The following is a 72,089-nucleotide window of genomic DNA, read 5'->3' on the forward strand; positions in this document are numbered from 1 at the left end:
AGGGTATATTCTGTTTGTGTATTTTGCTTGCATTGAGTAGGCCAAAAACTGTACAGACGCCATCTCTTGTTTGCGTTATACCCGAACAGCGGTCACGTGTTATCTTCCAATGGTTGTCAGGCCTCAGCTTAGTTGATTTGCTGGAGACTGCTGCATACACCCTATTCTCTCCCTGTGCTCGAACTCAAGGTTGCATCTGGATGTGGGTGCCATAAGCGCATTCCTGAAGGCACCGTGCCTACACTCCTAGGCACCAAGACGAAAGGGAATCACCCCTCCTGACCTTCTCAATAATAACTAAAGCAGAGCTTTGTACTAATCATGTGTGCCATATATGGTCCTTCCCGGGGACCAAGAGCCAAGTAGTGTTTTTCCATGTACGGTGATTTCATGTACCAGCCTAAAGTATATAGTGTCGTTTTGAGTGTCAGCCAGCAGTCTTCTCCATGCACTGTGAGGGGTGAGGATGGGAGAGGCTCCTCTACAGAGTATTTTGTTTATAATAAAGGATTGAACTTTCTCCAATTCAAACTGACTGGGTATTTGGTAATTGGTATTGGGCTATTGGTAGGTATAGCCTTTATGTTATTTTATGGTACGTTAGGGCTATTGATAGAATTCAGTTTGAACCACAAGACCCTCTCCCTGTTCAGGAGCACAGGACAGCAGTGTGACATGTAAGTCGGTAAGCGTAAGGAATGTTTTTGTAAAGCCACGATCTGTGGGGCATATTAGCAAGAACCTAGTTAAAATTATCGCTGTTTTAGCGACAGGAAACTGCCGTTAAAAAGGCGATAATGGGCTTGCTAAAATGCGTTATGGAATTCCAATAGAAGCCCAGGTTAGAGATGCAGGACATCTAACCTGGGCTTCTATTGGAAATCTATAACGCATATTAGCAAGCACATTATTGCCATTTTTAGTGGCAGTTTCCTGCCACTAAAACTGCGATAATTTTAATGAGGTTCTTGCTAATACGCCCCTGTATGTTTACCACCTTCTCCACCCCAACCGAAGTATCACTCTATGCACCTTCTTAGTCTGTGATCTTTTCATAGGTGACAGTCAAATGACAACTCTTTTTCCTTCAATCTCTTTTGAGCACTCACTCTGTGTTCCTGGTCAAAGGGTTCAACTTGCTCTATCTGCTATGCAGTGTTACTTGAATGCTAAGCATCACTCCTTATTACATATACCCACCCCCAGTAAGTGTTCAGAGGGCATCATAGAGTTGTAATGAGCATTGACAGACAAAAATACCTCAACTGTGCTAGGGGCTACATATCTCTAGAAGTGTGCACAGATTTTATTATGCAAGCAAGATCTTGCGTAGATCCCTACTAGATCGAAAACCTGTAGTTTCTCGATCTTCTAAAATCTAGCACTCCTATTGTTTTTCTTCAGAAACTTTCAACATTTCCTTGTGTGCACTAATATTTACTTTCTAGATGGAGTTGAAAATGGATACCTTGTTTTCTTGCAAGTTATTTTAAAACTATTTTCCCTGCAACTTTGAAACTGAATGGATATTGTTCTTTCTACTATCAAAAAAACTAAAAGCGGGCAATAAACGTTAACATTTGTATGTAAAAAGCCAACACGCAGAAAACAATCACAGCAGTTTGTGTGATGAAACTTCGCATAATGGGGCATATTATCAAGGGGGTTTACCTCCGCTTTTTTGGCTTTTTTAGATTTTGGAGATATTCGCGCTTAGGGCGAATATCTCCAAAAGTTGGTAATAGGAGATAGCGATGTTAGCGACTGTTTTTAGTCGCTGACATCTTGGCACGCCCACTTTGCATGTCATTAGTGATAAATATCACTGACATGCAAAGTGGGGCCCAAGATGGTCGCTATCTCCTACTAGCTGTCGCTAACTGGTGTTAGCGACAGCTAGGTAATAGGGAGATAATTTTATCTCCGCTTTCTTGGCTTTTAAAGCCAAAAAAGCGGAGATAAACCCCGTTGATAATATGCCCCACAATTCTTTTAAAGAGTCAGCAACACAAGATAGCATAAAGTGTCAGTAAAGGAGGAATGCAAACATATGCATGGAGATCTTAGTCCTTCAAATGAGGTGCTGACCCTCGGACAAACCTCTGAGCACCAGCTGTAATGCCAAAATTGATCTCAAACAGAAAATGTCACTTGACCAAACACCCTCATTTTAACAAGAGCCAGTGGGTAGTCCTTACTGTTTTTGCTTGAAATGCAGCAACAGAGGATTAACAAACTTAAAGGCACGAAATTAATAGAACTCTGGTCGGCCCTGTCACATTTGTATACATGTTTAAGAAGGAGAGACTATTATATTTCTGCACCGAAAAGTCAACTATACAATAGCTAATAACGACTCTCTTTTCCTTGGATGCGGTTTAAAATAACATTAACGGGTTGTGACGTGCATCTTACATTTGCTAACCATGGATTGAACATTTTGATATGCATTTCTACTGTCAGATTGATAGCAAAGTACAGAAAATATGATGTGCCTCGAATGCTATCGCAAAACGATATTGCTTCCCGGGCAGGCTTTATTTATCACACATGCACAGCTCATACCACATGAAGCCTCCTAATCCCCTTTGCCCTTTCATACAAGCAGATGTCATAAAGGTTACAACTTTAGCTTGTGGCAGACATAAAGCATTTCTCTTTGTATTCCAGGGACATCTAAGAGAAGCCAGCATCCCTTGCAGGCAGCTGCAGTTCCTCCAGCTAGGAGGCACAAAGGGGCTTAAGAATTGATGATGGAAACTTTTTGTCACCAGCATAAAAAAAAACATTTGAGACAGGCTAGCTGCAGGCTTCTCTGAAAAATGCGCATCTCGGGCGATGCCAGGGGTACTTCGCACAGCTGCTCATGGCTGGGTGCCTAATTGAAAGTTGTTTGTCTGAAGTTTGTCCAGTGGACCTCTTCCAGTGGCATCACGCAGCCGACGAGCCGCATAGCCCACATTAACTCCTCACCTGCAAGAGGCATAATTACATTAAAGCATCTTGATGAGAGGGAAAAATTGTTAACTGATGTCAAGAGGCGAGTTTGCAGGCTGCGCTTTCACAACCACAAGTACATTATTTCGGGTTGGTTGAATAAAGAGGCTCGATTCGGAGAATAAAAAAATTAGACGAAATTGAATGCTAATCATCAGAAAGTTCCCTCTTTCTTCAAAACGGCAGCATTTTAGCACATCTTCTAATATTGGTGTCAGCCCTGGCTTACAAGAGACATTTCAAAACTCGTTGGTGCAATTGCAAGGGCTTTTACGACTGAGTACGTTTTTTAGTGTTCATTTTTTAATACATAAAAAGCTTGGACATAAATTCAACAAAATGCCAGTGGTAGTAGAAGTTACATCACACACCCTTTGACCCTAATGACATCAAAAGAAGTGACAGTATATGACTTTTGACCCTACACCGTCCCAGCAAGTGATGTCACTTAAACTTAACCCGGATTATATCAACATAATTGACATTGCTAAAGTTCCACAATAACCTGTCAATATCAAAACACAACACACATTTCTGCTCTTAATACACCAATATTAAGGTGCTGACTTAATCTTTGAAAGTGGTGCACTATAATACAATGCTTACCCTAAACTGTAGGGACAAACGTGAATGAACCAGTCCTCTTGTGGTAAGGTTCGTGGTTACCCTGTGAGAGAAGTTTGTAAAATGTGATCAAATAGTGAATTTTAAAGCAAACTTTTCAAATCAATTTGCTACAAAGTCAAGTGCTCTGACAGGGAACTTGTAAATTAAGTCCATTCATGGTGTGCCAAGCCAATGAAATATAACGCTTTCCAGGAGTTGACCCTCTTATTTTCAAAATGAGCTATGGGTGTCCCTCTATGCCACATATAACCTCCATTGTCCCAGGGGCGGGATTTTGTCGTGGGTGCCCCCAAAATTTGTCATACTTGTTCCTGCCTATCTGCTACAGCTGTCTTCCTTCATGCCAATTCTTCTCCCTCCTCCTGTTCTAATTTTCAAAATGCCATGCTCTTCATCTATGAGTGGATGAACCTTAGTCAACTTAAGCTCAACCCCAGTAAAACGGAGCTGGTGGTGACCGGTGGTTCTCCTACTCCCTGGTCTCCCAACTTCTGGCCTGTAGCTTTGGGTTCCCCTCCTTGTCCAGTGAACACAGTGAAGAGCTTGGGGGTCACTATTTCTAGTGACCTCTCAATGCGGCCTCACATCAACACCGTCACTTCGGCTTGTTTTTTCCACCTCCGCCGAATCGGGAAGATTCGCAGGTTTCTATCTCAAGAGGCCCTTATTCTTGTTATCTTGGCCCTCATCACCTCACGTCTAGATTATGCCAACTGTCTTTACGTGGGGGTCTCTGCCTGCCATCTTTCCCAACTTCAACTGGTCCAGAATCAGGCAGCCAGACTAATTTTTCGGCAACCCAGACATCAGCATGTCACCCCTTTGCTGAAAACTTTACACTGGCTCCCAGTTGCACAGCGGTGTGTTTTTAAAATGGCCTGCATTATTTTCAAATCCCTGTTTTCATGCACTCCTGCCTTTATTTCTTCCTGTTTACTTGCCTATGTCCCTTCCCGTCACCTCAGATCCTCGGCTCACAACCTTCTGATCACCCCTAGGTTTAACCGCAAGAAACATGGAGGAGCTTGCTTCTCCTTCCTTGCTCCGGCTACCTGGAATTCCCTCCCTCTTGCCATCCGTCTGTCTACCGACTATCGTTGCTTTCGAAACTCTTTAAAAACTTACCTGTTCCGTTTGGCGCATGGCTAGCTGCCCGGCCCCTGAGTGTTCTCCTCCCACCCGGTCTCGAGCGCCAAGAAACCAATTGGTGTATGTGCGCGGTACCAAATCTTTTTTAATAATAATAATAATAATAATAATAATAATAATGCCAACAATCACCTCCAATGTGCTTGTGCCAGTATTTTGCAAGAGGTGTGCCCTATTCTAAGAATTCCCTTTAGTATGCCTGTACCAGTATTTTATCATGGGTGCCAATTATGCTAAGAATTATCTACAGCATGACAGCCCTAGTATTTTTCCATGGGTACCCCATACCAAGAATTACCTTCAGTTTTCTAGGGTCAACCTTTTCCCATGGATAGCCCATATGTCAAGTATTACCTATAGACAGTATGCCAGTGCCGGTATTTCATCACAGATCTCTGTCATGATAAGAATTGGCTCTAGTATGCCAAAGTATTTTGCCAAGGGTGTTTCTCTATACCATGAAGGACCTTGTAAATGCTAAGTCTGAAGGCAGACTCACAAGCATAACACCGCATTCTCCCCCACTTACATTCAGTAACACACTCATCCTCATCTATTGCTCTCCCTCAGTCGTTCTCACTCATGTGCACTTAGTGTTGCCCTCAATCACTCCTTCTCACTCCTTCACACCTACTCTCTCTCCTTCTTACTCTGATCCCTTCATACTTAATGTTAGACCTGGCATCTTGAGGTACGGTTTCACCTGTCTTTTTTGATTCTCACCTCATGTTTTTGAATGTGTGCTGATTTTCATTTTTGCTGGCTTTAGGACTCTGGACACTTTACCACTGCTGGCCAGTGCTAAAGTGTGAATGCTCAGTGTCAAAAACCTGACGGTAATTGGTTGCTCCATGATTGGCCTATTCGATTTATTTGTAAGCCCCTAGTACAGTGCACTATGTGTGCCCAGGGCTTGTAAATCAAATGCTACTATTGGGCCTGCAGCACTGATTGTGCTTCAAGCCTGAGTTGTACTGCAAACATGTCTCAGGCCTGTCACTGCAGAGCCTGTGTATAATTTTCAAAAAGTAGCAACCATGATCCGAATTTGCTTCCCATTTGGTTATTCTCTTTCAATGCTGCTACCCACTGGAAACATTATTTACGTTCCCCGTGGTGGTGAATAATGCTGATGTGTTTTGAGCGCCAATTCATTTCTTGGGGTTCTCTTCAGGGCTGTGACTGATTAGGATTATGGTTGCTGCTTTTTGAAAATGATGACTGGTTCATGAATTTAATTAATTTCTCACCAATGTATTGTGCGTTTGTATTGTTCGTAATTCGTAATGTTTTCTTGTAAGATTATGATTTAAATGTATTTTTATTGTGGGAATTTTCCCCTGTTCTGACACAAAAGACAAAAAGCAAATGTCTTACATCAAAACTAGAGAATGATGCAAAAATAAATACCACAGACCGATGAAATCAGTGAATAGTCTTAGTCTGTTTAAGTAAAAAACAGCGGTTAAATTGACGGCTAGATAAAATGTTTTTCTAACTTATAGATAGTTGACATTTTCTTAAATAATCATCCTGCTCCTCTGCCTGTCTCTAGAATACACGTCTTGATTGGATCTTCATTGGGCTTTGTGAATTTACTCTATACAGGTACACACAAAGGGAGCTGAGGTGTGCCATGCATATCCTGATGAACCATCAACAGGCTGAATAATCTTCCTGAGCTAGAGTGGTGGGAGGAGCTGACACTCGCACCTGAATAGGGTTCTGCCTGGACCCAGGACATGGAAAGGTAGGGTCTTGTGCACTAAAAAGACCTAAAATGGGTATAAGTACTGGGTCTCGAACACCAGATACTTGGAACACTTCTGGACTGAGGACATTCTGCAAGGAAGAAGAGCTGTTGTGCTGCAAGGCGGCACTGACACTTTACTGTTTGGTTTCTTGGTTTGGCCTGCTGTTTCTGTCCAAGGAATGAGAGGACTGAACTCTGCTCTCTACATCCTGCTTTCTAAAGTTTCCTCACGAGCTTGAGTGAGCTTGCCTCCTGTCGGAAGTCTCAGGGCCATCTAAGACTTCACCTGTAGAACCTAGGCTCTTCTGCTGAGGACCCTACATGCCAGATCCAGTTCCTGTGCCCTTGGAAGTGAGGTTCAGTGCTACAAAAAAAACTGATGCCCAGCAACTTTGGAAGCAGTGCCTCTCTGCAACTTTGATGCCATGCTGCTGCCTGCACCAAAGCTGTGGTCCCCGCTCGATGCATCAACTGTGACCTGGAACACAGGCTTTGTTGATGATGCAGCAACTCCAATGAACTGCCACTGTGGGAGTCTTGAGCACCGCACCACCAATGTTCCTGATCTCAACTCTGACATTGATGCCCCAGCGGTGGCCTAGTGGTTCAACCTTGATGCTGGTAAACCGAAACCTTGTGGCGTGACCTGCAACATCTCACTACACCGCCCAGAAGTGAGGAACTGAGGGTCATCTTGGCAACTTCCACAGCCCACAACATCCCCGGGCCTCAGCATCTCCACGACTCTGCCCCTCCACCAGGAACCAATGCTCACATGCTTCAATGACGCCTCATCTCCTTTGTGCAATACACTGTCCTCAAGTGCCAATGTGCCAATGACCTGCATAGCAGTAGTAAACTGATGCTGCACACCCCAAAGCCCCACCTCCCCTGCATCTTGCATCGTCTGCCTGATTCCAGGTGCTGGCCTTGCTCCCTCGAAACCGAACTGACTTTGAGGATTCCTCGACGTCAAGCCTGACCAGATAGCCCCGTCGGAGCTTTTGTCTTCTGAAAGCGATACTTGATTTAATATCTGTAAATTCATATTCTGACTAGTGTATTCTTGTTGTTTTGATTTTGTTTTACTCAGATAAATATTGGCTATTTTTCTAAACCATTGTGGAGTACTTTTGGGGTCTTTTCACTGTGTTTCCTTGTGCATGGGCACAAATACTGTACACATTGACTCTTTAGTGTAGCCTGCCTGCTCTGTGCGAAGCTACCAAGGGGGTGAGCCTGGGTTATTCATAGTGTGTCACTTACTTATCCTGACTAGGATTGTGGTTCTTGCTTGGACAGGGTGCATACTCTGCCACCAGAAACCCAGGGCATATCTAGAACCCCTTTATGCCACCGGAGCATCCGTTTTTATGTCACTCCGGTGGCGCACAGTGCAAGCCCATATCTTCCAGGCCATGGAAAGACCCTCTGCATGGCATCCAAGTCTAGTAGCTAATGTGTAAGCCAATGCAGCGCACATTGCTGCACTGCTTTACATTGTGGCAGGGAGACGTGCCATGGGTGTTGCTATAGATGTTCCTATGCAACACCCATGGATTTTGACACTGCCTTAGATTTACAATACAGCCTGAATCTGGGGCAGCGTGAAAGAGTTACGCCTCTGAAGAGCATTCTGCAGGCCACATAGAGTAAGGAAAACACCTCTTGTGATTGTTTTTGTGCAGGAAGGTGCCCTTTCCTGCACAAAAACAATCATGTCAACAACACAGACACCCGTGCACCATGATGCAAGGGTGCCTGCATTGTCAAACAGCTGCAATTTTTGCACCGGCGCTGGCTGAAAAGGCAGGAACGCAGTGTATCTTGTAAATATGGTGTATTTCTGTCCTTTAGAATTGGCATAGGGCATGGGAGCAAAATGACTTTCAGCACTACCCTACGCCAATTCTTTGTAAATATGCTTCCAAATTTCTAATACTTAATCACTCACCAGGACTTGCACTCATTCTTATTCCTTCTTCCACATTCTCACTTACTCTGACACATTGATATTCAGTTATTGGCATTCAGCCACATTTAGTTGTATGAACTACCTGTAACTGACTATCATTTTCACTCAACACACATCCCACATGCAAACCATACACACTTACACATATACACTTCCTCTCTCACACATTCACAACCTACCCTATAGGAAGATACACAACACACTTTCCAAAACATTTTTACTTACCTCAGCTGCTAGTAAAGGTCCCATTCCAGCTCCTCAAGTCCCGATTTTATTACACTAACAGTGAACAATATATAATTATTCACCATTAGAGTAATAAAAATGGGCCACGAACAAGAAGGGAGGAACAGAGTCTTTGTTCTTGGCACTGATTTTCCCACCTCGGGGGCCAGGGATCAAAAAGGCAGTGCAAGGGTTGCAAGGAGCAAGCCAGGGTTCACTGCTGCAACCCCTAAATCAATCAATCAATCAAAGCATTTGTATAGCGCACTACTCACCCGGAGGGTCTCAAGGCGCTAGGGGAGGGGGGGTCCGCTACTGCTCGAACAGCCAGGTCTTGAGCTGCTTCCTGATGGCGAGGTGGTCCTGGGTCAGGCGGAGGTGGGTCGGGAGGGAGTTCCAAGTCTTGGCGGCGAGGTAGGAGAAGGACCTTCCCCCTGTGGTGGCTTTTAGGATGCGGGGGACGGTGGCGAGGGCGTGGCCGGCCGGTCGATCGAAGCTGGCGTTTGGGAGCGTAGAAGTTGAGGCGGCTGTTGAGGTATCCTGGGCCCTGGTTGTGCAGGGCTTTGTGTGCGTGGGTGAGGAGACGGAAGGTGATTCTCTTGTTGACCGGGAGCCAGTGCAGGTCTCTCAGGTGTCCGGAGATGTGGTTGCGCCGGGGGATGTCCAGGATGAGTCGTGCCGAGGCGTTCTGGATCCGCTGGAGTCTCTTCTGGAGTTTGGCGGTGGTTCCGGCGTAGACGTCCATTATAATGAGTATGACTAGAGATTTACATGTATAGGAGCTTATTTACAAGCCCTGTGCACCACTGGTGCATCACTTTTCCCCAAATTCAATGTGACGCTCTGGCGGCGCAAGGGGCTTGTAAATAAGCCCCATAGTCTGTACAGTGCATTGTGGGAGTATGGAAATTAGCGGGAGTACAACATCCTGAACATTTGAATCTCCTGATTCTGTGCCTAAGGGCATTTCCAGAAACCTGTCACAACATTACTGTCCAACCTGTCCTTCGGTTAAAGCACTGACCCAGGGCAATAACTGACTAATGTTGCATAAGGGAACTTCCGTAACACTTACTGTCCCTGAATCTGTGCTTTTCTAAAGTAACAAGTGGTAGCATGTGGTATTACACAATACATCTATAAATAGTGTACATTTACAGTCGTTCGTAGAGTGGTTACGTATGTGGGAAGTTACAGAGATTACCATGCTACAGATGCGTACAGTACATATATAGTAATATACATGCATGATCGTACTTTATTCTTACATATTAGTTTATTGGGCGTATCTTGTTAATTGTGTCAGAACATTCTCACTGCCTACCGCACACATTTATAAGTTTAAGAAATTGTGTGTTTTGTTTGTAACACTATTTTTTCCAGATAAATGTAGTATTCTGCATAAATATCACCCATTGCTACACACATTCTAATAAAACTGGGCACATTGTTGCTTTTTCCCTAGAATTCTGCACTTCACTGTCACAGGAATTTGGGTTTAATTTTAGTGACAGGATAAGTCTAGAAACTGAAAAGTTTGATATCTGTGAATAACCAAAAAATGTGGGCCCTAATTACTGGAACATTCACATAACTCAGCGCAGCAAAGAAGTTTCTGCCCCTTGTTGCTATTACGAGACAGAGCAGAACAGAGCTATCGCTACTAAGTTATGACACTGTTTCCCTATCTCCCACCATAGACTGCTAAGTGCCAACACACACACACCTTTGTGCTACAGGGCAAGGTTGTGTGCATTCTATAAGGAACAGTTGTTGTTGTCGAAGGAGACCCCTGTAGTTCAAAAACTAACCTGTGATACTTTGTTGATGGGCTGTACAGCGCACTGCACATGCCAAGTAGGGAAAACATATGGAAATTAAAATAGTTTATCTTGATTTGTGTTAAATAATAAATCCCGGAATAACTCTGTGCATCAAGTTTGCGTTCAAAAGTAAAAAACCTGACAGAAGCGCTAGTAAATTTGGGCCCTGGCACTTTGTGAGCAGTCTTCAAATTTGCCTTGAATTTTCATGGCCATCCTTCAATCACTGCTTTAGATGTGCATGCAGTATGGAAACCTAAAGAATGCATGCACATCCAATGTGTACATGTATACAGCATCAAGTAATCAGATGTATGTCACATACAGACATACACAAACAAAAAAACAGTCACATTCCCATGGAAAAAAAATAATTAGAACATTTCCAACAGGAGCATGGAGTAACCCCTGTTTTCAATTAAGACCACATCGTGGAAACAAGGAAGGAGGAGAAAATGACCTTTGGAAATATACCACAGTCCCTTCAGGCGATCTGTTGGGCAGTAATCAATCTCTTGACCAAACTTCTATGAGGATTTAGTCCACCTCAGCGATGTCATTCAGACCAGCCTGGTCTCGCCGTGTTGGAGACTATCTACATAGTTCAATGTGGGTGCATCAAGAGCAATGGTGGGTGCCACCCGGAAATCTTTATGAAGACACTCAGGCTCTATGGACAGCACACCTGTAAAGTTTGAGTACGACATTGATGAATGAGAGTCTTACTTGAAGACCATGATGCTTTCCAGGGCGCACTGGAGGAGCAGCTTCAGACTCCAATCTTGTGCCAGGACTCTTCTCTCACATGAATGTCCTTGAGGCCCTTTCTGCAGGGCTGACAAGGAACTGCGTGGACTGTTTGGGCCGCCTGTAGGTCGCGCAAAGGCTTCACCGAAGAACTGCCAAAAGGGCCACAACCAAGTCGCTCTTGCAGCCACAAAGGGTAGTTGTTTCAGGGTCTGTGTGTGGTGGCCATCAGGAATCAGGTGCACAGGCCTTCATCAGGTAGTCTTTAGGTGATAAGTCTCTGTCTGCAACCTCAATGCTTTCCGGTGCCTGTCGTGGAGCCGCTGCAGATACATCTCTCTTATCGGGATTCTCCTCTCACCAGAAGTACCTTGAGACCCTTGCCCCTGGATTGCCACATGACTGCATGGGCTGTGCGGGTCCTCTCGTAGGCTGTGCAAAGGGGGCACTGTTAAACCCCAACAGGGTCACGTCCAAGCCTCGTGCAACCCAAGTGTGGATGGTCCAATGTTCGAGTATGCTCTCTTCGGCAGGCTCCAGGTTCATGGGGGCTCACATAAAGTTAATGATAGTCAATAGGAATATGGAAGAACACACACAATGACAATGGAAAATTATACATGATTTTGCTGCGCTCATCACAACATACTGTGCACAATTCCAAACAACATTAAACCCAAAAGAGGACATGAGAATAAGAGTCTGCTAAGAAAGAAATATGTTGATAAAAATCATATGCCACAGTCCCCCTTCAGGCAATCACCAAGGAAATATTTAACATTTCAAAGCCATCCATCTGCAGGGTTATTTGTCTCTGGGCAAGCACACTCATACTCCATGTTGCATGCATCCCCAATTTACCATAAAGATTTCTAGATCAGTTGATTCTTCCTTCTTATGGGTGTCAATGTTTGCACAACGTGAACCACCAATAAGTCTAAAATCCACTGCAGCCCCAACGAATATATGTCTCAATCCACAGAACCTGAGGAGCAAGATGAGTCACTGGCTAAATATCATCAAACATGATAAGACAAACCTATCTGCTTTAAACAAGAATATAACCAAATTAAATTCTACCACGTGCAGGGAAAAATACATCTCATTGCAAGCAACCATGTTTCAGGAAGTAGGAATTCTTAACAGAAGACAAGCACCTTTGCAGTGTTTATTCTAGGTAAATAAGAGGCAAACATAACTAGCTTGAACCCTTGTTAGATATTATCTTATTGATAAAGATACATGTAAATGTGTTTGTATTTATATGGCGCCTTCTACCCAGAGGTCTCATAGCGCTGTATTCATACTGCTGTGAAATCCTTCCTTGCTTTCCTATGAGATGTCCACTCCTGGACACCCCCAAGGTGAAGCCAGGCATACAAGTGATGCTGGGGCCATTGTGGAGATTATACAAGCTATTGCCCAGAGTCACAGAGTGGGACCCATGATTAGACTAGGCACCAAGGCGAGAATTATAAGGTCCGGGGAGATTGAGTCCAAGAGCCGCCGAGGCAGGAATTGAACCCTGGTCCCGGGCCAGACCTCTGCATCAGGGTTTGCCACTCTAACCATTGAACCACGCATGTGTCATGTTATGTGCCATCAGTCGAACTTAACTAATAAAAGAGAACCCATTTGAATATTTTATTTTACATTAAAGCGCCTATTGTCTTAATAATTGTGGGAGGTAAATGTGATATTCTGATTCCGATGTATTGCTATCATATAATCTATCTGCAATATGGTCCCAGAAACATTATGGTTAAACCTTGCTTTAACTACTTTTAGAACATTTGAACGTTGGAAGCTCCATTGAAAGCAATGGAGTAGCTCCAGGCTTATAATGGCTGGTATAAGCCCGGAGCTCTAACACTCCAATGTTTCTTGGAGCCTGAGGGGATTTCACTCCCTGAAGGCTTAGTTTTATTTGTTAGAACATTCTGCCCTCTAGTGGCAGAATGTTCTAATAGACTTATAGCCCTTCGGCTCGGACCTTTAACGCTGCAGCGGGCCTTTATTAGCTGGTATAGCTTGCTACAGCGGGCTATAAGGCTATAATGTTGCCACTTCTTAACTCATTAGTGCCAGTATACCCTACCGGGTGATAGTGCCCTCTACAAATCTTCATACCATAACATCACACTGCTAAAGTTCATTTTAGGGTGAGAGGACTCACATATATTGTGCAGCATAAAAGGAGTCCCACGGTCCTACACTCAATGAGTCTCCTCCAACAATATGAAGACAGCAGAACATATATCCTCCAGTAATCTAAATGCAAGCTTAGTGGCAATCCCAGTACACACGTTTGCTGCATGGTGTGCATGATGACATGAGCAGGCAAGGATTCAGAAGATACGCACTGTCTCCTATTGGTGGAAAAACAACTGACAGCAGGACATCCATTCGTTTAGGCCGGTTGATCATACAGACCCATAAGTTGACACATGGTGTGCACATACACAAACATGACATATGCTAAACGTCACGAGAAAGTGAAATATCAGGTGCCAGATTTCATTTCCTACAATAGCTTGTATAAAACTGCAGCCAGGTATACAGGAAATATGCCCAGAGCCCAGAAAATGTGCATTTCAGTGATTAGTCAAAAGGTCTGTGTCAAATGAAATCCATGTACTTCACAAGCAATGCATTTTATGTCCCTGAATGTTTGTCTCTAGTATGTGGCTCAATGAGGCAGATGTGTATGCAATCAAGAGCTCCAACCTCAGGCAGAACTTCAGTCATGTCAGAGAAAGCCATTTTTTCAGTTTATTAGAGGCAGCGGCACTAGAAGCATCAATTTATACAGTTCACGTAAACAGTCATCAGTTCCTGTTCTCTCTTTCTGAAATCTAGCTGTGACATCCCCACTGCCATTACTGCTGTGGCTTGATAAAAAGCTGGCAAACACTAGCCCATAACTCTAGAACCAGCAATGTAGGTGTGCAGAAAATCCTATTCTGACACAAATCATCTTTAATGGTGTCCAGGATGTCAGTCAATGTACTTGCTGAGCTGACATGTCAAATATATTAAACCTAAATCTGCTTTTTCTGGGGGCATCTTTGCTTGTAGGTATGGTTATGGCATTTCTGTAGTGCAAATTTAGCCAGAAGCAGTGGAGCACTGTACTCGTCCATTTATGAGCAGGATCAGCAAACAGCCTTTTCCCCTTGTGCCCTTGAATGCTTGATCAATTTTGGATATGATTACATGGACTGAATTTTATTTATTGTGCCCGATTCACAAGGGTAAACTTGTACTTTTGGGTAGGGGTACCAAGCAGGAGTTCTATTAAATAGCACAATTCCCCCACGTCATTGGATGCATAGATGGAACACATTTTGCCATATCCCCCTCTCCCAGAATGAGTATGTGTTCAGGAATCGCAAATCATACCATTCCCTGAATATACAAGAGGAGTGTGATGCCAAGCACATTATCACTGACATTGTAGGTAAATACCCAGGCAGCACCCACGACTCGTTTATCTTTCACCACAGTGGGATCCACTGTCGACTCACTAATGGGGAGGCAATTGCATAGGAAACAGTGACACAACAGTAAAGTACAGCAGTGGCAGGACAGTGTGTAACCTATTTCCTCTTGCCTCACAGGTGACAGTGCATATGCAGTCCGGGACTTCATATTGACCCCATACCGAAATCCCGCAAATGCTAGGGAGCGCAGGTACAACAGTGCCCACACTGCCACCCGCAGTACCATTGAGCAGACCTTCGGTACACTCAAGAGCCGTTTCAGATGCCTACATAATAGTGGAGGAGCCCTGAGACCTGCTGCAAGAGGGTGGTTGTGTGTGCCATGCTGCATAACATCGCCACCCGGAAAGGCACCCCAGTGGAATTCAGAGATTCAAATACATCAGATGAGGAGGGGCCAGCGCCAGGATGCAGGCCAGCCGGTGTGATTGGAGCGGCAACTGGGCGACAGAGGCGAGATGACATAACGCAAAACTATTTCTAGGTGAGAAATGATGACACAACGCTATGTATTCAGGATAAACTGTGTTTAATATCCTTTAAGTCAGGGTTCATATTATCACACAGCCTGTGTGGCACACAATGTGGATAGTATTGTCACGCACAAGTTGGATGCACAGTGCAGAAACAATAAATTGTTCACTGTTCTCTTTGTGCAATGGGTTGATCCACCCATTGCCATTAGTAAGTCCGGCACCTCAACGGCGGCGCTGACGTCCCATTGCTCTGTGCCCCGAGTGCACATTCCCGTCTTCAGTGGCATCTGCAGCCCTGCCATGACGCTCACTACGGCGCCTTTCCTTTTGTGGGGGTGGATTGAGACTGCTACGGCTTGCTTGTGTGTCCTCCTCTAGTAAACTGAGGACTCCTGTCCCACCAGTACCAACTGTCTGCAGCTGATCCACAGCACATGTGACCTGTAGTAATCCCCTGGCCATGTCCTGACTGCTGTGTGCAACCTCACGCTGCATGCTAATGCTGCGCCGGGACTGGATAGAGGTGGCTGAGGCCAGTCGGTTATCAGCCCTTGTGAACAATTCAAGGCATGTGTGGAGGTGCTGACTTTCACGGCGCCTAGCAGCACGGTCCGCCAGTATCTCCACACAGAGTGCCTCTAGGAAACCCGTCATGCCCCTGAAGCCCACCCTAAGCTGTCTTTGAATTTGCCTTATTCCTCTCCCCTGCAGGTGCTGTGCCTAAGCATGTTTCCTTCGAGGCCGCGGAACACTGACTCCTCTCCTGCCGCAGATGTACCTGGGGATGGACGGGCCCTGCGCCTGGATGGAATGGCTGGTGTGGGACTTTGAACTGCTCGTGTTCTGGATTGTGGCACAGACTGTCCCTGGACTTGATTGTCTTCTTCCTCTGTGTCACTGAGTTCGTCCTCCAGCGGTGGCAATGGAGCCACTGCAATGCGCTGGGGGCATTTGGGTGAGATGACTGGACTGCCCTCCTGCTCCTCCTCCACTTGCCCTGGCACTGCTGCTCTGTGGGACTCTTCCTCCCTTCCAGACCTCTGGCCCTGTGTTTCTTGTGGTGCTGTGGACGTAAATGCACACAAGACCAAAAGGCAATACATTAGTCACAGAGGTAGAACCTAGCCTCAAACTGAGGTCCTGGAACATAGCAGCTATTAAAAACAACTTAAGTGACCCCACATGGCAGGATTATATAGATGATTTTGAAATTATACTTTTCCAGGAAACCTGGGCTGTTGAAAGCCAGATTAAAGTCGGCTATGGATCATTATCCGTACCCGCAATTGCCGCACCAAAAGGGAGACCCTCTGGAGGTCTGGCGATATGGACAAAAATCGCATTAGGAATTAATTTCAAGCAAATTGTCTGCAACAGCCCGGATATCATGGGAGTTAAGTTTACTGGACCAAATAAAAGAGAAGTTTACATCTTAAATGTTTACAGTAAGCCTCTGGTAGCCCACAAAGAAGCAAAAGTTATCGAGCAATTAGATAATATTATTTCTATGCTCGGTCAGGGAACATTGGTAATTATTGGGGGGGATTTTAATCGTAAATTGGAGCCAATATTAGGCTGAGAAAACATCTTGGAGCAAGAGGACAGCGCTAATATTATTCCGGGAATTGAGACCACCCGGGCGGTGCCCTGCTCCGCGGCGGCAGCACAGCTACTGCGTCTGACCACTACGCATGGCTTACGCGCTTGTAATTGGTGTCTGCCATCAGACAGCCCAAGTCAGCCAACCTTTAAGCGGGGTAGCTGCAATAGCCATATTGATTATGTTATGGTCTCAATCTCTCTCTGGTTGAAGGTAAATGACCTTGTAGTGGAGAATCGTGTCGAGAGTGACCACTATCCGCTTAGCTTGAAGCTCAGTATGTCACTATTTAATATGTCGCCCACGGGGAGAGATTGTTTTAAACATACTAACATTGATCCTTTGACTTCATAAAACCATAGAGCACTGAAGTGGCCTGTAGTATTGGGAAACTATACTATTGTTAGAAAAAATTACGAGCTTTATGTTGACCTGTTTTCCCCGTATACTAACTCCTCAGTACAGGAAATTCCCAATATGCAAATTCATGAAAATATGTCTTTAGGACTGGGGGAATTGCTGACAAAATAATAAGCAAATAAAAAGGGGACAGCCAAACTCAGCGAAGTTGGACACATGGTATGATAAGGGCTGCCAAAAGGTTAAAAAGGAACTTATAGTGGCTGCAAAAAGCAACAACGTGCAAGGGCTGAGAGAGAAAAGAAGGTGCTATGAGAGCTTAATTGCTAAGGCAAAGAAAGGCTGGGAGGAGAAAAACTGGTCGGAATTATTGGAGGCATGCAAGGCAAATGACCAGGCCTCATTCTGGGGCATGATTGCTAAGGGCTCCGGAGGCGGAACCCCCAGCAGGGATAGGTTCCTTGAGGCAAATGTTTGGGTCTCCTATTTTTCAAAGTTATACTCCCCTAGTAATACTGAACCTGCATTTATTAATGAAGACCCAGGACCTAACTTGAGTGTCACACCCTTGTGTTTTAGTTTGGCAGAGACTATTGAAGCTATTAACGCGATAAAACGGGGAAAGGCATCTGGACCGGACAGGATCCCGGGGGCCCTATGGAAGCATGAAAACATGTTATGGGCCCCATATGTTAACTGCCTCTGTAACGATATTGCCAAGGGTGCTCCTATTCCTGATACGTGGCGGGGCGCCGAGATTGTAACTATTTTTAAAAGGGGGGATCGTATGAATCATGCCCACTATAGACCCATTAGTCTAATTGATGTTCTACAGAAAGTATTCGTGAGGCAGGTTTTAAATAGGCTGAGCTCTTGGTTTGAGGAGACTAACACCCTATCCAAGTACCAAGCAGGTTTTAGAGAATGGATTAGTACAATCAACCAGGTGTTCATTTTTGTATGCATTATCTGGAAATACATTAAAATAAAGGGGGCACATTTGTATGTGGCCTTCGTTGATCTCAAGGCAGCCGTTGACCTGATCCCTAGAAACTTACTGTGGTCAAGATTGAGGGATCAGGGTATTCAATACAGATTGTCAGGCTGCATGAGGCCAACTACGCCAGGTTGAGATGGGGCCCAAATGGAGAACTGTCAGATCGTATTAATATAAATAGAGGTGTCAGGCAAGGATGTGTGCTGGCACCAACATTGTTCTCCTTGTACGTTAATGACATACCAGATACCCTCTTGGTCTGCGAGCATGACTCTCCCAAGTTGGGTGGTGTCCCTGTGCCTGAGTTATTATTCGCAGATGATACTATTTTAATTTCACAGACACCCAAAGGAATACAAAACTTACTAGATACCTACCGGTCTTTCTGTGATGTTAAAGGATTGGAGATTAACTCGTCTAAAACTAAGTATATGGTGGTTAATCCCCATATAACTTTTAAAAAGACGTTAACTGTTAACACGGAATCAATTGAACATGTTCAGAATTTTTATTACTTAGGTATTACAATATATGCTAAACTAAACTGGAAAACCCAGATAGATAAAAGCAAAATGATCCTCTCACTGAATTTGGCACCAATAACAAGGGCCATAAGAGTAGTTACTCCAAAGCTGTCACTCCAGCTTTGAAGTTGTATAATCATGAAGCACAATCGGCCTCACTTTATGTGGCAGAGCTAGGGGGACATGCTGCTAAACACACCTTTATGGTTCAAGAGAATTCCTTCCTCAGGAATATCCTAGCAATTCCACGGTGCACACCCCTACTCCCACTCGCAATGGACCTAGATATTCATCGTGCTGATGACCATGCGGCCTTATGATCCTTGTTGTATTGGGTTCGCGTGTGGTCACCAGACGAACTAGTAGACTACAGAGAAGCCCTGAAAGAAATTATGAAGATAAAAAACACCACAATGTTGGTATGGTTAAACCATATCGAGGACTGGTTGCTCAAGCTGGGGCTGGGTCACTACAGGGTGGATCCTGAGGGTCTTACTTTAAGTTGCAAAAAATTGCTAAAGGAACGATACTGGCTGTTTGTCTTAAATCTAAAATTACACAACCCAGACTTAGGGGTTCTAACTCTCAAGAATCTGGGAATGAAGACAGAGAGTAGATTTGAACCCTTTATGGACGAGATTCTACCAGGCCTAGCCAAATTCCTGAATTTAAAGTTTTGATATGGCGTATTGCAAATCAAAGCAAACACCGCAAGATGGGTAGGCTATGAGGGTAATGTAAGTTAGGATGACCTGGCTAGATGTGAATTATGTAGCAGCGCCGCCAAAGAGGATGAAGCGCATTTATTGTGCTTTTGTTTTGCGTACACATACTTGAGGAAAAAGTGGATAAAAACCATCGGTCGCCTCCTGGGATTTAAGCGTTACTGTGAGCCAGAAATAATTCTTAGAACTGAAACAATGCAGGTAATGATTTTTAGTGTAAGCAGATATCTCTTTTCTGTGGCGATAGTACGAAAGAGACGGGGTCTTAAGCTGTAATGCCTTCCAGTTAGTTTTACATAATGTAATTGTTATAAAAATGTGGATCCTCCTTACTTTTATTAGGAAAAGGGAGTAATAACACATATGTAAATTATGCTCCAATGAAATATTAAATTTTAAAATCTGTGATTGTAAATATTTTATTAATAGCGATGTATGGAATTATGGTTTTAAACCTAAAAAGTATTTATTGTTTTATAATCATAAATTTCTGTGAATGAATATCAATTGGTCTAAATGAATTGTGGGAAAATGGGCCGGAATGGAAAATTGGTTCTGTTTTAAACATTGTATGTATGTCTTTTATGGTTTATGTCTCAACCGAATTAAAGATTTTGAATGATAAATGCACACATTAATTTGCTGTCCAGCCTTGCATTGGTAATAAAATACATTACACTATTTGGTTTATTATGTGGGTCCAGACTGTCTGTATAATGCCTTCACACATACACACATACTGCTTGAGCCTAGCTGGCTTTGACTGTTCCACTATTTGTTTAATGTGACTACATCTCCTATAATGCACTGCTGTGGTTGTGTGTATGCCTGCACTGGATTGGCATTTGTGATGTGTGCCTGGGTCTCTCATGGGGTTGGGGGTGGAGCAGGTCGGTATCAGGGGTGTGATGGCATACGTCTTACCTGGTCTTGGTTCTGGTAGGTCCGAGCTGTCGAGATCAGCCCTGCTTCTCACACTCTTCGGTAGTAAAGTACCATCGACCAATTCCTCCATTGGTGTGGAAGCGGGGGAAGTCAGTTTTGCCTCCTGCAGCCTGGCAGCAACCCTTTCCTTCAAAAGCTGGCGCATATCATACCAGCGTTTTCGCAATTCCTCGACGCTGAGGTGGGCGACGCCTATGGAATTGACCTTCTCAGGGATCTCCGCCCATATTCTCCTTTTCCAGGTCTCTGGCAGTCTGAGGGATTTTTTTCCAAATAAAAGCTCATGGCTCACCACCATCTCCTGGATGAGCACCTCCTGCTCCCTTTCAGAATACTTCTGTTTTCTCTTTCTTTGGCTTTCACCCTGCTGCTGCTCCTGTGTAGCTATTTCTTGAGTCTCTGTTGCAGTGCACTGGTGCCTCAGCCCTCCTTCCAGCCGCTCACTCTGATTCTGGAACTCAGGTGCAGCATGGGTAGTCACACTTCCTGGTTGTGATGACATCAAGCTGCACCTGAGTTTCAGATTCCCCGTTTTGCGATTCCTTAATTGCGAGTTCGCGAAATCTGCGAATACGCAATTAAGGAATCCCAAAACAGGTAATCGCAGGAAAATCTGTGATTTTTAAGGAATAGCTATTTATATGTGAATTTTTGTTTACATTCCGATTTGCGATTCTCAAAATGCGATTTGCCATGGATCACAAATTGGGAATCGCCCATTCGGTTTTTCATACATATGGCCCTTAGTAAGGTGAAAGATTGTGCACTTTGATTGCCTAAGAAATCTGTGCCAGCCACCTGAATATTCCCACCGCCACATCAGAATGGCAGTGGGAATGGGAATGGTACAGTGGTGGACGGAAAGATCGTCTGCCGTGGTCCTGCAAGGCGGTTCTTTTCCGCCCGCCTTGCGGGACACAGTACAATGGGGCAATGGCAGTGGTGCAGTGCAGGCAACGCCGTGGGCATTACGATGTCTGTCTTTTTCGGAAGAGATCCCGCTGCAAAAAGACAGTTGGAGAAAGCCTTAGGGGGGCCCATTGCCGGCCTACGGGGAGGGGTGGAGCCTTGTGCTGCACGTGGGGGGTACCTATGGTACCCTCCTGAATTTGCATGTACAAGGTGGCAGGCACCGCACATGCCTGTTACGTTGTACATTCAAATGCACAACATGTATTTTTACATTGTGGCGGGTGCTGACGCCCGCCGCTATGTGAAAATACAGGATGCACTCGCCAGTGTGGCGGGCGCATCCTAATTCGTATAGCAGGACCGCCGCACCTATGGCGGGGGGTCCCTTTTGCAGTTGCAATGGTGGGCAGACTTTGTCCACCCGCCATCGTAATCGGCCCCTCAGGATTTAAAAGTGTATAAATATTAAAGGCTAATACAATTCTACCATCTGACGTTTGTGTGCATATGTTTGAAAAACAAATAATACAATAAAACAGCCCCATTGCAACAATAAAAAAAGATATCCTCTGAAATACGTATTCTTTCCATTGTTTGTAGGGTAATTTGTGATCTTGCATGCAGAAATTGCATAATTTACAGGAATTTAAACGCAGTTTTTTTAAAGAAATTAAAACGCTAAATATAACTTACAAACACTTAGAAATATTAATAAATAGCAAAGCATAAAATACCGAAGACATTAGGTGAAGTAATTATAAAGTAAAACTGAAATTAGCACATGTAAAACAGCCATACGTTACGATGGTAATGTATATTGTAGAGTGCTGTAGGAACTTTTCTGTTAAGCCTTGTAATGAAATGCTCCCAGTCATTATTTGTAGGTCCAGGCCATCCACTAATGATAGGAAACCCTTCACAATGTGCTGCCTCGCCATTCCATGCTTCCCATCGTGAGATTCTTTACTTGCAAGAATGGAATGACAAGTGCTTTAAATATGTTCAGATGACAGCGTTCAGTAAGTCTGTGCAGGTTTACTCTGAGGACACTTATAGAAGTCCTGTCCTTTCTTCTCACTTCCTGATGGCTGCTCTTTGTTTTCTTGGCCTGCTGCTGAGTTCTCTAAGGTGTGCCCTTTGCTGGGAACAAAAACAGTTGATACAAGTTTACACTCTGAAGTTTTTAAAGCCATGCAGAAATGGTATGCTTTTCAGGCGACCAGTAATGCTTTCAGGAGCAGCATGAGGACCTTATGAACGGGGCTATGAAAAGCTGGAATGAGCAAAGTGAAATAAAAGAAGGGCTCCATCAGAGGGGACCTGTACACCTCAGTGATGTTATGTTTTCTACACCAACAATGCGGCAGCTGTCCTTGAATCAAGGTTCAATTCCGCTGCTGGTTTCCAAGGTGTTCAGATTTGGCGACTGCAGTTTTGTTCATGTTACCATGAGTATTGTTATGGAATACGATAGTGTATGATACATTTTCATTTTAAGGAACATTACACTCATGTTACAGTGCTGCAAACTGAATAACGGATCAATAACTTTGTGTTATATACCTGGGAAAAGGGATTGATAAAATATTTATTGAAAAGATGGTAACTGTAAGTAGAAAAATTCAAATGCATTTGATACTGCCATTGGCATGTACCAGGTAACTTCCCTCTAGACTTTTAATGCAAAATATACGTTAATGAAAATGCAACCAAACAAAATGAAAGCAAAGAAAGACTCAGTCAGTCTCCATTATAGTTGCTAGAAGAGTGTGGTGACCATCTTAGAACGCAGGATACACTGCTTTCTGTACAGCGTGAGAACACGCCAATTGAGGAGATGTTGACGGAAAGCACTGCTGGGGAGTAATTAATTGCATGGATTGATACTGCCACTGGGGGACAAGTTTAAAATTATTGTCCAACCCTGGAGAGACATCCAAAAGGGTAGTACACTGGCCAGTGACTATTGCAGAGGGGATCATTGAATATATTAAATGGAAAAATGACATGCATGAGTTCGAAATGTAAAAAAATAACAGAGCACTGGACAGGCGCGCAACACCCATCGAGCTTAAAGTGCTTTACCCCTGCTGGAGCAGGGTTTTTACGAAATTAGATCTGCTTGGATTGAACCCTTCTGTATGTCGAGTACTAATCAAGAAATGTGTTAAACTAATAAAATAAGACTAAAGGGGAAAAAGGAAAACTGCACAAGTGTGTTCTGGGAGAGATAGAGTAGGCTGCAAATGCACATGACCAATGTGGAAAATAAAATAAAAAGTCAATAGTTTATTTTTCACTAACAGAAAATAAATGTGCAGTGCGTAAAAGTAAAGAAAACAAATGAAAGCATACAAAGCGCTTTTGGTAATAGAATTTTATAAAGTGATGATTAGTGCATGTATTTGTCTTTCCTAGCAATAGAGTCTGCTGCTCTGCAGAGAAAGGCCTCAAAATCTTTGAGTTTAAACATGCTTAATAGAGATGTAGAGAGAAGAAAAATGGGTATGTAGTTCCTCGCATGCCTCTGATGGTGGCCAAGGTTGTGGGGAGGAAACAATGAATACAACGAAAGCGGAACTTCCTTCCAGAGCGGGCATGAGGACATTTGTAACATAGTTTGATACTTTCGCCTGGATGAGGAATATGACCGACTTGAGGAAGGTTGATATGGAAGTTCCACTACTGACGGTTGAATGACGTGTATAGTTTCAAACAAAAAACTGTTGAGATTGAAGACATTTCAAAAGTGGTGTTATTCAGACACCCCTTGTTTTAGCCAATAAAATGTTTTCTTTGTGAGTGAAGGATAGAATAGGGGTTTGACTTTCGTGAGTTTAGGCTCAGTAGAGGCTAGTGACATTTGAAAGTGGTGAGGCGTAAAAGTTATGGACGGCGCACTGTGGCGAGCGAGCGCAGCCAGCAAGCATGAACGCATCAAGGGTGGTTCGGGCGGATTCTTTCCTGGAGAAAATGTTGAAAAAAGAGCAGCCAAATGGTGCATTTTGAAGGTTTTCATTGGCAATCACTTCACCCTGGAATCCCAAGGCAGGTGGGGAATGGCAAAATGTAGAGGCATGGGCCGGCAGGTCGCCTGCAACGGTACATTCTCTGGGACCAGCATAGTACCTTCCACTGCCGTCGCACCAGCACACGGGGGCAAGGAGACTGCTCCAAGGCACCAGTGAAGCCCCGCAAGTAACACCACCTATTATTATTATTATTATTATTGCATTTATTGAGCGCACAGCTACCCGGAGGTTTCCCGGTACTTGCCTTGGGAACCCGTCCTGGCTTTTCCCTGTGAGATAGCCCCTACAGGGCATCCCCAAGGTGAAAGCCAGGCATCCCGCCGCAGGGGGCCGTTGTAGAGATTAAGCAAGCTTAATGCCCAGAGTTGCAGAGTGAGAACCCATGATTAGAGCAGGCACCGAAGCGAGAATTATCGAGTCCGTGGACATTTGAGCTCAAGACCCTGCCGCGTCGGGAATTGAACCCTGGTCCCGGGTCTGACCTCAGCTTCCAGGACTGCCTGCTCTACACCGTGAGCCACACATCTCCACACCTACCTCTCCATTTCGGTTTCCCATGGTTGTGTGCACCACACATTCTCAGCCGCCCACTGGTAACAAATAGCCTGCTGCTCCCGCAAGCCTCTGTTGACCTCCCAACATACTCCTGTGAACCTGTAACATCCGTGCCCTTAACACAACTGACGTACACTGTTGTGCTTCAGAGACTGAAAGGAGTAAGCCAGACATATATTTGGGCACTTTACTAATACATACTCTCACAATGTCACGTGACCCCTGCTGGCTGGTATGCACCTCGCATTTCTTCACATGACCCTTCTCCTGATGCCTGGGGACAGACATTAAACATACCTAAAACAACCTGGATTGGCATTTGTGATGTGTGCCTGGGTCTCTCATAGGGGTGTGGGTGGAGTAGGTCGGTATCAGGGGTGTTATGGCATACTTCTTACCTTGTCTTGGTCCTGGTAGGTCCGAGCTTTCCAGGTCAGCCACGCCACTCCCACTCTCCGGTAGTAAAGTACCCTCGACCAATTCCTCCATTGGCGTGGAAGCGGGGGCAGTGGATGTCCCTCCACCAGTCAGTTTTGCCTCCTGCAGCCTGGCAGCAACCCTTTCCTTCGAACGATGGCGCATATCATACCAGCGTTTTCGCAATTCCTCGACGCTGCGGTGGGTGACGCCTATGGAATTGACCTTCTCTTGGATCTCCGCCCATATTCTCCTTTTCCGGGTCTCTGGCAGTCTGAGGGATTTTTTTCCAAATACAAGCTCTTGGCTCACCACCATCTCCTGGATGAGCACCTCCTGCTCCCTTTCAGAAAACTTCTGTTTTCTCTTTCTTTGGCTTTAACCTTGCTGCTGCTCCTGTGTAGCCATTTCTCCAGTCTCTGTTGTAGTGCACTGGTGCCTCAGCCCTCCTTCCAGCCGCTCACTCTGATTCTGGAACTCAGGTGCAGAATGGGTAGTCACACTTCCTGGTTGTGATGTCATCAAGCTGCGCCTGAGTTTCAGATTCCCCGTTTTGTGATTCCTTAATTGCGAGTTCGCAAAATCTTCGAATACGCAATTAAGAAATCGCAAAACAGGTAATCGCAGGAAATCTGCGATTTTTAAGGAATCGCTATTTATTTGCGATTTTTTGTTTACATACCGATTTGCGATTCTCAAAATGGAATTCGCCATGGATCGCAAATTGGGAATCGCAAATTCGGTTTTTCATACATATGGCCCTTAGTATGGTGAAAGATTGTGCACTTTGATTGCCTAAGAAATCTGTCCCATGCACTTCAGATCAGCTTTGGCACTCATATGTTAAGTACTCAGATACCCTACCCTTTTTCCACAGGTTGTATGTCCATGTAAATGCAACTTTTAATTTCAACGTTTTTGGGAAATCTCAATTTTGGATGGCTGGGGCAGGAGGGACCTCCGTAAATTGGTGGGCCTTTCCATCGGCCGCACCAATTGTTTCTCACTTAATTTTGCATCAGGGGATTACCTAGGTTTCCAGCGTCAGAGACATAGGTGGCTCCACTGTCACAAATCTTTTTCCCTGAAGCCCATCCACCACAGGGTTGTGGGGTCAATTCATCGTAAGGCAAGCCACACTTAGGGAAGATATATTTTACCTGCCCTGGACAGAAATGCAGGAAGAATTATTAATGTCCCCATCCACAGGACACAACTCCTTCATATCACGACCCCAGAATTTATGCAATTCAGAGACAGTCCCTTAGCATTAAAATGCTTTAAAACATACACAGAATGGAAGATTGGACATCATTGGTGGTCATTTGGGGTTACAGGTTTGGCAAATGTGCTCCTGTTAAGTCTTCAATCACTATCACAAAGTCACGCCCTCCCCACCATCATTGTCGGAAACACTAGATGTGGGGGGCTCTCATCCATTGGATAGACAGAGGTAAGGGAAGCCACAGCACCAGAGGGCCTTGCAGGACACCCATTAATCTTAAAATTATGTCCTTTGTTTGTGTTTATCATGCAAACTGCTATTGCAAGTTTTCCTACTTCTATAATGCACTTTCCAGATACATGATTGATTTGATCGAAATACCCAGAGAAGGGATATCTCATTTGCTTGAAACATGCATGTTGGTGAGGTATGTTTCTATAAAAGGCATTTTTCGCTTATATATTAAAGAAGGGCTTTTTAACAAGGCGTGAAATGCTTGCATCCATCACATTTCAATGAGAACTTTTAGTTTGAGCCTCAAGGTAATAACCCCAATTTCTTTCTGGTGTTCTGTGAGCGTGATAAACATCGGTCAGCCACCAAATCTGAAAAGTGCATACCATGTAATATTGACAAAGAACTGATAGGGGTTCCTTCACCCTGTGCACCCGAAACAAGCAGTACCAAATCCAATTGGTCTGGCCTTGGCAAGCCTTTGATGCATTTTAGCAGCTATATATTCAGTGGCCATTTAAAGTGGAAAAAACAGCAAAAAAACAAACAAGGGATGCCAAATCCTTTAGATTTTGCCTTGGCAAGCCTGCAATTTGTTTAATTTTATTTTCTATTTTTTTCCAATCTCAGGGGCCGATTACGATGGCGGGCAGTCTGCCACCCCCGGGCCGGTGGTGAGGACTGCCGGCCTGGCAGTGGCGGACCACCTGCCAGCCACCTGAATATTCCCACCGCCACATCAGAATGGCAGTGGGAATGGGAATGGTACAGTGGTGGACGGAAAGACCGTCTGACATGGTCCTGCAAGGCGGTCCTTTTCCGCCCGCCTTGCGGGACACAGTACAATGGGGCAAGGGCAGCGGTGCAGTACAGGCACCACCGTGGGCATTACGATGCCTGTCTTTTTCGGCTGAGATCCCGCTGCAAAAAGACAGTCGGAGAATGCCTTAGGGGACCCGTTGCCGGCCTACGGGGAGGGGGGGCCCGTGTGCTGCACGTGGGAGGTACCTATGGTACCCCCCTGCATTTGCATGTACAAGGTGGCAGGCACCGCACGGGTCCTGTCAAGTTCTACTTTCAAATGCACAACATGTATTTTTACATTGTGGCGGGTTGAGGAAATATAATTTTTGGTCAAGTTGTGTTCCCCAGCGAGAACCCCACCGTCTCCATGTACTAGCTTGCAGTGCATGTAATTTCCCTCCTGTGCCAGCTACGAAGACGCAAATACATTTGCGTCCATCTTTAACTTGTCCTCTTTCAGATCCGCCATGAACGGATTGAATATTCAGTTCCTATCTATGCCGTGCCACCGTCTTTTTGTGGTACACTTTGCACGTTTTTCAGCTCTGGCGAAAGTAGGCCCAGATTCTGCCATGAAGCCTTTTTCGAGTTCTCTCCTGTTTCCTGACTCCGAGGGCCGCAGCCCAGGCTACCTCTGTGCCAGTGGCCCCCACCTTACTTCTTGCGCGACTCCGGTGCATAGCCTAACCTCTGCCTGCCAAGACTGTATTCAACCTTCGAATTATCTGCTCCACTCCTCGAAAACACATTCCTGTCTCGTAGCTCAAGTAAACATCCTCCCAGCTACAGGAGCAGAGGGCCAGGCTCTTCTGTCTCCGTGCAAGTAATTCATAGACTCCGTTGCCATGGTAGGCCCATGCCCCCTCACCCCGCATGCCGACATGTAGACACATGTACACGCATTCATATTCAGAATAGGGTAGTCTATGTCTAGAGACCTTTTCCCTTCCAGATACTACTGTTCCTTAAACATATGATATCAGATACGATTTGGGACTAGGTTGATCTGACATCCCAGACTTATGTCTCCACTTATGTCTACACTTGTAGTGCTAAAAGTCAAGTCCCCTTCGCCCTCCAGTTACACGTCAGATCCACGTCAAACAGCTGCGCGCGCATCTCTGCCATATAATTATGCTGACACTGCAGGATTCTCTAGTGGTTCCGCCTACTTGTGACATCATGTTAAATGACGTATCCGGTGTACACCTTCATGCACGCCTATTGCCATGCCTCTTTTGTGACGTTTTCATGTTTTATCTCTCCTTTTTCAGCAGTCACGCCTACTATTACGCCTACTGTATGCTCATACATTGTAATGCATTGACTATATATATGCACTTTTGTAAACAATATGTGTTCTGTCTTCCCTTCCTGAACCCTGTGTGGTGAATGGAATGGTTATGCCACCTTGGCTCGAGCCAATAACCCAATTCCTTTTACAGGAATAAAACCCTTTTGAGTTAACCTCAATATCTCGGATTCTGCCTCTCATTTTTCTGAGTTATTCTTATTGATTATTGATAGCAAATTAAGTATAGGTAATCGATATTACCACAGTTCTGGCGCCCGAACAGGGACCCCTCCCCCACCCCACGCGCCGGTGGTGTGTTGCAGGCCTAGCCCCCTGCCCACAGCCGGACGGACACTTACGCGTACCCGCAGGATTTCCTGTATCTCCCTCAGGCCAACGGAGGTGACTGAGGCTGCGATCAACACCCAGACGAGGCGGTGAGGCGTGCGGAGGATCCCGACCTGAGCCTAGCTGAGAGAGCAAGATCCGTGGTATACCGAGGCCCGCCAGGTTCCGAAGTTTCCGAAGTATCTGCGTCGAGTCCGAATCCAGTCCGAGTCGAGTCCAGTCCAGAGTTTTCCGAGGCCTTCTGTTTCCGTGCTTCCTGGTGAGTACCGTTGCTAGGGACGCATCCTGACGTGCGCATTAGTTTGTGCCGGTCAAGTCGGGTTCGGGTACACGAACCTGTTCTGCACTGTTCAGCAGTGTATCTGTACTGTATAGCAGTACATCTAGTTTGCACCTGTAAAAGGTGTATCTGTGCCGTTTAGCGGTACATCCTGTTGCACTTGTCACTGTTATCGATTAATGTGGTTTGTTTTTGAAATGTTTTAATGTGTCATTCAAATGTCGTGGTATGAGTGAATGTTCGATTTTCATTGTTGTGCTTAAACGTGTCTTATGTATAGCATGTTAGTGTCCACATCTGAGTAAGAACCTAGTAGCCAGATTTCAGAATGCCGTTGTTTTCCAAATTAAGACAAATAAAAACCCGTAAGGGGGTTCTAGAAGAAGCTGTTCCCATTCCACCTAGGGACACTCCAGGGTACTTTATGTACCATAAGCATGGCTTAGATGCTGTTTTATTTCTTGACTTATGGGTAGACTACACTAAAGAACTGTCAGAGAATCAGAGATGGCCCGCTGCTGGGACATGGGATGCGGATTGCATCATGAGAGTAGAGGAAGCGTTATGGAAAAAGAAAGCTAGACAGTCACAGAAAGATGCCATCGAGTTATGGCGTAAAGAGTCGCACAGGCGCACAGAAAAAGCTCATAGATTAGAAGAGAAGAGTAAGGAGGACCCCGAAAAGGTCCGAGAAAACGCATTAGTTGAGGAAGGTATCAGAGTGAAGTTAGAACAAGTAGACAGACAGCGAAATACGCTTATGAATGGCATGTTCCCCATCTTGTCAAAGGGCCTGCCCAAGGCCTCTCCAGAAATACCGAAGGACCTACCACCCCCATTGCTCCCGACTAAAACACATCCGAGGACAGCAAAGGACGTTTTCCTTTCTTCCTACTTAGACGATGTTGTTCCCACCTATGTTAATACCCCAGCTCCATTGCCCCCCGCGCCTGCGCCTAACGGTCTGAATCCTTATGGCCTTTCTCCCCGACAAGCTACTCCTCCCCCGAATCCTCCTGCTCCTGGTCTTCCAGTTCTCCCTCCACCTCCTCCTACTTCCCTTGATACAGACCCTTTCGGAGCCGGTGCCTCAGGAGGCGCGTCCGGAGGGGCAGGTTACCGGACCCCACCACCAAACCCTCGCCTGAGTCTTAGAGAGGTGTCACAACAGCGTACACCCAAAACAGATATTACAATTTATGGAGATCGCCTTGAAGATTGTAGATATGACCCGGTACCTGGTAAAAAGAATGACATAGAAATGTTACTCGCATCAGTACGTTTACGTCGAGTCACGAACTTCCTAATGACACTACCTGGAATGACAGAACATATGGATCAAATATATAAGTTTGTGCAGACAGGAGTAGGGCCTGAATGCATTAAAGAGGCCATGGCCCATCAGAAAGTGGAAACTAAAGCCAAGTTATTACGGTTTCTTATAAACTGTTTTATTCGAGAAGCAGATAGGCCGGGTGCGAACCCGGCTGACCTGAAAGCACTCCATAGGTGGGGCCGACATATAGCCGATGGACAGCATGACAAGGAAGCCAGTATAGATAACATGTACCGAAGGATCAGAACTTCGATAACTAAGATGCATGAGCAAAGAAAGCCCGAACCAGCAGTAGATTCAGACAAACAAGAATCCGACGAGGAGGAGGCAGAGGAAGAACCAGAAACACCAGTACAGGCACAAACACTAGTTCAAGAACAAATGCCAGTTAGAGACATGATAGCGTATGTAGGTAAAGGAAGACCGTTTAAAGATCCGGTGCGTCTAGTGCGCCCGGAATGTAAAAGAATATATCAGGAAGCCATGTGTAATCCTAAAACTCCCGAACACTTATTCCAAGCCACCGACCGAGTACTTCAAGAGCGCATGGGGTATCATGAACTTGATTCCATGGATGAACAAGAATTAGCCAGGTCAGCCGTGCAATGGGCTGACAGTTCTGAGAAATATGGTGATGATGTGCTAGCGCACACGTTTCTGAATTTGACACCGAGTGAACAGCGTTTAGCTGGTATGTACATGATACAGCATCTGCTCTTATTGTATAAAAGTCAACATTCTGATCCAGGACCCCTGCGCGATATACTAATTGAACTGGTCACGAACAGATGGAGAGGTCTAAGTACTGACCTGATTAAAGTAATTCTAGAACACCGCCACAAGTATAATACATTCTTAAATCCGCAGGTTACCCCAGTACCCGTTATGGAGCGAAAGACCATGTATTACATGGATAGACAGAATCCGTTGCGAGAAGTGCACCCCGTGCAGAACGCAGACCACACGCTCAGACGCGTGTTTGTGTATACTCCTGTAACTAAAATCGAATTATTGGAAATGAAGAAACTAGTACCCAGTCACGATAAAGATCCTGCAGGTTTCCACCGTGAAATAAAGGATATGTTATTAATGGGCGATTACACTTATCCCGACCTTATGAAAATATTGAAAGTATTGTTGCCTCCAGGCATATACGAGAAACTGAAAGAAAAAGAATGGGAGGTGGGTAATGCAAAGATTGATTGGGCTGCATTACAAGATGAAGAGAATACCCGAGTGCCAGGCCTAGGGCTTGGGGATAAAGTTAAAGCATTACCAGGTTTATTAATACAGGTGTTGCCACGTTTATTGAGTACGAAAAAGGAAGATTGGGGTGCAATTTCAGCATGCAAACAGAAACCTGATGAAGACACTAGTGATTTTTACACACGATTTGAGAAATGTTTTGGTATTAACAGTGGTTTGAAACCGAGTAGCGAGTCATATCCACATCTTTTTGTAACGAAATTAGTCGAGAATTCTCTACCCCAGGTTAAGAATAGAGTACTGAAAGTAGAAAGCACTTGGCAAGCTAATACTCCTTCGCAAATGTTACAAATGTTACAGTATCACCAGAATAGACTCAGAGAAGAACAAGAACATGAACAGAGACGTATGAAAGATACGAAAATGAAAATGTTAGTTGCTCAGTCAGTTCCTGCTGATGGTCAGAAAAAGGGTGCGAACCAAGCTAGTAATGCGTCAGTTCCTGTAAAGGGTGTATGTAATTATTGTAAGCAGCCAGGTCATTATATAAATGAATGTCCCGTTCTGAAACATAATATTGCCACGGGCAAGACAAAAGAGAGACCGCGTCCTCCTAGACAAGATCAGACTTCACAACAAGTACCCCAGAATACACAGCAGATCGCACCAATGTCGGCTCCTTCACAGACAGTAGCGATACCTCAGCAACAGCCCATTACTGCAACACAAACCACGACACAGCAAATGTATCAGTATGCACAGAACGATTACCCTGATTACCAACGTTACACATGAGACAGCCTAGAGAGTGAATTCCGCTTGCCTCTTATTGAAGTTCCTGTAGATCAGAATGGTCCTTATGTACACAGTCAAGTTTTAGGGAAAGACAGAAAGTTTCTCATTGATACAGGGGCAAGCAGAACCACGATCAGTCACGATGAAGTACCAGGGGCACCCCTCTCAGGCTCACAGAACGTGTCCCTCGGATTTTCAGGAAAACCCATTATTAACGAAGTATCACAACCCCTCCCTCTTGCAGTAGGTCCTCTGACACGGACTACAGATTTATTGCTCACGAAATCATGTCCAGAAAATCTTTTAGGCATAAAAACACTGAAAGCTTTAGGAGCTATTATCTGTTGTTCTCCTGAGGGAGTACGATTATTTTTGCGAGATTTCAAAGGCCATTATGTATTGAGAGATATGGATCCCAGACTACAGAAAGTCCCTGCCCACCTGTGGGCGCAGGGCCCCACTGATGTAGGTTGCATGCACATAACCCCATATCGAGTCACACTCAAAGCAGGAGTGGTATTACCACGAATTCGACAATACAAGTTACCCCCGGATGCTGTAGTGGTTTTACTGAGAATCATTGACGAGCTCATCGCACAAGGAGTGGTCGTGGAAACGGACTCTAATGTGTGTAATTCTCCTATCATCCCTGTTCTTAAACGTACTGACCCAAATGCTCCCCCTGTTTATCGATTGGTTATTGATCTGCGCGAATTGAACAAATGCATTGTACCACAGTACCCTGTGGTCCCAGATATCTCTTCATTATTGACAGCTATTGATTCCGAAGCAGCGTTCTTTACTGTAATAGATCTCAAGAATGCTTTCTTCAGTGTTCCTATAGACCCGGAAAGCCAATTTTTGTTCGGATTCAGTTTAAATGGCCGATCTTTTAAATTTGCCCGTGCACCTCAAGGATTCACAGAAAGCCCCAGTATCTATAGTCAAGCACTGAAAAAACAACTCGACAGCATCCATATGCCAGTTCACACTGCTCTGCTTCAATATGTCGATGATCTGCTGATCACCGCTCGAAGCGAACCCGAATGCGAAAATGCATCCCTGATTGTTCTGAATTTCCTGGCCGACAAGGGGCACAAGGTGTCTCCTTCGAAGCTGCAATTCTGTGTTCAGCAAGTTGTGTACCTGGGTCACTTGCTGTCCAAAGTGGGGAGACAGCTCACACCTGATCGCATTCAGTTAATTGTAAACATGTCACCGCCCAGAACACTAAAGGAGGTACGGGCCTTTATAGGCCTCACCTCATACTGTAGACAATGGATTCCCCAATATGCATTTCTAGCCAAGCCACTCATTCAGTTAACGACACAGGGGGCAGCGACTACGTCTGTCCTCCCTTGGACTCAGGAACATACACAAGCTTTTGAAGACTTAAAGAAAGCCTTATGTCAAGCACCTGTTTTAGCAACACCATGTTACAGTAAGCCTTTTACACTTTTTGTCACAGAACGTGGAGGTACTGCTTTGTCAGTCCTCACTCAGGAACAAGCAGGTTCACACAAGCCTTGTGCTTATTTTTCCAGTACACTAGACCCAGTAGCACAAGCCCTTCCAGCATGTTTGAAATCAGTTGCAGCAACAGCTTTAGCAATTAGACAGAGTGATTCTATCGTGTTAGGACATCCATTGACAGTACAGGTTCCACATTCTGTAGAAGTCCTCTTGAATCGGACTCAAACCCAGCACCTGACTATCGCAAGATTGACAGGTTATGAATTGACATTGTTTCAGCCACACATTGAAATCAGACGCTGCAGTACATTGAATCCAGCCACGTTATTGCCATTAAATGGAGTAGATCCATTAGCACATGATTGCATTGAAGTTATCACTATCACAACAAAGCCTAGACAAGACTTAACAGATGTTCCGTTACCAGATCCAGACCTGACACTTTATGTGGATGGTTCATGTATGAGAACAAAGACAGGTGAATTAGTGGCAGCCTACGCCGTCACGACAGACACAGAAGTCATTGAAACAAACTGTATTGACACTTTATCAGCTCAAGCTGCAGAGCTTATTGCTCTGACACAAGCATGTATTCAAGCTAAGAATAAGAGAGTCAACATATATACTGATTCACGTTATGCATTCGGAGTCGTACACGACTTCGGAGTCCTCTGGCGAGAGAGAGGTTACTTAACTTCTCACGGTGCCAACATCCAACATGGTCCCCTCATTCAAGCTCTGTTAGATGCAATACATCTACCCACTGCAATCTCTATCATGAAATGTAAGGCACATACTAAGGTTACTGATGCCATTTCCCAGGGTAACGACCTGGCAGACCGAACAGCAAAGCAAACTGCTCAGAACCGAACTCATGTAACTGATCAGACACAAATAAGGGTTCCAGCACACTGCATGACAGTTAGGGATCCCGCACATGATGTAATCGACATACAGTCACATGCAACACCGGATGAAATTAAGGAATGGACTAAACTAGGAGGGGTCCAAACAGACCAGGGATGGATGACGAAGGGAAAATCTACATGGTTTCTCCCCGATTCTATGGTACAAGTCATCATTAATACAATACATAGTCCCGCACACCTTGGAGAGAAAGCTATGCTAGATAGTATTCAACACATATGGTCCAATAAAAACTTACGGGCAGCAGCCAAACAGAAAGTGCGTACTTGCATGATCTGTGGTCAGTTCAATCCAGGTAAAAGCATCCCCGTAGAGCAAGGTGGATTTCAGCCTCCCGATCACCCTTTTGAAGTCCTCCAGATGGATTATATCCAGATGGAACGCTGCCGAGGTTTTAAATATGCCCTCGTAGTCGTGTGTGCTCTTTCCCGATGGATAGAGGCATACCCAGTTCCCGATTATACTGCTCCGACTACTGCCAAGCAGTTAGTCCGTGAATACTTCCCGCGGTATGGTTTGCCCCGTATCGTGTACTCAGATAATGGTCAGCCGTTCTCATCCGCACTTGTAGAAAATATTACACTCCTGTTAGGTTACAAGTGGAAGTTCCATTGTGTCCGGCATCCCGAGGCAGCAGGTCTCGTGGAGCGTCATAATCAAACATTGAAAATCCGACTTTCCAAGATCTGTAGAGACAAAGGTATAGACTGGATAGTTGCCTTGCCGGTCGCCCTCTTCTATATGAGGATGGTGGCCCATTCCCGTTCTGGGCTATCTCCGTATGAAGTGGTCTTCGGTAGGCCACCGAATATGTGGGGGACGCCCATTCCACGTAAAATAACTGATGTTGATTGTCTTATGCTGACAGATTACCTTGCCTCCTTGATGTCTGCACTACAATCTTGTCGTTCACAGGTAGCTGCAGCCTTTCCCGATAACACCGAGACGAAGCCCCATGAGGTGGTACCTGGTGACTTTGTGTACGTCAGAAATTTCGACCGGAAGAGTCCGCTGGAGCCCCGCTGGCAGTCGCCGAAGTTGGTTCTGCTTACGACGAGGACCGCTGTAAAAATCGAGGGCAGGAAGGGGTGGCTGCATTCCAGCCACGTAAAGAAATACTTTGGACTTCCTTCGGACTTGGACACTAAGCCCTGCCCTCCTTCACAAACTGACACAAAACTCCCTTTGGTCGAGAAAACTGCTTCAGAACTTTACAGACAAAAATTACGATCTAGCAAGTCAGACAGTTTAATTGTTTAAGTCCTCCCCTAGGTGAATCGGTTAAATTAGTTTCTGACATGTATCCCCTAGATCGAGATAGAGAGAGAGATAGACAAAGACAACATAAGAAAAATGCGTATTGCAAATCACTCCGTAGTCGCTGCATAGTGACACTACTTGTTATGTTTTTCCTATGTTTGCTGGTTATCACTGCTGGTATTCTTCTGCATATATACTACCCTATATTCAAGCATGCTACTTATAATGCTACTACTGAACATTCTTTTAGTGAATTACCGCCTCATGAATTGTCTTATAGACTTGCGCTGCGCAACAACACTTTCATTAGTATGTTACATCACTCTCACCAGACTACCAATGCTACTAATTGTTGGATATGTGGTCGACTCCCTCCTTACCAAGACAACAAGGGTGTTTTGCCCCTTTTCCCGTACCCGTTCACCCACAATGGTACATGCGCTGCATGGTTCAAAATGCTTAATTCTCTAGTATCTACTGCTGCTATTTATGAAGGTAACTGGGTTTGGGGAAACCTGAACATAGTCTTGCTTAAGGTATGCTACCCTGACAAGGAGGGACTCCCCGTTGCTACTGGAACTGATATAGAAAATGAAGTATATGGATTAGGTAATTACACAGTCACTTTCATGATTTTATCTGTTGAATCCGATGCTGCTCCTGTCCTGCCTGCTATGGCAGTCTTGCCTGTCACTGGTGAACTATGTGTTCGCAAGAATGGTTCTGTACACGTAGGTCATAGTAAATGCACCACTATAGTCGAATTTACTGATCATGGTAGATCCACGTTTAGGGCTTTACGTCATTCCTATTTTGTTTGCGGTCGTACTGCATATGTCCGTCTGCCTTTAGACTGGGATGGTACCTGTTATATTGCATTCCTTCTGCCACCCGTATTCCTAGCCCCTCCTGATTATCATAGAAACACCAATCTAGTAAAACATAGATACCAGAGAGATCTCCCGCTTGTCGATTATACTGAAACTGCCTGGGAGAAATATACAGATTTCAATAAAGGTTTCTTCCCCTACTTAGGTGCTGTCTTTAACAGTAAACTGATACGAAAATTAACTAGAACCCTCGAAGCAGTAGTGAATGAAACCACTTCAGCACTAGGTAACTTAACGGAGGAGCAGTCCGCTATGCGGGTTGTTGTTCTTCAAAATCGTCTTGTTATTGACGTCATCTTGGCAGATAGGGGTGGAGCTTGTAAGGTCATCGGGTCAAGCTGCTGTATTTTTATACCTAATAACGCGCCAACGGTGTACAAAGCTATTACACGTCTTCATAAAATCGCAAGTTTAATTCATCAGAATCCAGGCACCTGGACTTGGTCCGGTTGGTTCTGGACAACGTTGTCAGCCTGGGGGTGGAAGATCCTATCCCTCCTAGGTATTGGTTTTCTCGTAGTATTCAGTTGTTGCCTGTGTCTCCAATGCGGACCGGCAATTTGTGGTTTGTGTGCCACTTCATGTGTTCCACATTCAAGTTCCCATTCAAAGCGCATAAAGCAAGAAGAGCAAATAATGTTAAGTGAACAAGTCGATCAATTGATGAATATCGATGTATCATGAAGGGTCCGTGGGGAACAAGGAGGGAATGAGGAAATATAATTTTTGGTCAAGTTGTGTTCCCCAGCGAGAACCCCACCGTCTCCATGTACTAGCTTGCAGTGCATGTAATTTCCCTCCTGTGCCAGCTACGAAGACGCAAATACATTTGCGTCCATCTTTAACTTGTCCTCTTTCAGATCCGCCATGAACGGATTGAATATTCAGTTCCTATCTATGCCGTGCCACCGTCTTTTTGTGGTACACTTTGCACGTTTTTCAGCTCTGGCGAAAGTAGGCCCAGATTCTGCCATGAAGCCTTTTTCGAGTTCTCTCCTGTTTCCTGACTCCGAGGGCCGCAGCCCAGGCTACCTCTGTGCCAGTGGCCCCCACCTTACTTCTTGCGCGACTCCGGTGCATAGCCTAACCTCTGCCTGCCAAGACTGTATTCAACCTTCGAATTATCTGCTCCACTCCTCGAAAACACATTCCTGTCTCGTAGCTCAAGTAAACATCCTCCCAGCTACAGGAGCAGAGGGCCAGGCTCTTCTGTCTCCGTGCAAGTAATTCATAGACTCCGTTGCCATGGTAGGCCCATGCCCCCTCACCCCGCATGCCGACATGTAGACACATGTACACGCATTCATATTCAGAATAGGGTAGTCTATGTCTAGAGACCTTTTCCCTTCCAGATACTACTGTTCCTTAAACATATGATATCAGATACGATTTGGGACTAGGTTGATCTGACATCCCAGACTTATGTCTCCACTTATGTCTACACTTGTAGTGCTAAAAGTCAAGTCCCCTTCGCCCTCCAGTTACACGTCAGATCCACGTCAAACAGCTGCGCGCGCATCTCTGCCATATAATTATGCTGACACTGCAGGATTCTCTAGTGGTTCCGCCTACTTGTGACATCATGTTAAATGACGTATCCGGTGTACACCTTCATGCACGCCTATTGCCATGCCTCTTTTGTGACGTTTTCATGTTTTATCTCTCCTTTTTCAGCAGTCACGCCTACTATTACGCCTACTGTATGCTCATACATTGTAATGCATTGACTATATATATGCACTTTTGTAAACAATATGTGTTCTGTCTTCCCTTCCTGAACCCTGTGTGGTGAATGGAATGGTTATGCCACCTTGGCTCGAGCCAATAACCCAATTCCTTTTACAGGAATAAAACCCTTTTGAGTTAACCTCAATATCTCGGATTCTGCCTCTCATTTTTCTGAGTTATTCTTATTGATTATTGATAGCAAATTAAGTATAGGTAATCGATATTACCACAGGGTGCTCATGCCCACCGCTATGTGAAAATACAGTATGCGCTCGCCAGTGTGGAGGGCTCATCCTAATTCGTATAGCAGGACCGCCGCACCTATGGCGGGCGGTCCCTTTTGCAGCTGCAATGGCAGGCAGACGTTGTTCACCCGCCATCGTAATCGGCCCCTCAGGATTTAAAAGTGTATAAATAATAAAGGCTAATACAATTCTACCCTCTGAAGTTTGTGTGCATATGTTTGAAAAACATATAATACAATAAAACAGCCCCATTGCAACAATAAAAAAAAGATATCTTCTGAAATACGTATTCTCTCCATTGTTTGTAGGGTAATTTGTGATCTTGCATGCAGAAATTGCATAATTTACAGGAATTTAAACGCAGTTTTTTTAAAGAAATTAAAACGCTAAATATAACTTACAAACACTTAGAAATATTAATAAATAGCAAAGCATAAAATACCGAAGACATTAGGTGAAGTAATTATAAAGTAAAACTGAAATTAGCACATGTAAAACAGCCATACGTTACGATGGTAATGTATATTGTAAAGTGCGTAGGAACTTTTCTGTTAAGCCTTGTAATGAAATGCTCCCAGTCATTATTTGTAGGTCAAGGTCATCCACTAATGATAGGAAACCCTTCACAATTGGCTGCCTCGCCATTCCATGCTTCCCATCGTGAGATTCTTTACTTGCAAGAATGGAATGACAAGTGCTTTAAATATGTTCAGATGACAGCGTTCAGCAAGTCTGTGCAGGTTTACTCTGAGGACACTTATAGTAGTCCTGTCCTTTCTTCTCGCTTCCTGATGGCTGCTCTTTGTTTTCTTGGCCTGCTGCTGAGTTCTCTAAGGTGCGCCCTTTGCTGGGAACAAAAACAGTTGATACAAGTTTACACTCTGAAGTTTTTAAAGCCATGCAGAAATGGTATGCTTTTCAGGCGACCAGTAATGCTTTCAGGAGCAGCATGAGGACCTTATGAACGGGGCTATGAAAAGCTGGAATGAGCAAAGTGAAATAAAAGAAGGGCTCCATCAGAGGGACCTATACACCTCAGTGATGTTATGTTTTCTACACCAAGAATGCGGCAGCTGTCCTTGAATGAAGGTTCAATTCCGCTGCTGGTTTACAAGGTTTTCAGATTTGGCGACTGCAGTTTTGTTCATGTTACCATGAGTATTGTTATGGAATACGGTAGTGTATGATACATTTTCATTTTAAGGAAACTTACACACATGTTACAGTGCTGCAAACTGAATAACGGATCAATAACTTTGTGTTATATACCTGGGAAAAAGGATTGATGAAATATTTATTGAAAAGATGGTAACTGCAAGTAGAAAAATTCAAATGCATTTGATACTACCATTGGCATGTACCAGGTAACTTCCCTCTACACTTTTAATGCAAAATACACGTTAATGAAAATGCAACCAAACAAAATGAAACCAAAGAAAGACTCAGTCAGTCTCCATTATAGTTTCTAGAAGAGTGTGGTGACCATTTTAGAACGCAGGTTACACTGCTTTCTGCACAGCTTGAGAACACGCCAATTGAGGAGATGTTGACGGAAAGCACTGCTGGGGAGTAATTGCATGGATTGATACTGCCACTGGGGGACAAGTATAAAATCATTGTCCAACCCCATAGAGACATCCAAAAGGGTGGTGCACCGGCCAGTTACTAGTGCAGAGGGGATCATTGAATATATTAAATGGAAAAATGACATGCATGAGTTCGAAATGTAAAAAAATAACAGAGCACTGGACAGGCGCGCAACACCCATCGAGCTTAAAGTGCTTTACCCCTGCTGGGGCAGGGTTTTTACAAAATTGGATCTGCTCGGATTGAACCCTTCTGTATGTCAAGTACTAATCAAGAAATGTGGGAAACTAATAAAATAAGACTAAAGGGGAAAGAGGAAAACTGCACAAGTGTGTTCTGGGAGAGATGGAGTAGGCTGCAAATGCACATGACCAATCTGGAAAATAAAATAAAAAGTCAAGAGTTTATTTTTCACTAACAGAAAATAAATGTGCAGTGCGTGGCGTAACGAAACTTGAGGGGGCCCCCTGCAAACTACATGGAGGGGGGCCCCCCCATTCTCCGTGCCAGTCTAGAGCTCTCAGGCCAGTGACCCGCCATACTGTAGGAGATGCGGGTCGATCTATACTCCACTGTCACCAATACAGCCGTTATAAGTAACACTGAATGGTGGAGGTAAAGGTTGGGCTTAGTCTGCCCGCAGGCTATCAAAGGTGGTGGTACATTCATTACAGGGCCCCTGCCATCAGTGGGTTTCCTGATGCAGACTCCTGTCTTGATATACAATATCGGGCCCACTCATCGTTCAGTTTTGACAAAAGTGCATCCACTGCTCCTTCTCGTTTCCGTTTTAAAACATTAGACAAAGCGACAATGCAGTATTTCAAAAGCAGATGTAATTACAAGGAGCACATTTTGATAATACATTTTTATTAGTAGACAATAGCAATCTTAAGAGGCATTGCATAGCTTCATACACACTTTGACCCCAATTCCATCACAGTCTCTCTCTCTCTCTCAGAGAGTCAGTCTCTCTCTCACAGTCAGTCAGTCTCTCTCTCTCTCTCTGTCATTCAGTCTCTCTGTCTGTCTGTCAGTCTGTCAGTCAGTCAGTCAGTCTCTCTCTCTCTGTCAGTCTCTCTATCTCTCTCTTTCTGTCAGTCTGTCAGTCAGTCTCTCTCAGTCAGTCAGTCAGTCTCGCTCTCTCTTTCAGTTTCTCAGCCAGTCAGTCTCTCCGTCAGTCAGTATTCAGTCTCTGAGTCAGTCAGTCTCTACTCTCTCCACTCTCTCTCTCTCTCTCCATTCTCTCTCTCAACTCTGTCTACTCTATCTCCACTGTCTCTCTCTCCACTCTCTCTCCAGTGTCTCTCCCTCCACTGTCTCTCCCTCCACTGTCTCTCTCCGCTGTCTCTCTCTCCGCTGTCTCTCTCTCCACTGTCTCTCCACTCTCTCACTCTTTCTACTCTCTCTCCACTCTCTCGCTCTTAACACGGTCTCTCATTCTCTCTACTCTCTCCACTGTCTCCCCCACTCTCTCTCCACTCTCTCTCCTTTCTCTCTCTCTACTCTCCCTTCTCTCTCTACTATCTCTCCACTCTCTCTCCACTCTCTCTATTCTCCCTCTCTCCACTCTCTCTCTCTCCTTTCTCTCTCTCTCTCTCTCTCGCTCTCTCTCTCTCTCCAGTGTCTCTCTCTCCACACTCTCTCTCTCCACTCTCTCTTTCTCTCCTCTCTCCCTCCACTCTCTCCTCTCTCCCTCCACTCTCTTCACTCTCTCCACTCTCTCCACTCTCTCTCTTTCCACTCTCTCTCTCCACTCTCTCTCTCTCCACTCTCTCTCTCTCCACTCTCTCTCCACTCTCTCCACTCTCTCCACTCTCTCTCCACTTTCTCTCCACTCTCTCTCTCCACTCTCTCTCTACTCGCTTTCCCTCTCAGCTCTCTCTCTCTCCTCTATCTCTCTCCACTCTCTCTCCATCTCCACTCTCTCTCCACTCTCTCTACTCTCTCTCTCTCCACTCTCTCTATCCTCTCTCTCTCTCTCTCTCTCTCCAGTGTCTCTCTCTCCACTCTCTCTCCCTCCACTTTCCCCTCTCTCCCTCTACTCTCTTTACTCTCTCTCTCCACTCTCTCTCTCCACTCTCTTTCTACACTTTTTCTCCACTCTCTCTCCACTCTCTCCACTCTCTTTACTCCCTCTACTCTCTCTACTCTCTCTCCCTCTCCACTCTCTCTCCACTCTCCACTCTCTCTCTCCACTCTCTCTCTCCACTGTCTCTCCCTCTCCACTCTCTCTCCCTCTCCACTCTCTCCACTCTCTCTCCCACTCTCTCTCTCCACTCTCTCTCTCTCCACTCTCTCTCCACTCTCTCTCTCTCCCCTCTCTCCACTCTCTCTCTCCCCTCTCTCCCTCCACTTCCCCTCTCTGCCTCTACTCTCTTTACTCTCTCTCTCCACTCTCTCTCTCCACTCTCTTTCTCCACTCTCTCTCCACTCTCTATCCACTCTCTCCACTCTCTCTACTCTCTCTAAACTCTCTCCCTCTCCACTCTCTCTCTCCCCACTCTCTCTCCCTCTCCACTCTCTCCCTCTCCACTCTCTCTCCCTCTCCACTCTCTCTCCCTCTCCACTCTCTCTCCCTCTCCACTCTCTCCACTCTCTCTGTCCACTCTCTCTCTCCACTGTCTCTCTCCACTGTCTCTTTATCCACTGTCTCTCTCTCCACTGTCTCTCTCTCCACTGTATCTCTCAACTATCTCTCTCTCCACTGTCTCTCTCTCTCTACTGTCTCTCTCTCTCCACTGTCTCTCCACTGTCTCTCACTCTCTCTACTCTCTTTCCACTCTCTCTCCACTCTCTCTCCACTCTCTCCACTCTTTCTCCACTCTATCTCCACTCTCTCTCCACTCTCTCTCTCCACTCTCTCTCTACTCACTCTCCCTCTCCACTCTCTCTCTCTCTCCACTCTCTCTCTCCACTCTCTCCACTCTCTTTCTCTCCACTATCTCTCTCCACTCTCTCTCCATCTCCACTCTCTCTCCACTCTCTCTACTCTCCCTCTCTCCACTCTCTCTCTCCTCTCTCTCTCTCTCTCTCTCTCTCTCTCTCTCCAGTGTCTCTCTCTCCACTCTCTCTCTCTCCACTCTCTCTACCCCCACTTTCCCCTCTCTCCCTCTACTCTCTTTACTCTCTCTCTCCACTCTCTCTCTCCACTCTCTTTCTACACTCTTTCTCCACTCTCTCTCCACTCTCTCCACTCTCTTTACTCTCTACTCTCTCTACTCTCTCTCCCTCTTCACTCTCTCTCCACTCTCTCTCTCTCCACTCTCTCTCTCCGCTGTCTCTCCCTCTCCAATCTCTCTCCCTCTCCACTCTCTCTACTCTCTCTCCCACTCTCTCTCTCCACTCTCTCTCTCTCCACTCTCTCTCCACTCTCTCTCTCTCCCCTCTCTCTCTCCCCTCTCTCCCTCCACTTCCCCTCTCTGCCTCTACTCTCGTTACTCTCTCTCTCCACTCTCTCTCTCCACTCTCTTTCTCCACTCTCTCTCCACTCTCTATCCACTCTCTCCACTCTCTCTACTCTCTCTACTCTCTCTAAACTCTCTCCCTCTCCACTCTCTCTCTCCACTCTCTCTCCCCACTCTCTCTCCCTCTCCACTCTCTCCCTCTCCACTCTCTCTCCCTCTCCACTCTCTCTCCCTCTCCACTCTCTCCACTCTCTCTGTCCACTCTCTCTCTCCACTGTCTCTCTCCACTGTCTCTTTATCCACTGTCTCTCTCTCCACTGTCTCTCTCTCCACTGTCTCTCTCTCCACTGTATCTCTCAACTGTCTCTCTCTCCACTGTCTCTCTCTCTCTACTGTCTCTCTCTCCACTGTCTCTCACTCTCTCTACTTTCTTTCCACTCTCTCTCCACTGTCTCCCTCCACTCTCTCCCTCCACTCTCTCCCCACTCTCTCTCTCTCCCTTCGCTGTCTCTACTCTCCCTTCTCTCTCTCTACTCTCTCAGTCTCTCTCTCCACTCTCTCTGTCTCCACTCTCTCTATCTCCACTCTCTACCCACTCTCTCTCTCCACTCTCTCCACTCTCTACCCACTCTCTCTCTCCACTCTCTACCCAATCTCTCTCTCACCACTCTCTACCCACTTTCTCTCTCTCCACTTTCTCTCTCTCTCCTCTCTCTCACTCCACTCTCTCTCTCACTCCACTCTCTCTCTCACTCCACTCTCTCTCTCCTCTCTCTCACAAAGTAGTGTGTGTTGCCATGGGTGTCCGCAGAAATGTTTCCTGGGGGGCACATTTTTAACTTCATTACCATCCCCCTTGCACCCTTCTAACCCTCCCCCTTGCACCCTTCTCACCCTCCCCCTTGCACCCTTCTCTCCCTCCCCCTTGCACTCTTCTCCCCCTCCCCCTTGCACCCTTCTCCCCCTTGCACCCTTTACTACTGTGCACCTATCTCCCCTCCGCATTGCACCCTTCTCCCCTCCGCCTTGCACCCTTCTACCCTCTCCCTTGCACCCTTCTCCCCTCCCCCTTGCACCTTTCTCCCATCTGCCTTGCACCCTTCTCCACTCCGCCTTGCACCTTCTCCATTCCGCCTTGCACCTTTCTCCCCTCTACCTTGCACCTTTCTCCTCTCTACCTTGCACCCTTCTCCCCTCTGCCTTGCACACTTCTCCCCTCTGCTTGGTATCCTTCTCCCCTCTGCCTTGCACCCTTCTCCCCTCTGCCTTGCACACTTCTCCCCTCTGCCTTGCACCCTTCTCCCCTCTGCCTTGCACCCTTCTCCTCTCTGCCTTGCACCCTTATCCCCTCTGTCTTGCACCTTTCTCCCCTCTGCCTTGCACCTTTCTCCCCTCTGCCTTGCACCCTTCTCCCTTGCACCCTTCTCCCCTCTGCCTTGCAACCTTTTCCCCTCTGCCTTGCACCCTTCTCCCCTCCCCGTTGCACCCTTCTCCCCTCTGCCTTGAACCCTTCTCCTCTCTACCCTGCACCCATCTCCTCTCTGCCTTGCACCCTTCTCCCTTCCACCTTGCACTCTTCTCTACCTTGCACCCATCTCCTCTCTGCCTTGCACCCTTCGCCTCTCTACCTTGCACCCTTCTCCCCTCTGCCTTGCACCCTTCTCCCCTCTGCTGCACCCTTCTCCCCTCTGCCTTGAACCCTTCTCCTCTCTACCTTGCACCAATCTCCTCTCTGCCTTGCACCCTTCTCCCTTCCGCCTTGCCCCTTCTCTACCTTGCACCCATCTCCCCTCTACCTTGCACCATTCTCCTCTCTACCTTGCACCCTTCTCCCCTCTGCCTTGCACACTTCTCCCCTCTGCTTGGCATCCTTCTCCCCTCTGCCTTGCACCCTTCTCCCCTCCGCCTTGCACACTTCTCCCCTCTGCCTTGCACCCTTCTCCCCTCTGCCTTGCACCCTTCTCCTCTCTGCCTTGCACCCTTCTCCCCTCTGTCTTGCACCTTTCTCCCCTCTGCCTTGCACCTTTCTCCCCTCTGCCTTGCACCCTTCTCCCTTGCACCCTTCTCCCCTCTGCCTTGCAACCTTTTCCCCTCTGCCTTGCACCCTTCTCCCCTCCCCGTTGCACCCTTCTCCCCTCTGCCTAGACCCCTTCTCCTCTCTACCCTGCACCCATCTCCTCTCTGCCTTGCACCCTACTCCCTTCCACCTTGCACTCTTCTCTACCTTGCACCCATCTCCTCTCTGCCTTGCACCCTTCTCCTCTCTACCTTGTACCCTTCTCCCCTCTGCCTTGCACCCTTCTCCCCTCTGCTGCACCCTTCTCCCCTACCCGGTGCACCCTTCTCCCCTCTGCCTTGAACCCTTCTCCTCTCTACCTTGCACCAATCTCCTCTCTGCCTTGCACCCTTCTCCCTTCCGCCTTGCACCCTTCTCTACCTTGCACCCATCTCCTCTCTGCCTTGCACTCTTCTCCTCTCTACCTTGCACCCTTCTCCCCTCTGCCTTTCACCCTTCTCGGCACCCCTTGCCCCCCCTTCGGACGCCCACATGGTGCCTTCTAACAAGAGTGCTTACCTGAGGGCACCATTTTGCTGCCTCATCCCTTCTCAGTGGAGCTTTGCCCGGGAGAATGTGCTCTCTGGGGGCCCCCACTCCCACCCTTCTCAGGGTCTTGAGCAGTGCTCTTTGCTGCCTCCTCTCTCTCTGGGCCCCCACTCCCACCCTTGTCAGGGTCCTGAGCAGTGTTCTTTGCTGGCTCCTGCTCTCTGGAGCCCCCACCCCACCCCAGGGTTCCAGCAGTGCTCTATGCTGCCTCCTGCTCTCTGGGGCCCCCACCCCACCCATGTCAGGTTCCAGAGCAGTGCTCTGTGCTGCCTCCTGATCTCTGGGGGCCCCACTCCACCCTTGTCAGGGTCCCAGCAGTGCTCTGTGCTGCCTCCTGCTGTCTCTGGGCCCCCACCCCCACCCTTGTCAGGGTCCCAGCAGTGCTCTGTGCTGCTTCCTGCTCTCTGGGGCACCACTCCACCCTTTTTGTAGAAAAAGGGTAGGGCCGATGTCGACCAAGAACCTTCTTCAGTATTGCCCGGCGCTAACCGCCTCTCATACCACTCGAATCTATCAAACAAAGAGGCAGGCGCTGGAGACTGGAAGGCAGGAAACAGGAGTTTATTCCGACGGAGCAGAACACATCAAATCAGACAACAGGGTATCTTCTCGAGGTGCTATAACCGCATCTCTGAGGCCTGGCCTCTTATACACTGGTTTATGATCTTTATTACAATAACACATTCCTGCAAACACTTTGAAGTACGAGAAAGACATCCTCGGGATCCCCGCTTCAAGCCCGTTCCCACACGCATTTACAGTAGAAGTCCCCACCCTGGTCACAACAGGTGATGATTGTCACGCAGCTAGGCATTCCGCCGATTCCCGGAATGCATGTGGTTGATCGGATCTCATGGGGTGGGGGCTTTGATCAGTTTTGGATCCTTTGATGGGGGAAGCTTCCTACTGTATGGGGGCAATAAACAGCATCTGTAGGGCCAGGTGGCGGCCTGGGAATGAGCAGGACAATCGGGCACAGAGGAAAGGGGTTTATCAAAGGATACAGGATCACGAAAGGAAAGGAGGGAGGTGTTTGGCTGGGAACGGGATGTGGTTCTGAGGCAAGGTCGCGCTGAAGAGGGGTTTATGGCCCAAGCATGTGAGAGCGGGGACTGTCAGCGTGCGGGGGATGCTTGCGGGGTTAGGAGAGAGAGAGAGAGAGACGCGCTGGCTATCGGCAGTGGGCAGAGAAGCCATGGCATTCAAAATGGCTGCCACTTATGCGCACGAATGAGCCTGAAAAGGGACAAGATGGCGCCGATAATGTTGAAGTCGCAAGCTAGATTTTAACATTTTCAGGGTCCCAGCAGAACTCTGTGCTGTCTCCTGCTATCTGGGGCCCCACCCCCACCCTTGTCAGGGTCCCTGCAGTGCTCTGTGCTGCCTTCAGCTCTCTGGGGCCCCTACCCTCAACCTCTTTCCGGGCATGGCACCTCTGACTGAAGAGAAATAAAGTATGTTGATACTTTGTTTCTCTTCAGTCAGAGGGAGGGGGCGAGGGGCACAGAGCAGGCTGCAGACAGCCTGCACCTGCTTCAGAGGGAGAGAGGCTTGCTTGAGCGCAAAGCAAGCCTCTCTCACCGAAGAGCTGAGGGGGGCCTGGGGCCCCCTTCATTTACTGAAGGGAGTGGGGCTTGCGGGGGCATTTGTTACGCCCCTGTGCGTAAAAGAAAAGAAAACAAATGAAAGCATACAAAGCGCTTTTGATAATAGAATTTTATAAAGTGATGATTAGTGCATGTATTTGTCTTTCCTAGCAATAGAGTCTGCTGCTCTGCAGAGAAAGGCCTCAGAATCTTTGAGTTTAAATATGCTTAATAGAGATGTAGAGAGAAGAAAAATGGGTATTTAGTTCCTCGCATGTCTCTGATGATGGCCAAGGTTGTGGAGAGGAGACAATGAATACAGCGAAAGCGGAACTACCTTCCAGAGCGGGCATGAGGACATTTGTAACATAGTTTGATACTTTCGCCTGGATGAGGAATATGACCGACTTGTGGAAGGTTGATATGGAAGTTCCACTACTGAAGTTTGAATGACGTGTATTGTTTCAAACAAAAAACTGTTGAGATTGAAGACATTTCAAATGTGGTGTTATTCAGACACCCCTTGTTTTAGCCAATAAAATGTTTTCTTTGTGAGGGAAGGATAGAATAGGGGTTTGACTTTCGTGAGTTTAGGCTCAGTGGAGGCTGGTGACATCTGAAAGTGGTGGGCGTGCGGGGAATGAGATTTTCATATCTTTTTATGATCAATTTAATAACTTATCTCATTCGTCAATTTTGGATCGCTTGTTTTCTGTCATTGAGTAAAAGACAAACCCCGCATAGGTTAGATAAACCCCATAAACTGACGCAACTCTGAAGAACCACTTACAACTGATAAAGTTTAAAAGATTTAATATAAAATTAAGAAAAGTTGCATATACAATCCTCTCAGGATAAGGTTCATCAAATATACAGGAACTAAAAGGAACAAATATTCCCTAAAGAACCTCAGTCTACAAACGAATACAATTAAAGTCAGCTCGAGAATCAACAAATTAAAAAGCATAGATATGATGTGGTTCCGTTGCGTCATCTAAAGAAAAAGGAAAAAAATAATCAAGTTAATCTGTCCCTACTCTATACTAAGTGACATCCCTACTTCTCAAGTTCCTAACCTAAAAAGGTGTCAGCAGTTTGACTTCCAAAGAAGTACAAACTCTCTTAGCCTCTAAAGGTAATTTCTATCGAGAAGCAGTACCCTCTCTGCCTACCCATCCGCTCTCTAAGGGTCCTCGGCCTACTGCTCTCTTGCGCTCTGATCTCTCTCAGCGCATCTGCTCAAGTCATCTACTCTTCGCCCTTCGCTCTGAGCTGTTCGCCTTCGCCTTCGCTATTCGCTTCGCTATCTTCTCCCCGGGGTGCTGCCCCTAAAATACACAATCACAGTGTGGGTTCAACGCCCCTTCGACGCCCACCACGGACTTTCCCCATGATCTCATTCTTTGCTCTTTTCCACGGCTTCATCTCTTTCCGTCGTCCGTTAAGTTGACCCTTCTCCTTAGGCGCCATCTTCGTCTTCTTGCTGGTGACTTCATTGACATATCAGCTGTCCTTTCGGAGCAAAAGTCTATCACCTCCGCGGAACTTTACTCTTTACAACTATATGCATAACCTTTCTTGGTCCTGTGAATGGTCATTTCAAAACAAGACTCAAATTCCAAGCGCCCCTTATCACGTTTAGGCCATAAACTTCGTCCGGCATTGTCACCTTAAATCTAACAAGAACTAGACTCCTTGGCTCGCACGTTCACATCAAGGCTATTCACGACTCCTGTGAGCCCACTAAATTACAAACAGCGGACTACACTCCTGCGAACCCTTGGTCAGCTAGGTTAAAATCACACATGACCTAAACCCCTCTAACATTCTTACAAGAAGCTTTCTACACAGTATAACCTTTAACACACATTTATATATAATCGTATTTAGTAAATCGTTTGCTTAAGTGAATACATTCTACGTAGAATATAAATTACATCGGATACAAATTACATAGAATATAAACTACCTAGAATATAACTTTACATTCTCATTCGTTACATCGTTATGTATGTTCTCTGCACATCTCTCCATGTTACATTTCTCGCCGTTTCTCCATTTAAAGTTACACATGTACATGAATTCTACTTTGCACGTTCTTCACTTCGTAAACATTTCTACACATTTCTACATTAGCCCACTACGTATACGGGCCTTCTAAATCTAACGCATGTTCAAGAGTAAATACAGTTACATTTCCTATATTACTGGTTATATCGGATAACTTTATGCTACAAGTGTCAACTTCATGTTACGATATACATTTCATTCCTACGTTTATACGATATGCTTGTAAATATGGCTCGGATATACGTTTCATTCAAATTGCCCTCTCTCAGTTCCCCCCTTTGATGACTTCTAGGAGTCATCACTAAATGCAATTTGAATAGCACCCTTACACAGAACTAGTTACAATATTCCCTCTTTTTATCGTTTCGAGAGCTCTTAAACTTTTGTACTGTTGATCTTGTAAAGCAGCTAATCTCCTTTCTTGCTCTCTCATGGATCTTTGTAACCGGTTCGACCTATACCATTTATACAATTTCACTAACCCTAATATTATGATTATGCAAATCAATACTATCAATACAGGTTTTAATATATACCATATTATGGGCCATATGTAGGTGGCAAAATACCGGTCGGTAACGGCCGATTTCGGCCGTTACCGACCGGTATTTGTAATTCCAGATGTAGGGGGCCAGAATATTACCGATTCTGTATATTTACCGAATCGGTAATTTTACCGAATCAGTAAATTACCGAATCGGTAAATGTACAGAATCGGTAATTTGGGATGTAGGTGGCACTGGAAACAGTGCCACAGGCCCTTAGAAATTCGTTATTTACCATGAAATACAATGGCATGGTAAATAACGAATTTCTGTGTACATTCACATCTGTGCATGTACACCTGTGCCATGTGGCGCACATACATGCCCTAAGGGCATGTATGTGTGTCACATTGCACACAAGCCAGAATCAGGGGTGCAACAGGGTGTCAAAGTGACACCCTGTCCCCCTTGACAAATCGGTAAAATTACCGAATCGGTATTTACCGATTCGGTAATTGCCATTGATTCCTATGGGCCTCAGGGCCCATAGGAATCAATGGCAATTACCGAATCGGTAAATACCGATTCGGTAATTACCGAATATTACCGATTCGGTAATATTTAAAGAATAATTACCTACATGGCATTTACCGAATTGTAAATACCGAATCGGTAAAATTCGGTATTTACGATTCGGTAAATGCCATTTACCTACATATGGCCCTATGCTTTTACCAAGGTTGGCAAACCAACTTCCAACCTTTCCTACTCCATGACCTACTTTTTCCCAAACATTTATTTTTGATAAATCTTCGATTTCTTTATGTATCTGTGTAATGTTCTGTATGACTTTCTCAAATGGTTTTGAATTGTCAGGAATGTAAGTACAACATTCTTGGACCTTCAAAGCCTTGCAAACTCCGCCCTCTTTTGCTAGCAGTACATCTAAAGCAAGTCGGTTCTGAAGAACCATTGCTCTAATCGACTGCATCTCTCCTTCTACTAACATTAATGACCTTGCAGTACTTGCAGATAATCTATCTACAACTGTAGCTAGTCTCCTGATCTTAACATCGTTAAGTATCAAACCTAACATAGGAAACATCGCTCCAAATATGTCTCCAACTACTTCTGCATCACCTACTTCCCTTTTCACTCTTGTCGAAGCCTTTCCTTCTATGATCGCTAAATCCTTTGCATGATATATTTTGGGGAAGACAATTGCCAAGTAACACGAACCATACCAATTGTCAGGTAGTTTTACATAGGCATTTCTTCCACATACAAAATATACATTAGGAATCGCTTGCATCCCTTTCATAAAATCCTTCGTGTAGTACTCTAACCTAAAAGCATGTTCGCAATTTACTTCACCTACAAATACACTTTCATAATACGTCTTGCTTCGAGTTAAACATAACTTCCCTTTCTGCGTCCTATCCAAAGCTATTGGACCATTGCTACCTTTCTTCTTGTGTGCTTTTTCTTCTTCAGTCCAATCTGCTTTCCACTGTCCTGACATTTTTAGAATCTTCTGCCTTCTGTATCTTTCGTCTACTTGTCCTATGAACTTTTTCTCTATTTCTGACACTTTGCAAGTCAGATTATTTCTGCGTGCGTATGATGTATCTAATGTATCCCAAGGAAGAAAGAATTTAGCTAGTCTATCCTCCTTTTTATAATAGTCCCACTTATTCATTTGTTTATAATTCGGAACTTCAGGCAGTACCGAATCATAATTTGAAAAGTAGTACTCAAACCCTTCTCTACCATAAAATATACTAAGCAGTAAACTACATGTTATCCCATAAGTCAGTGGGAGATGATGATATCGGATGCCTTCGTCTACGGAAGCCGGCAATTGCATACAAACGTAGCATTCTTTGGCCTCCATGGCATCGATATACTCGTACAACAATTTGGCATATGCATTTGACCTAAAGTTTCCCTGTGACGCGTCTACGTGTAACCTACAAGCTTCATTCGCCAGTAACGTCTTTTCACGGATGACATTGCTCTCCTCCTCCTTCCCAACAAGAGCAGGTTTCAAAGTCGTTACAGGCTTTACATCTTCTGTTTCTTTATCACTTTCATGTCCTACCATGTATGATATGGTCACTACCGTAATTATGAGAAAAATTACTACTGCTATTAGTGTACCTACTATGCATCTAGCTTTTCGGTTTGGGTTGCCGTTCTCCATGTTATCAAACCAGCGTAACTCCTTCCGTTACGAGGAAAGTTTTTCTTTTCTGTCTTTGCTTTAATTGTCTTGTTCGGTCTCTCAATCTATAAAGTGCTATTTATCAACAAAAGTCTCTTTTCACAACAATGTCTTTTTCTCTTTAGCAACAGACAACTCTAACCCTTCTCCGTCCTCTAAATGTAATCCCTAAATTTATTCTTCTTTCCACTCGGCTCTAGGTTATCTTCTTCTTTATAGCTTATATACAAAAGTCTTTATGCATCAATAATTATTCTTGTACCTGCAGCTTTAACAACAAGTTCCAATAGTTCAAAACGAACAACTTTTTCTTCTTCTTCCGGAATTTGATGACCAAAAGTCGGAAATTGTAATCGATTTAGCACTAGATCTTTGATCCGACTTAGGTATGGGGGTATGGGAAGTGTGAAAGTCAGTAACCCCTCAGTCTTGAGTCCAGGCGTCAACATCCATATCTCCACTGCCACAAATGGATCGAGATCGATTACCTTCACTTCTTTCACTCTCCCAGATTTCTGTCCCCAAGACATCTGCTAGATAAGTCCACTCTGGGGTGGCGTACCTTCTGCAGGGCACATGTACCCTTCTCGATCTCCTTGGACTCTCAGTGCCTGAGTCTGTAGTTTCTTCCTCCTGATCCGACTCTTCAGTGATCGGGACAAGGGTTCTTTCTTGATCTGCTTTTAAGCTTGGCCTTTTCCTTCTCTCCGGCCAACTAGCTTCGTCACTCCTTGTCCTCCTGCTCCTTGTTCTTGGACTTATCTCTTGGTCACTCTCAGCTTGTTCGGTATCCGATTCGAACTCCCAATTACTCTCTTCTCCTGAGGCGACTTCGGTCCCACTGGTGTCCTGACCGTCGTCAACCTGTTCTGACACCGGCTCAACCTCTTCGATCACCTCTACAGCTTGGCTTTCCCCCTCTGTGGCTTCTCTGCTTTCCGCTGGATTCTCATTCGAGAGAGGAGATGTTTCTTCCAGAGGTGTTGGCACTCTTCTGGTGTGTGAAGCATGTATCCAGTTTGGCAGGCCTCCACACTTTACTGCAGTGTTCGTAACAAGTATGACTTGAAACGGTCCTCGCCAACACACGTCTAGACAGTTCTTTCTAACGTGCTTCTTCACCAGGACCCAGTCCCCCGGACACAGGTCATGGCACAAGTCTTGTGCTGATGGAACCTCTGCAGCCTGGACCTGGAGGGACACAGAATTAATGGCATCAGATAGTCCCTTGCAGTAGTCCAAGATCAAATCGTCTGTGATGTTCAACAACGCTGCAGTCGGAACCGATGGCAATCTCATAGCTCTCCCCATTAGCACCTCATGTGGAGAGAGGCCTGTTTTCCTATCGGGTGTGCTACGTATGCTCATAAGAACCAATGGAAGTGCGTCTGGCCAACTCAGGGATGTTGATGAACAAACTTTGGCGATTCTGGACTTTATCGTGCTGTTGATTTGCTCTACAATCCCTGAAGCTTCTGGTCGATAACTGCAATGGAGCTTCTGATCGATACCCAAAGCTGAGCACAACATCTTCACTATTTCGCTGTTAAAATGAGTTCCTCTGTCCGATTCCAAAGAGGATGGCACCCCAAACCTCGGTATCAACTCTCTAAGTAACAATTTTGCTACTGTGAGTGTATCGCACCTACGTGTCGGGTAAGCTTCAACCCATCTAGAAAATATACAGACAATCACTAACACATATCTGAGTCGATTGCACTTGGGCATTTCAATAAAGTCCAGCTGCATTCTATTGAAAGGCCCCCCAGACCTCCCAATGTGACTCAATGTGACTGGTGTTCTCTTTCCTACGTTTAGCTGCTGACAGATCGCACATCGCTGACATACTGCTTCTGCCGCTACTCTAAACTTCGAGTTAAACCACGTTTGTCTGAATACTCTCACCATAGCATCTCTACCTATGTGTGCTGATCCATGCAATTTCCTTGCCATTGGATTAACAAGCTCGTTTGGTAAAACTGCTCTCCCATCTGCAGAGATCCAAAAATTCATCTCACTTCTAGTACATCCAGCTGTCTCCCAGCCCTTTTTCTCATCCTCTGGTGCATTTTCCTGAACACTCTTTAGCTCATCCCACGTGTCTACAGTGTCTAACAACATTGTCAATTCAGTTCTTTCCTGTATTCCCCCCACTTCTACATTGGTGTGAGAATAACCTTGTTCTGCGCAATAACGCGCTACCTCGTCAGCATAACGGTTGCCTTGCGACACAAAGTCCACGTTCTTCGTGTGCGCGGCACATTTGACAACTGCTATGGCTGACGGACCTTGCAATGCCTCTAACAATAGTCTCACGAATTCTCCATTCCTAATGGGAGAACCCGAGGAGGTCATGTAACCTCTTTGAGACCATAACTGCCCGTAATCGTGAACTACCCCGAAACCATACTGGCTATCGGTGTATATGGTGACTCGAATTTTGTTACCCGCTAAGCAGGCACGGGTCAAAGCAATAATTTCAGCTACCTGAGCGGAATGTACTCCTTCCAGGCAGGCGGCTTCCACAACTCTGGTAATAGTACAAACTGCATAAGCTGCTCTCAGCTGACCAATATCGTCTCTTACGCATGAACCATCAACGAAGAATATTTCATCGGGGTCAGTCAATGGCTCATCCACGATATCTGGTCTCGGTTTGGTGCATAGTTCAGTCACATCAAGGCAGTCATGATCTGTACAGATTTCATCATCAATCTCATTTGGAAGTGGCATCAAAGTTGCAGGATTCAAGACGGAGCATCTCTTTAGGGTCACATTCTCGGCAGCCAGTATGACTTGCTCGTAGCGTGTGAGCCTGCTATTTGTCAGATGCTGAGTCTTAGTCCTGGTCATTAACAATTCTACAGAATGCGGTACGTACACCACTAACTGATGTCCCATTACCACACTTTCACAACGTTCAATGCTGACACCTGTTGCAGCAACGGATTTGAGACATCCGGGCAACGCTGCGGCTACTGGATCTAGTGTAGCCGAAAAATACGCAACTGGCCTACGCGCATCTCCATGTAACTGGGCCAAAACTGCTAAAGCGCATCCCTCTCTTTCGCAGCAATAAAGCAAGAATGGTTTTGTGTAATCAGGCATTCCTAAAGCCGGGGCACGACATAAGTCCTCCCTCAGCTGCAAAAACGCCATCAAACAATCTTTGTCCCATGGTACCGGATCACTTACTCCTTTGTGCGTCAGTTGTAATAACGGCTTTGCCTTCAGTGAGAAGTTGGCTATCCACTGCCGACAATAACCGACCATGCCTAGAAACATCCTGACTTCTCTTTGTGTTGTAGGCGCATTCATTTTCATGATCGCCTCTATTCTGTCTGGAGACACCTTCCGCTTTCCCTTTTCAATCCTATGGCCCAAGTATTGCACTTCAGTCTTACAATACTGCAATTTACTTGGAGACACCTTGTGTCCGTTCTCGGCCAAGTGATTTAGTAAGGTAATGGTGTCTACTCTGCAAGCTTCCTCAGTTTCTGATGCAACTAGGAGGTCGTCTATGTACTGGACTAGAACCGAATTCTTGGGCAGTACTAGACTTTCAAGATTCTTCTTCAGTAGCTGGTTAAAAATCGATGGGCTTTCTGTATACCCCTGAGGGATACGACACCATGTTAAAACGCGATCTTCCAGCTTAAAAGCGAAAAGATACTGGCTCTCTTCATCTAAAGGAATCGAAAAGAAAGCCTGGCACAAATCTATTACGGTGAACCATTCAGCTTGGAACGGTATCTGAAATAATATCACTGATGGATTCGGTACCACTGGACAACATGAGACAACAATATTATTAATCTTTCGAAGATCCTGCACTATTCTGTATTTTCCACTAGGCTTCTGTAAACCCATAATCGGGGAGTTACATGGACTTCCCACGATCTCCTTCAGTATTCCCTGCTTAATCATGGACTCGATCACAGGCTCCGGTGTCAACTTATATTGTGGTATTCTCGGATACTCGGCATTGGGTCTTACCATGATCTTTACTGGTTCTACCCCTTTGATCAATCCTATTTCTTCTCCAGTAAAATCCCACACTTCAGCTGACACTTCCTCCCTCAAGTCCTGTGGAAGCTCCTCCACTGTCAAGGTAGGATATAGTTCCACGCATTCCTGCGAGTTTACAACTTTAAAATCGGCATCCTCATCGTTAGTCTGCACTTCTACTCCTTCAGGTGTGCAATGTATTGTGCAATTCAATTTACACAACAGATCTCTTCCTAGCAAACACACAGGGCTAGAATCACAGATTACAAACTGATGTTCATCACTGTAATTCTCTATCTTCACTGATACTGGTTCTGTCAAAGGATTCGTCATCCTCCTGTTTGCGACTCCTACCACCTGAATCGTCTCTCCCGACATTGGCAGACCCGGGACTACCGCTGATCTCAACGTGGATCGAGTGGCCCCCGTGTCCACCAAAAAGGTCGTAGGACATCCAGCTACTTCAGCCTCTACGTAGGGTCCTCTCTGATCTACTTCCAGGGCTGCACCTAGAGTACAGTCTTCTTCCCTATTCACTCGTTGTCCTGTAAGAGGATCAACGTAGTAGCATTCTTCTCCTCCGACGAACAATGGCATTTGTCTCTAGGTTTTTCCTCCATTTGTAATGCGAGGCGGTTGAGGAAACGGGGCTCGAGGAGTCTGATTCCCCCCTTTGATAAACTTTCCCTTCGGGACCGCTGTTCCCTTTACCATGCTGGGTTGAACCTCATCCTCCTCCTGTTCTAATTCCCCCGTCTCGACATTATATGGACACCCGCGTCTCCAATGTCCCACCTCATTACACTGATGACACCTCGTTGTCTTTTTCAGTGTCGCGATATCCATTCTCGGTCTCGGTCTTTCTTCCTCATCTCTGCTCTGATTATTCTGTTTCTTTACTGGTGTTCCTGTTCCCTGTTGCCGCTGTCCACCCTTTCCAGCTGATTGCATCTGCACCAACATCAGCTTTTCTTTAAGTTTCTTTGCTTTTGAGTCTATTTCGTCGCTACAGTACCTTGCATATCTCAGAATCTCATCTAACGGTTTGTTCTGCCAACAAATCAAATGCTGTTGTATCATTAGGCTTATGTCTGGTCTCAATCCTAGAACAAACTTCGACACAAACTGTCCTATGTCTTTAGGATCCATGACATCCAACCCGCTATACTGTTTAAATGCTTTCAGCAATCTCTCGTAGAACTCGTGAACTGTCTCTTTAGGTTCCTGAGTTGTTCGATCTATCTTAACCCAGTCTATGTCTTGCACTGGCACTTTCTCTTTTAACCATGCAATTACTCTTTCGTACTTTTCCATGACTCTATCGGATGGGCCGTTTGTCTGGGCATCTCTCGGAGGCTCACAAGTGGGCCATTCGATACTAAGTTTGCATGCCGTCCACAAATCTCCGGGTACTACGATATCGAACAAAGTGTTCAAATCGATCCACAGCACCTTAGAGATCTTCACGAACCTCTCTACCTGCTTGTACCACTCTACGGGGTTCTCTCTTAACTTGGGGAAAGAATTAGTGAATGCCGCTAAATCCCCCCTACTCCAAGGTACATGAACGTAGTTTCCGTTCGCGATTTCTCGCAAAGGGAAAGCTTCCATTCGCATTAGGTCTCCATCCTGGGACTTCACAAGTGCACTCCTTCTAACAGATCCCCTCTTGGACCATTTTTCCTCCCATCTATCCAGATCTCTCCATATCCTGATACACATAATCAGTTCCTTTATGTGTACTCTTAGCCCAATCGTCCTCCGCTCATCTAGATCTCGATCTGTGCAATTCAGCCTATGGTTGGCCTGTAAGGCTTTAGTCCGTGACATGTCTATCATATACTTATCTGCCAATTCAGATAATTTTTCATGAGCTGCCCTTGCTTTCCGAGTCACATCCTTAGATAAAAACAGTATTTCATCTGGGTCGTACAGCTCTAATCTTTCTATTGCCACTGTGCCATCAATTATCTCATCCAAGTCTGATTTTAGACTCATTACATCAATCCGTCTTGCTTTGATTTCAGCTCTTAGTACGTCAGTCCTAGGTTGTTCTCTTACATCCCTCTCACCTCCACTATGCGCCCTACGCCTAAGCACAGGTGAGTTATGAGGAGTTTTTCTTCCATCTCTTTGTTCCCACCTCTCTAGATCCCAAGCCTTTCCATCTTCCCTTGGGGTGTGGTGGAACATTGCTCCATTCCCCATCACTACATTCCGTCTTTTCTGCTCGGTGTCTCCAGATACGATATAGGATCCACCGTGCTGTTCTAAACCATTGTAACTCGCTTGCTGTCTGGTGTCGCTCAACAACCGATAAGATCCTTCATGGCCCTCCATGCTCCCGCGATCTCGTTCGTGATCACCGGATGCATGGCGAGACGTTTCGCGACTCCCTATATTCTCATGACTTCGTTCTTGATCACCGGACGCATGTCGAGACGTTTCACGACTCTCCATGTTCCCGTGATTCCAATGCTGCGCATTTGAGTCCGGGGCATGGTGAGTGCATCTGAAACTATTTCGGTACTCCTGCGTCCTTCGTTCTCCCTCACTAAAGGTGACGCGAGGCACCTCCCCACACCCTGCACTCCTGTCGTCGTACATTTGCCTATTGCCACTGGTAGTATGGCAAGTATCTCCCCTGCTTCCTTGACTCCCTCTCTCCCACTCTGGGCTGCTTTCGCCAGCTCCACAATGAGAGAGGATCCTGTTATCCTGATCACTCCATTCTGCTCCTGTTTCTAATTTCTTATTCTCAGTTTCTTCGGCAGTATCCCATTCTCTCAAATATTCCCTTAGTTCCTTATAGGATTTCGGTTTCGGTCCCCTTAAATCCATCTGTCCTCTTTGGCCCCCCTGTTCTACCCAGGGACCAGTTGCAGAATCTAGTGGGGTACTCCGACTCATTGGTCCTGACAACTGCCTTTGGGAATTGGTTGTGTTATTCCTTCCCCCTGTCTCTGCCCTTTCTCTGTCCCATCGTGCCTGTTCCTCCTGCTGGACCCCTTCTGGGTTGTAGATTGACACTATAGGCCCTATGGTAACAGGTACTTGTAGAGCATCTGGCATTTGATACGACCTTGCATACTGCGTTTCTGGCATCTTCTGGACCACGAATCTTCCTACTACTCTCTGTTCGGAACTAGATTGAGGTACTTCCTCACCCTTCTTGGCATCCCACTCTGTTACTGGAAGCGATTTATATTCCCCCCATCTAGCTCCGTCCCCTTGTTGTAATACAGGACTTTCGGCTTCTCCGCTGTACGGAGGTGGTCTATCTGTTAATAGCCTCTCTATCAGATCCTCTTCTGTCTCGCTATCCTCATCTTCTTCTAGGGGTTTCTTTTCCCCCGTAACTTCTAGCATCGGGTACAGCTTGTCTGCTTCTATCTTTTGCACCCTCCACTTTTTGGCTTCATCGTCCCATTTAGCATCCTGCACTGCTTTTACCGATCGCCTTACTCTTTCCTGGCGTCTCTTTACGCTCTTTTCGTGTGCTGCTCTAAACCATGCACTAAGGGCTTCGAACTGTGTTGGCCTCGGTAGAGGTCTTGTTGCAAGCATTACTGCTTTCAGTTGGTTCAATACTTCTAGCTTAAACGTTCCGTATCTCGGAAACGTCAGTTCCTTATTCCCTTCTGTTAGCTTATTCCACTCGGAGATCCATAATATCGAGTGTAAGCCTACATTCACTGCCATATGATAAGCTGGTGTGCCTTCTGGTGGAGCTTCTTCTCCGGCATACAAGTTTCCTCTATCTCTCTTAAAGATTGCCCTTAAACGTTTAAAACACCTCATTTTTGATAATCTACAAATTTCCTCTATTCTCTTCCTTATTTACGTCCCGATGACAAACCAACCAATCCCTACGCGGCTTTCGCTAATCGGCCTATCCCAGCGCGACTCTACGCTGACCGACCAATCTCAGCGCGGCTCTACGTTGACGTCACTCGTTCTCTTCGCAGCAGTTCCCCTCCGTTCACAACTCGTCTCACGATTTTGCATGCGTTTCATTCATACACCGAAAAATGACTACTTCCGTCCAAGCGATCACTTTTCTCTGACTGTACGGCCACAGTCTAACTGTAATTGTCACCTCAAATGACGAAACGTCTTTCCTCTCACGGTCAGACGATCGCCTTAACTGATAGGTTACTTACACACAGTAAACGTACGACCAGCGTCCGTTACTCATACACTCACTCTTACGCTCCCCCTATCATCGGTCTGTCGGGCGATCAATGGTACCTCATGACCCCCTTTCAATGGTAGACAAATTACTCTGGGTGTTCGATACACCCGAACCACTTAAGCTCTCCCTGAACTTAAGATTTTATCCGGTTGCGCGCGCTCACAACCTTCCCTCAATCACACTACAGGCATTCAACTCCGCTTGACATTACAACACAGGTACAACATAAAATACCGCAATCTTACAACGCATGACCCTTATACTCACTCTCGACCGACTCTGCTGCTTTTCTCTCGACGCACCATCAGCACCTTCTTCGGCAGGGATTCTTCTTCTGGTCGTCGATGACTAGGGACCTTGGGGTAATCTAGACCTGACCTAGGTTGTCTTCCTCAAGAAGAAAACCATCTTTCTCTGCTACCAACTGCGGGGAATGAGATTTTAATATCTTTTTATGATCAATTTAATAACTTATCTCATTCGTCAATTTTGGATCGCTTGTTTTCTGTCATTGAGTAAAAGACAAACCCCGCATAGGTTAGATAAACCCCATAAACTGACGCAACTCTGAAGAACCACTTACAACTGATAAAGTTTAAAAGATTCAATATAAAATTAAGAAAAGTTGCATATACAATCCTCTCAGGATAAGGTTCATCAAATATACAGGAACTAAAAGGAACAAATATTCCCTAAAGAACCTCAGTCTACAAACGAATACAATTAAAGTCAGCTCGAGAATCAACAAATTAAAAAGCATAGATATGATGTGGTTCCGTTGCGTCATCTAAAGAAAAAGGAAAAAAATAATCAAGTTAATCTGTCCCTACTCTATACTAAGTGACATCCCTACTTCGCAAGTTGCTAACCTAAAAAGGTGTCAGCAGTTTGACTTCCAAAGAAGTACAAACTCTCTTAGCCTCTGAAGGTAATTTCTATCGAGAAGCAGTACCCTCTCTGCCTACCCATCCGCTCTCTAAGGGTCCTCGGCCTACTGCTCTCTTGCGCTCTGATCTCTCTCAGCGCATCTGCTCAAGTCATCTACTCTTCGCCCTTCGCTCTGAGCTGTTCGCCTTCGCCTTCGCTATTCGCTTCGCTATCTTCTCCCCGGGGTGCTGTCCCTAAAATACACAATCACAGTGTGGGTGGAACGCCCCTTCGACGCCCACCACGGACTTTCCCCATGATCTCATTCTTTGCTCTTTTCCACGGCTTCATCTCTTTCCGTCGTCCGTTAAGTTGACCCTTCTCCTTAGGCGCCATCTTCGTCTTCTTGCTGGTGACTTCATTGACATATCAGTTGTCCTTTCGGAGCAAAAGTCTATCACCTCAGCGGAACTTTACTCTTTACAACTATATGCATAACCTTTCTTGGTCCTGTGAATGGTCATTTCAAAACAAGACTCAAATTCCAAGCGCCCCTTATCACGTTTAGGCCATAAACTTCGTCCGGCATTGTCACCTTAAATCTAACAAGAACTAGACTCCTTGGCTCGCACGTTCACATCAAGGCTATTCACGACTCCTGTGAGCCCACTAAATTACAAACATCGGACTACACTCCTGCGAACCCTTGGTCAGCTAGGTTAAAATCACACATGACCTAAACCCCTCTAACATTCTTACAAGAAGCTTTCTACACAGTATAACCTTTAACACACATTTATATATAATCGTATTTAGTAAATCGTTTGCTTAAGTGAATACATTCTACGTAGAATATAAATTACATCGGATACAAATTACATAGAATATAAACTACCTAGAATATAACTTTACATTCTCATTCGTTACATCGTTATGTATGTTCTCTGCACATCTCTCCATGTTACATTTCTCGCCGTTTCTCCATTTAAAGTTACACATGTAGATGAATTCTACTTTGCACGTTCTTCACTTCGTAAACATTTCAACACATTTCTACATTAGCCCACTACGTACACGGGCCTTCTAAATCTAACGCATGTTCAAGAGTAAATACAGTTACATTTCCTATATTACTGGTTATATCGGATAACTTTATGCTACAAGTGCCAACTTCATGTTACGATATACATTTCATTCCTACGTTTATACGATATGCTTGTAAATATGGCTCGGATATACGTTTTATTCAAATTGCGCTCTCTCAGGCGTAAAAGTTATGGACTGTGGCAAGAGAGCTCAGCCAGCAAGCATGAACCCATCAAGGGTTGTTCGGGGGGATTCTTCCCTGGAGAAAATGTTGAAAAAAGAGCGGCCAAATGGTGCATTTTCAAGGTTTTTATTGGCAATCACCCCCCCTGGAATCCCAAGGCAGGTGGGGAATGGCAAAATGTAGAGGCATGGGCCGGCAGGTCACCTGCAATGATACATTCTCTGGGACCAGCAGAGTACCTTCCACTGCCGTCGCACCAGCACACGGGGGCAAGGAGACTGCTCCAAGGTACCTGTGAGGCCCCGCCAGTAACACCACCTACCTCTCCATTTCGGTTTCCCATGGTTGTGTGCACCACACATTCTCAGCCCGCAGGTAACAAACAGCCTGCTGCTCCAGAAAGCCTCTGGTGACCTCCCAACATACTCCTGTGAACCGGTACCGTTTGTGCCCTTAACACAACTGACATAAACTTTTGTGCTTCAGAGACTGAAAGGAGTAAGCCAGACATATATTTGGGCACTTTACTAATACATACTCTCACAATGTCACGTGACCCCTGCTGGCTGGTATGCACCTCGCATTTCTTCGCATGACCTTTCTCCTGATGTCTGGGGACAGACATTAAACATACCTAAAACAACCTCACATATTCAGCAAAAAGAGTGCACAGTGAACTTGGGGTAGGATGAGACAGGATCGGTGCCCAAACAGGGCAGGCTGACCTGGGCAAGTGCAGAGCCAAATGTAACAGCCCTGCAATGTTGAAATTGATTAGTAATTTCTCCACTCCCTTTTACAGATGAGACCAACAATTTCTGCCCCTCAGGAGGATAGACTGCTTAAAGAAGGCACACCGAGACACTTCCGTCCGCGAGCCCTCAACTAAATGAATGAAACCAATATGACAGCACAACAGAAACACATTAGGTTTTTAATGGAGCCGCCTCGCACCCAACCTGAGCTTTAAGCACGAGTACTTAAAAAATGGTGGTCATTCTCAGATAAGTGAGTGCACACAGGCAAGAGCAGTGGCCAGTTTCATCTCCCCCTCCTTCAATACCGTCAGAATCATAATGATGGTTTCATAAAGAGTCAACACAGTTTTAATCACCACCTTTACTTTTTACTGTTTATTTGCATATTTATTTGTATCAACTAAATTGAATACTCACCATGTTAACTTCCGAGACCATGTCTATGCTAACAATGTCAAGCCAACGGACAAAGGGGGACCTGCAAACTGGCAAGATGGTCCACACTGTAATCTCCAAGAACTTTTAACCCTTTCACAGCAGAACGATGAATGTTAGACACTCGCCCCTTAATGGCCATACCTTTCAAATGTGCTCACACACAGCGTACATCACTTGAATTACTATCACCCAGGAGACGGATGAACTGATTGTGATGGATGACAGGTATATGCGAAATACACACCCCCCACCTCAGCCCCCCAGCAAAGGCTTCTACCTGACTGCAGTCCTGAGGGGAGAACCAGCCCACGTTTTAAGGCCGTGGTTTAAATGCACAGCACAGCAAAGACCCACCGGTGTGGGGAGCAGGCATGCAGCCATACATTCATGTATGGCGGGAAGGGACTTAACTAAAAATATAAAACGTACCTTCTCCAGACTATATGCTGCTTCAGCTCCTGACCGGGTCCAATTTTGCGCTTTTTCTGCTGCTCTCCGACTCCTAAAACGGAAGCAGCCACCCACAGACAGCCTCCCTCCCTTCCGCCAATCACAACAATGGCTGCACCAGGATTGGCTGAGGGTAAGGATACTTGCTGCCCATTAGAATACTGAGGACTGCGGCATGAAGCAACCCTCGGTCTATTAAGGGGAAGGCTTGTGTGCATGTTCGGGCTCATCGTAGCAATTACAAGCCCAAAAATGAACATGCGCACTATTGCTGTGACAGTTTAGTGAGCTGCTGTCACTCCACTCCCTGAGTGCTGCCGCAGCCCCGCCCCTCCCCCACACCTTCCCGTCCCCTTCAGCGTCCCTCGTTCTACTTCTCCGATGCTAATTCCAACCAGGAGTCCGGATTGGAATTAATAGCGTCAGAGAAGTAGAACACAGAATTTGAATGGGGCCGTAACGCCATGGCATTGGTGGAGCAACGCCCCTGCGCCCCAATGGATGAACTGCCACTGTTTAGGCTATAGTTACTGCAAGATAGTAAGGAGGAGAGACTGTGTTTTTCCTACTTTGAGAGAGGAGAGTGCTGTATTGCTGTTTCCTATATTCTATGGGTTGACTGATGTTCTGCTGATCCTGACCCTTTGACTTTGCTCCTAATTTTTTCTTGAGGGGCCTAGCTTACTCTCATGGCCTAGGGTAGCTTTTCAGATTCCCTTGAACCTTGTACAATGGGTTAGTATGTTAATCTGAATTTGCATCACTTATTTGCAAATGTTGTATTCTTTATTCTTTTCTCTCTACGCCTATCCACTCACTCAGTGTGCTGACATTTGAGATGTATAACTGCTAATATATTTGCTAATGATTTTCTCTAATGTGATGATCTATGATTTGAGCTGTATTGTACTTGATGAGCAATCACATTATTTTAGATAAAGCATTATACATTTTCAGATGAGTTTGTCTTTATTAGAGTAATTTATTAGTTATATGAGATGATTATTCTATGGTGATATTTTTGAGATTCCAAAATTATTTTGCAAAACCCTGATTAATTCATAAAGATTTCATTGCCAAAGGTAGTATAAACAAAGATGAACAATTGGTAAGTTTTGTTTAAACTCACCCAGTGTGATAGGGACTGTAGGGTATTGAATTTGGGTCCAGATGATAAATTTGTAATTTCCTGAAACACTGAATCACCCCCATCCCCCCATCTTCCCCAGGGTCCATGGGCTGGGCTGGAGCTGTGTTTTCTATCCCAGACACCTTCAAAAGTATTCTTCTTTGCAATGCCATAGGTCTCAGATTCATGAGAGTTTGAGCTATTGGCATTGTAAATGACAATGCATTTTATTTGTGGGTTGTTTTTTAAAACAGATAAATAAAAGGCATTGTCATGAATATGCCAATAGCTTAAACTCTCGCAAATGCAAGACCTTTTGCACTGCAAATGTGTGCTATTAAAATTATAAAAAGCTTTAGCAGAGAGCGTGTCTTGCCTGCCATAGCAGGAAGGACAAAGTTATTTGAGAAAGTAGTGCTCGGAAGCTGTATATTAAAGCCTACTGAACAACACACAAGTAACAGGGGGTGTTGCCATGAGATTTTACAAAATGAGACAAGGAGGTACTATGGAGGGACTACTAAGCCTTTTGATCAATGAACAGCCACAGTTTACAGTGGACAATGACACAAGCCAATGAAAAATGTGGGCGGAGAGTGGGTGGAGCTTCATGCCGCTTCCTCAGTATAGCATGCACTGCCAAAGCTTGACCTAAACACAAAAGATAGAAGAAGGCTAAATGGCAGTTAAAATATAGAGACAGGATTGGACAACAAGATATTGCCTTCCAAATGGCAAAATATATACTTTTTAGTGCAGGCACTTGAACATACATTTGAATAAGGGGATTTATGTCTTTGATCCAGGAGGCCAATCATAATGTGCAGCACTATTAACTGAACAAAAGAAAGGTTGCACTCTTACATCTGGTAAAAAAGTAGTCTATCAATCATTTGATTTCCTAACTCTGATATGCAGCTTCAGGCAGGAGGGTATATGTGCAGCCATCTATGTGTAACAGTAGCAGTTTGTAATTCAAGCAGGTTTATCTCATCAATTTCATCAGTCTTACTGGTAAGCAAACAAATGCCTCAGAGCAAACATTTGATCTGTTTTTCTATTCATCATTTCATTCTTTTTTTTGTCTCTTTTGTTTTCTTTGTGTTTAGAAGTGTCATACTCTCCCCCCACGTTTTGCTCCAGATGTTGTCTTTATAGATCTAGAAGTGCACTGGGGCCACTAACCAGGCTCCAGTAGCAGTGCTTTTTCCCTTAAACTGTACATTTTGAATTGGTACACCCCATTGGCAAGGCTCTTATCACTCCTTGTAAGTCCCTAGTATACGCTACCATTGGTACCCAGGGCAGGGGTGACAAGAGGGGTCACCAGGGTATCAGCACTTTATTGTGACACCCTGTGTGGCCCACAAAAAAAGTACGACTACAGGACTGCCATTGCAGCCCTGCACAAGCAGCCTGTTGGCTCAAGAAGATCTCTGCACAGACCATGTGCTGCAGAGTCACACCACTGCCTTAATGTAAGTAAGTCACTCTTAAGGTTGTTCTGTTAAGCCCAGAAGGTAGAGTGCATTATATTAAACATGTGGATCGATATGTTCAAACATATATGTTCCTACAGTAACCCTGTAAAGCAAAGTTTATTGTAGGCAACCAGTCGTCCATAGAGTAACATGGGCTGGCTACTGAGCAAATCCTAGAAAGCCAGCTTCATTAGGGTACCACCTAATTGTTTAGTGTTTGGCCTCAACCACTGCGCTTTTTCACACCCAAAATGATTCTCATGTTGAGGTTGAGCTGGCATGCACATGGGTGCCACCCTGCATGGATGACACCCCAAGAATACAAAGCTCCAGTGCTTTGGCAGGCTTCCCTAAGCCGTTTGCTGCCAAGAAACGAGCCTGCCCTCCTGGTGGGATGTGCTAGCACTTCCCAAGGACAGAGACAATGGCCTGGGCAGGAAGGAGTCCACAGCTCACCCCCCCAGGATGACTAGTGTTTACAATCACCAAGGCGTGAGCCTCAAATACTTCACCACCCTCAATATGTAATTACCTTGTCTTCCACTCAAGGACAAAGCCCTTCTCATGCCTGCAGCTCAGGCAAGCAGTAGAATTTGTTATTTAGGTGGAAAAACACACCCCAAAGGCTAGGGACACCTTTGGGGTGGGCTAGGTGGTTTGTACAGCCAAGGAAGTGTTCTGACATTTTGGGAGAGACTGAAATAGAGTATTTTGGGTAACAAGGTGGCATAGATTCACATATAGTTGACAGTACCGGGGCAGGTTAGCCACAGGGACCAGTAGCCCATTGGCCCTGTGTCCCTCACACCGTTAACAACCCCTAAACTAGGATTTAAGGGGTTACCCTGACACCGGAAACTCAGTTCTAACTTGGAATGCGCGAAAAGGCACAGAGATGACGGCATCACCGACAACAGGACTTTGGACTCTGCCGCAGCTCAAACATAGGAGCCTTAAGTCCCCTGAATTGACCATATACTGGAACCAAGTGTTCGACATGTGTCTGTGGCAAAGGCTCATTGCTCCCAGCAGGGGGGACTCCAGTGGATGCCTGCATAAAATCCAAAGCAGACTCCACTGACTGCTGTACCCAGTCTCTTGCAACCTTCAGAAGAATCGCCATGCTGTGTCACAAGAATTGCGACATGCTGGGCCTGTTGAAAGTAAGCCCAAAGAGAAGTGGTGACCTGCATGTCCGGGGTGGTATCAAAACCCACACGATGTTTCAAGCAACTAGTCAATTCCTGTCAACCTCCAGCCGCCGAAGTAACCAAAGGCATCGTGATCACCAGTCAGGTGATTGACCACATAATCGACATCTCCATGCCAAGAACACCTCACAGTGACAATAAACGGTGTCTGCAATGACCTCACTGCCGTGTCTTTGCATCCTGAAGGTGAGGTTGTTAATTGTGTGGCAAATCATCTTTGTCACAACCTGCCTCGGTGATTGACAGCTGCCAGCTATCTCTGCACCCAGAGCTGCGGAGCAAGGTAGAATAAATCCAGCGTTTGAATCTTGACAGCATCAACTGCATTTATTGTTTTTAAATTACATAATTGTGGTTATATACAAAGTATGAGGTTCTTTTTGGTGTCAATATTATATAAAAATACAATCTATTTTTATATCCATCCTTCCTTCACCTCAATTCCTATTACCACCCACACTATCAATCTGTCCTTCCTCTCCTTTCCTTCCTTCCTCCCTCTGTCTTCCCTTTCTTCCTTCCTCCTTGCTTTATTCCTGTTATTTTCTTTCTGTACCTTTCGCCTTTCTCACACACTATTTCTTTCTTCTCTCCAGTTCACATCCTTTCATTATCCTTTATTTCTTTTCTCTTCTGCTCCTTTCTTTATCCCTGTTCTCCTTTCTCCTGCTTTCTTTCCTTCCTCTGCCTCTCTCCTTCTTTTTTGAAAATCACCAAACTCCCTAAATTTGTCATCCATTAATTTGACCATTATCTTTGCCTCATAGGTTTTCCGATGGGCACGAGGTTGGAGTCAGATGTATGTAGATATGTTTTCTTGTAGAGCACTATGAAGTCTTTGTGCACCTTTCAGAATTCCCTAGGGTCTATTAAACATTTGCCTAAGAAACCTATATCATTCCTGCTACCAGTAATTCTTAATCTTGAGTTAATAATATTGGGCCTGTTTCTGGTCAGCAACCAATGCCCACCAGTGCAAATATATAGATGAGTGTTGTATTTAGGGTCCTAGCTTATATAACAAAAGAATTCTCATCCAATGTATTGAATTAAATAAACCACAAATATCAGTAAAACACTCACCTCTCAGAGGCAATTCACAGGTAAGTGATAGAGGACAAAACTGATTTTTGGGGACTCCACAAGTAAACATTCCGTATACAGCTCTTGTAACATTGGGGATCTGTGGCAACTGCATCAAGACTGAGTGCTCTAAAAGGGAGATGTTACATTGCTTTCCCTTTATGTACCCATATCTAATTCATTGCAGCTCAGAATACATTTCACTGATCAGACTCTGCTCTGACTATAAAAAAGGTTGAAGGCACCTATTCTAGACTATCCCCCAGGGTGTTTCTACCCATGTCTTATTGATTATGACGTGAACTGAAGCCCTCTTTGACTAATATTAACCGATATATATATAAACATTAAAGTAAAGGAGCAACAGTACTGAACCTTGAGGAACCTCACATGTGATGGGCAGGTATAAAGTAATAAAGTCACATTGGTGTTTTCCGTGTGTTTCTATTTTTACAAGGTAATGTGTTTAGAACGTAAAACCATATAATAATGTTAATTTAGTGAAAATAATGCTAGTCTAGGCTTATTCATCATTGGTTTAAATATGAAAATTCAGATGGTTAAAGTAATTTCCCCAAATTAAGAGGAAATATTTTTCTCGTTGTTACTGTTTTAGACCCATATATTCAGTAAAACTTTAGTTTGATATATTTAGCATTGTTTCTGCAAGTACTTTGCTATTCTACTACTGAACATTCCCCCCAGGAAGTCTTAGTTCATGATTTGTTTGTCTCATACAAAAACTCTACTACATATAAATATTTTACAGTGTTTAAGTTGTGCCAGTTAACTTTCATGCACAATCGTCAAATATTGTAACAATCGTTATTACTGTTTAATATTCTTCTGTTACTGCTGTTCAGGAATGTCATGCACATTTGGGCATTGCTCTGTGCTTTAGTTTAGTTGCATGCCAACAGGAGCATACATGACATCACACCATTTGAGAGAAAGGGACATTACACACCATTGACCCGTTGATCCACCCTTAAATATTCCAGAATCTCCTATCTACTATCCATAGGCTAACTGGAGGCAACAAAGTGTAAATAAAAAAAAAATAGGACGTTTAGAGATGTGTTAACTTTCCTATCCTGCCAATGTCTTCGTGAGCCATGAGCACAGCGGTAACAATGGCAGTTCCAGGGGTATGAAATGGCAAGCCAGTTGTATCAGCTTCTACTACTGGTTATAAAACATTTTTGGGAAGGATTAGATCAATGCAACGTGCCTAGTGTTTTTAAGAATGCACCATTCTTTGTATCTGACACAAGAACCTGAAATGTCAAATCCTGCTCAGTCTGCTAGCCCAAAGCATATAAAAAACATTTATTATCTGTTTGTTTACAGCTCCTTCAGGAAAACCCATAACCCAGGTAAAGAATGTATAGCTCAGACTAATGTTAGAGTCCCTGGGAGCACCTCTGAGCAAATATTGCCCAGAAAATGACCTCCCTAATTGTGAAGTGTGCCCCAAGAGTGAAATGAGCCCCCACGGGTCAATTTTACTCTGGTTCCGAAGATGGCTCGGCCACCAAAGTTGAAGTTTAGCCCTCCAAAGTTTGGGTGCTGTTGTACCCTTAGATGAACCAGTGTTTGTGATATGGTTCCACTCACATGTCTCCTCGATAGCAGCATAGTGTATAAAGGACAGAAATTAAGGACTGACAATACATGGGACATCCTACAAAGCAGTTAGGAATGGTCATCCTGTGTGGGGGGGATGGTATGTGTCAGGCACTTTCACTCCATCAAACACATACAGGGAGCCTGGTGTGAAATGAGGGTCTCTGTGTGTGATTTTGTGACAAAGGTTGGGGGCAAGAGGGTGGCTGCAGAGAAGGGACA

This window comes from Lissotriton vulgaris, chromosome 3_1 (assembly GCF_964263255.1).
Source record: "Lissotriton vulgaris chromosome 3_1, aLisVul1.2, whole genome shotgun sequence".
In the NCBI taxonomy this organism is placed as follows: Eukaryota; Metazoa; Chordata; class Amphibia; order Caudata; family Salamandridae; genus Lissotriton; species Lissotriton vulgaris.